We start from the raw sequence: 72,089 nt of genomic DNA, 5'->3' as shown, positions 1-72,089 counted from the left end.
GAAGAAAACAATAAAGTACTGAAAGAAAATCATGAAAAAGCAATGAAACAAATGAAGTAAACAGTCCAAGACCTGAAAAGGGAAATTGAAAAAATAAAGAAGACACAAACAGAGGGAATGCTGGAAATAGAAAACCTGAGTAAAAGATCGGGAACTTCAGATGCAAGTATAACCAACAGGATGCAAGAGATGGAAGAGAGGATCTCTGGCATTGAAGATACAGTAGAAGAAATAGATTCATCAGTTGAAGGAAACACTAAAGCCAATAAAGTCATGAACCAAAATGTCCAAGAAATTTGGGACACCATGAAAAGACCAAACCTATGAATAACAAATAATAGGGATAGAAGAAGGAGAAGAATACCAACTCAAAGTCACAGAAAATATATTCAACAAGAACACAGAAGAGCCGGGCGATGGTGGCGCACGCCTTTAATCCCAGCACTCGGGAGGCAGAGCCAGGTGGATCTCTGTGAGTTCGAGGCCAGCCTGGACTACCAAGTGAGTCCCAGGAAAGGCGCAAAGCTACACAGAGAAACCCTGTCTCGAAAAACCAAAAAAAAAAAAAAAAAAAAAAAAAAACACAGAAGAAAACTTTCCCAACTTAAAGAAGGAAATGCCTATGAAGATACAAGAAGCCTATAGAACATCAAAAAAAAAGTCCCCTCGCCACATAATAATTAAACAACTAAATGTACAGAATAAAGAAAAAATATTAAGAGCAGCAAAGGAAAAAGGCCAAGTGACCTATAAAGGCAAACCCATCAAAATAACACCCAATTTCTCAATGGAGACTTTGAAAGCCAGAAGGACCTGGACAGATGTAATGCAGACACTAAGAGACCATGGATGTCAGCCCAGACTAATATACCCAGCAAAACTTTCAATCATCATAGACGGAATGAACAAGACATTCCAAGACAAAGCCAGATATAAACAATACTTATCCACAAACCTAGCCCTACAGAAAGCACTAGAAGGAAAATTCCAACCTAAGGAAGTCAGATACACCCTCAAAAACACAGGCAATAGATAAAGCCACAGCAGTAAACCCCAAAGAAGAGAGGTGTACACACACTACCACCAAAAAATAACAGGGATGAAGAATCACTGGTCATTAATATCCCTTAATATCAATGGACTTAATTCACCTATAAAAAGACATAGGCTTTACTCTGGTGATGGGATGGCCAAACACCCTAATAGTTGTGCCAGAAACCCCATCCAAGGACTGAGGAATCTGGATGCAGAGATCCACGGCTAGGCCCCGGGTGGAGCTCCAGGAGTCTAATTAGCGAGAAAGAGGAGGGTTTATATGAACAAGAATTGTTGAAACCAAGGTGGGATAAAGCACAGGGACAAATATCCAAACGAATGGAAACACATGAACTATGAACCAAAGGCTGAGGGGCCCCCAACTGGATCAGGCCCTCTGAATAGGTGAGACAATCGATTGGCTTGATCTGTTTGGGAGGCATCTAGGCAGTGGTATCAGGTCCTGGGCTCATTGCATGAGTTAGCTGTTTGAAACCTGGGACTTATGCAGGGATGCTTGGCTCAATCTGGGAGGAGGGCACTGGACCTGCCTGGACTGAGTCTATCAGGTTGATCTCAGTCCTCAGCAGAGGCCTTGCTCTGGAGGAGGTGGGAATGGGGGTGTGCTGGGGGGGAGGGAGGGGGGCAGGAAGGGGGAGAACAAGGGAATCCGTGGCTGTTATGTAGAACTGAATAGTATTGTAAAATAGAAAATAAAAATAATAAAATAATAATAATAATAAAAAAGACATAGGCTTACAGAATGGATACGAAAGCAGGACCCATCTTTCTGCTGCATACAAGAAACACATCTCAAATTCAAAGACAGATACTCCCTAAGAATAAAAGGCTGGGAAAAGACTTTCCAATCAAACGGTCTTAAGAAACAAGCAGGTATAGCCATCCTGATATCCAGCAAAATAGACTTCAAACTAAAATCAATCAAAAGAGATCAAGAAGGGCATTACATATTCATCACAGGAAAGATCCACCAAGATGAAGTTTCAGTTTTGAACATTTATGCTGCAAACACAAGGGCACCCACATATGTAAAAGAAACATTACTAAAGCTTAAACCACATATAAAACCCCACACATTAATAGTGGGAGATCTCAACACCCCACTTTCACCACTGGACAGATCTCCCAAATCGAAACTTAACAGAGAAATAAAGGACTTAACTGATGTCATGACCCAAATGGACCTAATAGATATGTACAGAACATTCCATCCTAACAAAAAAGAATATACCTTCTTCTCAGTACTCCATGGAACTTTCTCTAAAATTGACCACATACTTGGCTACAAAGCAAATCTTAACAGATACAAAACAATTGGAATAACCTCCTGTGTTCTGTCAGATCACCATGGTTTAAAGGTAGATTTCAACAACAACAACTACAGAAAACCTACAATCTCATGGAAACTGAATAATGCTCAACTGAATCACCAATGGATTAAGGAAGAAATAAAGAAAGAAATTAAAGACTTCCTAGAGATAAACGAAAATGAAGACACCACATACCCAAACTTATGGGACACTATTAAAGCAGTGCTAAGAGGGAAATTCATTGCACTAAATGCCCACATAAAGAAGTTGGAGAAACCTCACACTAGTGACTTAACAGCACACCTGAAAGCTCTAGAACAAGAAGAAGCAAAGTTTCCCAGAAAGACCAGATGTCAGAAAAATATCAAAGTGAGAGGTGAAATCAATAAAATAGAAACAAAGAGAACAATACAAAAAAATTAATGAGACAAAGAGTTAGTTCTTTGAGAAAATCAACAAGATAGACAAGCCCTTATCCAAACTAACCAAAAGACAGAGAGAGAGAATCCAAATCAACAAAATCAGAAATGAAAACGGGGACATAACAACAGACATTGAGGAAATCCAGAGAATTATCAGGTCATATTTCAAAAACCTCTACTCCACAAAACTGGAAAACCTAAAAGAAATGGATAATTTTCTGGATAGGTACCACATACCTAAGTTAAATCAAGACCAGGAGACAGAGATGGTGGAGAATTGGAAGGGGGATTGGGGGGATGAGTTGACCTGAAATGTGAATTCCTTTGCAACATTCTTGTTGATCTAATGTGGGCAGGGTCTTCACAGCCTACGGAAGCCAATGAGTCACATGAACAGCAAATGTTCAAACGAGAGGAACATAGTGACAGCTTGGGGAGTGGGTCTGAAGGGAATATATATGAGGTTATTAAATGGTCTGTCTTTAATCTTAGCAGTTATATTTCCACTGGATATGTCTAGGAGAAATGTCTAAGCATGCACAAAGTTAGGTAAAAACAGTTTAATGAACTTCATAAATTTATCATCCAACTTTAATACATTTCAACAATGGGTTGACTTGACTCCATACCCTATTCCCATTTTATTTTAGCTGACTTCCACCATACTGTATTTCATTCTCTATCCTGTGGCATTCCATGTCTAATTCTACTCTTCATGGCATTTCATCAAAAAGCAACTAGAGAAACAAACTTCATAATATACCATGAACTTGAAATGACATTTTCCGATTTCCCTTCTTTTCTGCCTAACAGTATACTGATTCCTACATATCAAGCATAAATTTGATCACTCATCATTTTAACTAGAATTAAATGCTCACGGATTGCATTTAATTGTTGCTTCTTAAATGTCTCTTGTCCTACATGGCACCCCAATTCTTTTCCCCTCTGGCCTCTGAGTTATGGAAAAAATGTACCTACTTGCCTTACTGAACACTCTGAGCCTGGGTTCTTCCTGCCAAATGATTCCATTCTGGTCAGTGGGAAGTACTTTGAGATTGACCCAGCTTCTCGCTGACATGAAGATGGTGCTGAATGAGCGCCTGGGCTCATTGATACAGCTTGTCATTGCTTCTAAGCATCTTCAAAGAACAGGAAGAAACGTGCATCTGTTTACAAGAAAAAATGGACATGTTTATACTGATATTCAAAATCAAATTTAAGGTAGCATGGTTTAACTTCACTTCTTTAGTTAAACATTTATATTTTTGGCTTTTTATGCTGAAAATGTTCATTTTTAATTTAATAAAATTATATACTCATAAAATAGCTTTGAGGTAACTGTAATGTTCCTTAAAATGAAACAATTGAGAGCTAGCTTGTATTTTCATTGCCAGGAACTGTTTCTGTTATCTTGTTTTCCAACCTTACTCAAATTGATGGCATGCCGACTCCTCTCAACTTTGTGTCCCTCTGAAACCTTTTTACTGTTCTTCTCATCATGCTATTGCCTTCATTCCATGAGCCAATTCTTCTGAAGTAGTTTATTTCAAGTCAGAAAATCCCTCTCTCCATTTCAACCTCCCTTCCTATGACTATTGCAACATTTCTGTTACAGGTATGATTCTAAAACATAGATTGATTCAAGCAAATGGACCAAAACCAACTCAAAGTTCATTGACCCTTTATGGTCAGCATGTGGAATCCAAACTTGTTTTCATGCAAGTTCAACTCCTCCTTTATAGGGTAGCAGGTGTCACTTTACAGGACTTCTATTAAGAGAAATATCCCTGTGGACACAGAGCTCTTCACTCCGGTTTATCCACTGTAGAATGTCCTGCATGTAGGAAAGGCAGGAAAAAGGACCAACATCATACACATCTAGAAAATAATTTAAAATATCTCAATGGAGCTGGAGATATCTCAGTTGGTAAAGCATCTATCACATACTTGTAGGACCCGAGTTCAGGTTCCTAGAACAGTGTGAATTTGAACACAGTAGCCTGCAACTGTTCTATATGTTCATACAGTAAGATGGGAAGCAGACACGCAAGAATCCACAGAAATCTTTGATTCACCTACCTGGGCAACAAACATGACCCATCTCAAACTAGGTGGAAAGTGGGAGCAGACACCTGAGGTTGTTCTCCAACCTACACTGGTGTGCTGTTACACATACACACACACACACACACACACACACACACACACACACACACACACGCAACGCACATGCACATGAACACACACACATGTGCACACACAGGTACACACAAAGATTATCAAAACAACTTCAGTAGATATGTCTCTCTTTTTAATCCTTAAGCTCCTCTTTGATTTTTCTTCAGATATTTACTTTTTTCCTTTGTCTTCTTACTAAACACGTATCATCTCACTGACTCCTCTGACTCTACTCTTTTCCAGTTTTACAAAGTAGAGGCTTGAATTTCATTTGTCCATGACATAGAATCACTAATTCTCTCACTGCTCAAACCTTGACACTTAAATCTGTAAAACCACTATAACCAATAGTAAACACTGGTGTTTCCCAATAAGAAGACATTATCTTTATGGTTAAACACCACACTTTGTAGCTAGAATATGTTTCTGCTTTTTATCCAGTCTTCAGGAGCTTAGGGGTACTTTACAAAACTAGTTCTTCAGATAGCAAGAGGCACTTTAACTTTTCCTAATATAGAATTATCTCCAATTTCTCTGGCTATGTCTTTTACTCCAAGGCCACCTTCCACTCCTGTGTGAAAATTTATTTACCTCTTTGTCTTTGACATAGAAACTTCTCTGAATATATTGCATTGCATACATATTTCTGCTTACTGATAACCCAACCGTCACTCACATTTCTATTTATATGTGATTTTCCTCAATGGTTTTCTATTACGAGGTCAATCTAGCTCTTTCTTCTTACTATTCTGGGAGTTAGTTTATCCACATCAGATGTTAGTCATTTCTCTTGTGCCTAGAAATATATTTGTCTGTGTCCTCATAGGTTTTGTTAGTAAGGTGCATTTTACAAAAAGAAAAAAAATGTTTCATTTACATTGTAGTTAGCTGAGAACTTAATTATAAATCAAAACAAATAATGCAACTTCCTGCTATTCAAATAATGAAAGAGCATCTTCATTTTCTTTATGTCCCCTGATTTTCAATAATGAAGACTACAAAAAGATAAGACAACAAGCTTTATTCAGACTGTAATGTATCCTACAGATCTTTCATTGGGGCAAAGGTACGTTAGTCATATTTTCTAATCAATTGCATGATCACACTGATTTCCTTTTGCTGTCTTGGTGATGCTAGAGAAACTATGCTTACCCCATCCCTACGATACTTCTGTTTTTCATGTCTGGGCTGTTTAACTCTTCCCAATGCTCTATTTGATTGTTCCCCCATTTAAACTAGTGTGACTCGTGATGGTTGCTGCAAATAATTCCATTACAAAAGAACTTTATGTATTGGAAAAATGTGTTCCGCCCAGCAAACTACAGACATGCATTATGGAACCGAATCTTATTAAATCCTCACTGAAGTGTGCATGTGTGTGCAGGCAGGGTGCTTTGGAAGGCATCATCATTCAAGTCAGGTACTCAGAGACAAATAAAACAGAACTGCTTGGTACCTGAGAACATGTGGGTGGTGTACAGATGTGCAGAAAAAAAAATTCAAGCATAAAATAAACTGTTAATAAATGCAATTATCCCACTGCTTCCCTTGCAAATCCTTTCCTTAGGGAACCCTGAAAAAGCCAGATGCTGATCTGGAAAATGTCCCAAAATTATTCTTTTTGAGAAATATTAACATTCACATTCAAAAGGTCTTGCATAGAATTAGACTAAGATTGGGCTCCTGACAATTAAAAATGTTTACAAGCAGTAACATATTGCAGCAGAAGTTTGGGATGTGAGAGTGAGGATTTTACAATGGATTAGCAGTAATGTGAGGTTTGGACTTATCTTTAAATAGGATCCCATTTCCAGTGGCACAGACAGAGCCCTCCCTATGCGTGCTGCTTTTAATCACAACCAAAGGGCTGTTTGCAGAGTTCCTGGGGTAGGCTAGCTACCTCTGCCTTTTCTGGGTCAGCCGGTATGTTTTCTACTAAAGGTACTGTTACTTCACACTGCGGATTCTATGCCAAGGATGGCACCATATTCTCTATGGTGGCAATGACCTTATAAATTTGATTTGGTTTGAAAGGTAGAGAGAACATACTGTTTCTCCTTTCTTGCTAAGTGCAGAACTTTCTATGAGCTCAGATCTATGCTGGAGGAGTGGAGAGAGGCTAATGCTGAAACACACCTGTCATTTTGTGGAAATACAGCATTCAATATTTTTTTTTCACAGCAATTACAACATCTACATTATTGCCTTGCCACAGTAAGAACTTAGAAATGTTTTTGTAGATTAGAAATTTTATTTTTAGATTTTAAGTTTTTAAATAAGGACATGAGCTTACAAAATGGAATAAAATGCTGATTCTGAATTTCTATGTGTTGGTGCTTTGGGAATGAAATTTTAAAAGTACCAAGACTTTTCAGGTTGTTTCTGGTTTCAGTGGCTCTAATCTCACTGGAACCAGACCTGTACCGTACAGTAAAGGAATTTATAATGTGTCTTAGTTCCCCACTAAAGGACCAGGTCCTGAGGGATAGCCATAATGTTATGTCTATGAGATGGGAAATTTTGATATGTCTGACTCTTTTTTCATAACATAAAAGAAACAGAGAATTTGATAACCTTGCAAACAAAGCAAGAAAGCTATGGCAATGCTCATACAAAACAAACCTCCTGGTTCTTATTAAGAAATAACTGCTCAATAAATTACCTTGTTGGCCTACAGAGTAAGTTTTCAGGGTGGAGTAGCTACTTAATCATGTTTAAAAGATGTGCTGTTCAGACAGAGGAAAACAATAAGTTCCACAAGTGGCTTTAATCTGAAGGACACACAGGGTTTTGCTTTGGGTTTAGCTTTTTGAGGAAAGATTTATTTTGGCTCTTGGTTTCAGGGGTTCAATACATTCATGGTGAAGAAGGCATGGTGAAGCATCTTCTTTCACATCATGGCAACCCAGGGAGCAGAGAGGGGAATGCTGGGTATTCCAACAGAAGTTTTGTGTGTTTGTGTCAACTTAAGCACTATCCAACTCCAGAACCATTAAACACATGTGTGAGTACTTTTAGGAAAGGAGGCCAATTCAGTTTAGTTAATTAGACAGAGGATAATTATACATACTCAGGAAGAGTTCGAGCTTGCAAGGAGAGATTATTAACTGGTGCTTAGTTACTGCTATATAGGAAGTAAAAAAGGAGGATTCTAAAGCCAAGAGGGCAAGCAGAGGCTGCCACACTGAACCATGAGCAATTTTGTGGGTGGATAATCTGGAGCTGATATTTTAGAGAGAAGAAATTAGTCTCCCCTGGATTTTTAGTCCAACTCACTATAATTTATCAAAATTGAAAGTATCTTTACACTGTTGAAATGTTAGAAGATAATTACCCAGTCTTCCTTTATGTACTTCTGTAGTTTCCAGTTTGAGAAGCTGATGTACAGCTGTATATAAAATACCTTTTTGGATCCCATTCCTTAAGAAACTGTTCCATGGTTAAAATCTTGGATCTCTTCATGTCCCCAACACTATGTTTGGTTACCAGTGTTTATAAGATATACAAGAGTTAGAAGTGGCTTCAATTTATTATGTTATCAGGGTGTGGAGTAGCATGCTGGGGATCAAGGCTAGTGCTCCCAGAGTCCTAGGACTGCTCTTACACTAAGTTATATTACCAGTCCGGTAACAGAAGTGTAAGTCTAAGTATGATTTAAAAAAATACTAAGGAAGAGCTCAAGAGCACTGGGTGCTCTTCCAGGGGACCTAGGTTTGATTCCCAGCACTCATAACCATAGGAAACTTCAGTTCTAGGGATTCAAATTATCTTCTGGCCTCTGTGGGCACCAGACATACAAGTGCTATACAGACACGCATGCAGGCAAAACACACATACATGTAAAATAAAGATAAAACCAAAAACATGAAGGTCACACCTTATTTTCCTTCATTGGAATCGGAGACAGTGGACATTTGATTTTCAAACAACCCCTAAGTCTTTCAGTTAATTACATAATCTACCAAATTCTCATCAGAGAGCCATCATTTTGAGAAAATTCATTGGAAAATGAGTTGATGTTTTTTAACTCTCTAAAGAAAGAGGAAAAGGAGTTTGTGTCCATGGGCTGTCTGCACAGGCAGTGGAAGACTGAGACTTTTCTGTCAGGTGGAAGGCACTGCACAGCACAGCACGAGCTGCTTCAGGGAGGCTGGGGAGAGGCTAATAACACAGCTGTTAGTTAAGTTTATGCAAATGCTTTTTGAGATTTCTGTCTTACATCTACAGTCAATAGCAATGGGATGAGTGAAACTTGATAGTGACAAGAAAATACACGTGTAGAGATAAGTGAAAAAATGTTCACGTAAATATACTAAAGCCCAAAATACTGGAATTATCCGAAGGAAAACTATAAAGGATGAGAGAAAGGCTGATTTAAAAAAACCAAATGCCCTTGGTGATACTTGCTCAAGGAAGATGCTTAGGATACTGGATGCGGGAGAGGATGGATGGAAACGCACAGGCTCATAGAACAGTGGTGGGAAAGTGCTGCCAGTGAGGACGACTAATGGGAGGAGACTGGCAATGTTATCATGGCTGATGAAGATGATGGTTGTGGAAGTACTTGTACTTGGCAGAAACTGTTCTGGTATGCCACTTTCGTGAACTCATTTCATCCTAGTAGCAATTTATAAAATAAACCTGAGTGTTATCTAGGCCCTACAGAAGCAAGGATTGAAATTTGTTCAGTCACACAGATGAATAGTGGAGAAGGGCAGGAAATTAATCCCTGCATCCTGACTCTAGAACCAAGAGAAAGAAGAGTGGGGATTGAGCTGCAGAAAAACTGATCCTCTCCCTGAATCACCAAATAGCTGTTCCATGGTATCTTCTTCATCTTTGCATTATTCATAAGAGCATAGGAAGGCTGACTCTGCTGCACTGTAATAGCTTTTAAAAGGCAAGCCAGAAACCACAACCACAAATTTGCAGGAAAGGCCACAAATACTGTTTTAGATTATAGTTGAATCTGATATCTAATTGTTTATTTCTGTGGTTTGTAGACATACTTCCTTACTTCTTGCTGCTTCTCATCCTTGATCTCTCATTCTCTGCTCCAGGCTGCATGTGTTGCTGTTCATGAGTTGTGTATGCATTTCTCTTGGTTTCATAATGAATGTCAGCCTAGTATAGTAATTGCTATGTATATAATTGTTTCCATAGACTATTCTATAGGATGTGTGTGTGGTGTGCTGGAACTATGGTAGTTGGTGTAGAGAATGCTCTTTGCAGCATCCATGTAAAGCTCTGGCAGATGACTTAAGGGAAGGAAAGAGGACAGGTAGTGTCTATGTGCATCCCTGATCACACCTTGAAGAAGTACCTGGTAATGTAGGGGATCCTTCACACCCAGACTAGGGGTCATTCTGTCCTTCACCTGCATAATATATATTCTGAACACTTGAAATTGGTATAGTATTTTTCTTTTAATCCATAAATATAAAGTACATTCTAAAATGCTTACCTGTGGTGATATTACGTTCCCCAATATATTGTGCACCCTAATAAATTTATCTGGGGTCAGAGAACAGAACAGCCACTAGATACAGAGGTGGCACGCATACCTTTAATCCTAGCATTCCGAAAGTAGAGATCTGTCTGGATCTCTGTGAGTTCAAAGCCACACTGGAAAACAGCCAGGCATGGTGACACACACCTTTAATCCCAGGAAGTGATGGCAGGAAGCAGAAAGGTATATAAGGCATGAAAACCAGGAACTAGAGTGTTAAGCTTTTAGGCTTTTAGCAGCAGTTCAGCTGAGATTCACTCCAGATGAGGACTCAGAGGCTTCCAGTTTGAGGAAACAGGATCAGCTGAGAAGTTCTCGAGGTGAGGTTAGTTGCAGCCTGTTCTGCCTCTGATCTTTCAGCATTCATCCCAATACCTGGCTCCAGGTTTGTTTTTATTAATAAGACCTTGTAAGATTCGTGCTACACTTACATTTATTTGTTTGTTTATTTTGCCTACTTTAAAAACTGAAGAACTATAGGGAATAGAAAAAAACTGGCATTTCCTACTTTCCCAGCCTCTTTTGTCCAATGGAAGAGCATGTCAGACAGACAGGGTTCCTCTGTGTAGTCCTGGCTGTCCTGGAACTCGCAATGTAGACCAGTCTGGCCTTGAACTCAGAGTGCTAGGGTTATAGGAGTGCTAGGATTACAGGTGTTCTCCACCCACAGCAATTGGAGAGTTTTAATATTTAAGAAAAAGGACTCCTCTTCTAGGTAAACCTTAAGATGAGGATGAAAGCAGAGCTATACACAAAAAAGCCACATTAGAGTAGCTGTCAGGAGATGATATCCAAGTAGCCTAGTGATAAGAGACAAAGGCCAGTCACTACTTATGACAACATTGATTTTTTTCGTCTTGATTGCTCATTTCTTGATGGCAGGAACCATTTCTTAGTTACCTATACATTTACAGCATCTACTAGTTTGGGACAAGTCTTTTTAAAAAGTTTGAAAGAATTTACAGTGTACAATAGTCATCTTCAAAGTAGGTATCTAAGCAACAGAAAACTTCTCAGATTTCCCCTCAGTGAATATAGGAAGTAGTGGATGTGGGAATGGGCTGGGGTAGGAATGTACTACCTAGCCACCTGCTTTCCCCCTTGAAGCTCTGCAATTTTTTCCTTGGGGTTGGTGTTTTCCTTCCAGTACCTTCTGTAGGGCTGGGTTTGTAGATATAATAGCATTTAAATTTGACTTTGACATGAAATATCTTGTTTTCTCCATCTATGGTGAGTGACAATTTGTTTAGATATAGTAGTCTAAGCTGGCATCCATGTTCTCTTAGAGTCTCCATGCCTTCCGAATTTTAAGGTCTCCATTGAGAAAGTCAAGAGTAATTCTAACAGGTCTGCCTTTATGTGTTACTTGGCCTTTTCCCTTGCTGCTTTAACAGTCTTTCTTTGTTTGTATGTTTTAGTGTTTTAATTGTTATGTGGAGAGGGGATTTTCTTTCTGATCCAATCTGTTTGGTGTTCTGTAAGCTTCTTATACCTTTATAGGCATGGCCTTATTTAGATTGGGAAACGTTTCTTCTATGACTTTGTTAAATATATTCTCTGGGTTTTTGAGCTGGGTTTCTTCTCCTTTTATCTCTATTATTCTTATGTTTGGTCTTTTCATACGGTCCCAGATTTCCTGGATGTTTTGTGTTAGGAATTTTTATATTTAACATTTTCTTTGATTGATGAATCTGTTTCTCGATTGTGATTTCAAAGCTCGAAATTCTCTCTTCTGTCTCTTGTATCTCTTGTATTCTGTTGGTGATGCTTGCATCTGTGTTCCTGTTGTTTACCCAGATTTTCCATTTCCAAGATTCCATCCATTTGTGTTTTCTTTATTGCTTCTATTACCATTTTCAACTCTTGAACAGTTTTCTTTATCTGTTTTTTTTTCTTGGCTTTCTTTTAGGAATTTATTGATTTCTTTTAATTTTTGTTTGTCTTTTTCTCAGTTTCTTTAAGCAATTTGTTCACATCCTCTTTAATGTCCTCTATGATCTTCATGAAGTAATTTTTAAGGTCATTTTCTTGTGTTGTTGGATTGTTCACATCTTGCTGTTGTAGGATAGCTGGGCTCTGGTGATGCATATTGCCTTTTCAGTTTTTGATTGTGTTCTTACGGTGGCATTTAGGCATCTGGATTTGGGATGATTTTAGGTCTAGGTGTTGATTGCTGCATTTGTCTTTGTTAGATGGGTGTTTTGTTCCTTGGTTTCTCTTTCCTCTCTGGTCTTCTGGCCTAAATGGCCAAGGATTCTGGCTCCGTAGGGTGTCCCTCTGGGGTTTTGGTGGCTAGAGGTTTCTAGATCAAGCCTGGCTTCTGATAAACGCAATGCCTTCTTTCCGAAATTGTAGACCAGGATATAGAGCCCAGGATAGGAGATACAGACTGGGGTCCCCAGATCTGGTCTGGCCTGTGAGATCCCTAGGACCAGCCTTGCTTCCAGTTCAGCTGAAGTCTTCTTCTGAAATTGTAGACCTGGGGTCACTAGATCCAGCCTGGCCTCTGGTATAATGAAAGGGAAGTCTTCTTCCAAGGTTGTAGACTGTGTGTGTGTGTGTGTGTGGGGTGGCTTAAACTGGTTTGAGGGCAGTGCACAGTGTCTTACCTGGGGTTCCTAGAACCAGCTTGGCCTCCTGTAAATCTTCGGGTGCTGTGGGCCCTAGTATGGAGCCAGGAGAGGGGTGCAGTCCCTGCAATTTTTTTCTTTAACCAGTTTACACTTTATGAAGAAAATCAAGTGTTCCAGCCAAGATAATGATCCAACATTTTAAACCAATGTATATCCTTGCATAGAGTTTGACTCATTATTTTCATTTTAAATTCTGTCTTCTATTTAGCAGTTGTTGAGAGAAGCATGAACTCATAATTTCTCTTTAACCTTGTCATCTGGATGATACTTGACTGAGGTCATTGCATTTGTTTCAGGTTTCTAAGGATAAATAAAGGTGACATATTTATGTGGGATTCTCACAAAGCAACAGAATTAGTCATTGACAAACAAGTAAAAAACATTACATAGAATAAACTCCATCTATTTTTTTTTTCCTTTTCTGAGACAAGATTTTCTGTATATCCCAATACAGGCATGAACATGTGACCCTCTTGCTTCTGTCTCCAGAGTGCTGAGATTATAGACTTGAGTTCATGCCCAATTCACATAGCGTTTTACTTAGGTATTTTAAATGTATGAGAGAAATAAATGTGGCAAATCACAAATACTGGAGAGTGGAAGGCCAGAGCTTTAGAATTAAGTGCACTCCAGTCCTGTTTCTCATTCAATTGCTTCAGAGCTAACACACTTAACAAATTAAATTATAGTCACCATCTTAAATAGTGAATCAATATTTCACTGCTCAGGTTTCCAGGATGACTAGAGTCTTCCAAATTGTCTCATGTCATAGTTTTCACATTGGTTGCCCTCCTTTCTCGGCTATGGGGCAGCTAGTCCAGGTCACACTTCTGTTCCTCTGGGCGCTTAGTCCTTGAATCAGTATTTCAGCGAGCTGCATCATCACTTCCTCATGCTGGCTGATGGTCTATACTAGTAAATTGGCATAGCTATTGATGTCCAATGGATTGACATATAGTGGACAAACTCTGACCACAATTTGGCCAAGTCTAGTTGTTCTGCCTCAGTTATAAGTTCACCAGTATCACAGCTCTGGTGTCTCTCCCCCATATGTCCTTGTACAATAACCCCATCTGTGGTGATTTGAATGAGACTTGAACTCCCATAGGCTGCATATATTTGAATGTCTTTGCTCTGCAGAAGGTGGAAAGGTTTTGGAAGGATCTTGGGGTGTGGCCTTGTGGGAGGTTTGTCAACGGAGGTGGGCTTTGTGGTTTTTAAGGGCCAGGCCTTTTTCAGTTAAATGCTATCTTCTCCCTCCCACCAGTCTTCTCATACTTATGGATCATATGTAAGCTATATCTCAGCTACTACTTTAGCACCATGCCGGCTCCCATGCTCCTCACCATGATGATTATGGACTCTACTATCTTCTGGAACGGTGAGCCCCAAATTAAATGTTTGTTTGTTTCTTTTTTTTTTTTTTTTTTTTTGTTAGTTTCCTTAGTTATGGTGCTTTGTCACAAGAGTAGAAATGAAAATAAGACATCGTCTTTCTACATAGGTATGCTTATTTAATATCTGCCTTCCAAGGCTAACTGACAATGTATTCTCCTTGTTACAAAAGACTGAACATTATTGGTTACTTCGACAGAAGGTTCGGATATACAGCATGGTATTCAAGTTGGTCTGTAGATAACTTTTTGTCACTTGTTCACAGAGCCTTTCATTGTGGAGACATCTGCTTTGCCACAATACATGATTTTCCTCATGGAGGTCAAGCCACATACACCTACTGCTTTGAAAGGAAGAGGAAAACATGTTTCCAAACAACCGTGAAAAGTTTACCACTGGTAGATACAAATAGACATACATTATATCACCCAATTATTATTTATTCTCTCTGAAAACCTCATAGAAAAATAAATGCCTTTATAAACTATAAACTACAAATTGAGATCATAAGCATCCAGACCTTTTAAGTCTTTTCATGATCCCTGCACATTTATATTATTATTGTTTAGGATGAATGTAAAATGATCTTTATGGCTAGGGACATAACTCATTTGGTGAAGTCGTTTGCCTTAGAGCCTGAGGACGCAGATGTTATAATCTCTCAGAATTCATGGGAAAAAGTCATTGGCTGTTGATCAACATCAGTCCCAGCACTGGGAGAACACCAGGTAGACAGAGCTAAGCCAAGACTTGCGACATAGCTGCTGGCCAGCAAAATGGAGAGTCGCAAGGGCATATGAAAGGCGGTGTCGTTCTAAAAGACAGGTGAATGGAATCTGAAGAATAGTATCCAGTGGTTAACTTTAAGATTGATGACATACAAAATACACACACAGGCACTTGAATACACATAGGATGCAATGGACATCACAACACACACAATGACACATAACAACAAAACATAAATAAAACAAGCAAAAATAAAAAAACCTGGTCTTTATAGATTAGCCTAATTATGTAACAATTGTACCTAAACATGGAAAACCATAGCTGATATGGAAATCTTCATATATTATGTATTATATATATCCTCTACTAGAGATAATTAGATGTCAATAGGACAGACTATTCTGTATACTACATGAGCCAGTAGAAGTCCAAATGTGTGTAACATGAACGCACTCAATGAGGACAGTAAGTCTTGGGGTTGTGGATGCTTGATCTTCCTTGCTCTGATTCATATCTATATGAGAGCCATCAGTGTTTAAGATGTAATCTCAGCTGCTCTAGCCAAAAAAATGGTTCTCGTTTTTATTGACAAGGAAGTGAGAGCACTGCTGATTTTTGCTATTTTGAAATCTGAAATTTTCAGTTGCACCTACAATGCAGAAATATATCTTAGAAATTAAGAGGAAACCTTAGTAATTTTTTTTTGTCTTAGTCAAATCATCAGTCCAAGGAGCCACTCAAAAACCCAATCCATTTATTTTTAAAGCATGTTTTTAAACCAGGCCCTGTAGATGTTTACAGGTTAGAATCATGGCTGGGCCTCAAGCGCTCAGACTTCCGGTACACTTTGTTGTCCTCTTTTTCTGACTTCTTGCGTTGCATCTGAAGCAGCTTTCAAGTCCTGGGTGTGACAAAATGAACGTCTCTCCTTGTAAACATAAGCAAGTCCTTTCCCAGTCAACACCAGGTGTTGGCCAGGGTGTCCAGAGGCCCTGTTGGTAAAAGCTATGAAATACACCTTCCCGGTGTTCTCTGCAGGGAATGGAAGGGAGACAGAAAGACCCAGCCTGTGATGAATTGCTTGGCTCTAAACTTTCAGCTCAGTGGAGCCAGATTTCTGTTGCCCCAGGCAAGATGGCCTTCCTTCATTAGTACACTTCAAGATGGAAGAAGCTACCTGAGAATAGACAGGGAGTGCATTGAAAAACAGTGGGGAAAATGCTGAAAGCATAATGATGGTAGACTTAAACCTCTCTCTCTCTCTCTCTCGTCTCTCTCTCTCTCTCTCCTTCTCTCTCTCTCTCTCTCTCCCACAGTATGCCAAGGAAACATTGGTTTCTGCAAGTCTGACTCCTCTCAATGGCATGCTACTCCAGTGACAACCCAACACCCAACATCTACTTGAGAAAGAATCTTCAATGGGCAGAGACCAGGACTACCCAGAGTACTGGGGCTGCAAGAAGAAGATGATGAAGAAAATGCATCCTGAGCTCTCAGCTATTGCTGGAAGATGAATATAGTTTAAAATGTAGCTTCCTTGTTTTCTGAGTGTGGCCTAGTAAGGACTGGTCAGCTAGGAGGAGTCACTGTGAGGTTAGGGGGGGGGGGGAATGGCATCTGCTTATCACCTCTTGAAAGGAATTTACTTCAGTTTTATGGGACATTTGTTTCTCTCATTTCAAGAACAGTGTTTATGGATTTATTTATTTATTTATTTATTTATTTATTTATTTATTTATTTTAAAAAACAGTCGTTTGATTTGGCTTTTTGAGTTTTTGTTTTTTGTTTTTCAAAATTCATTTTGCTACTTAAGAGATGGGACAGTGATGGGTATTAGAAGAAAGCCTTTCCTCACAGGGAAGGGAATGAGAAAAAAATGCTGTTTCAGTGACAATTTTGAACATTCCATATTGTAACCAATCTGTCTCCTGAGGAGGTACCTGACCTAGATAGCTTGGCAGCTCATGGAACCCAGATTCCATGGAGAAACTGTTAAAGGAGGCAGAAGGAGCTGGCTAGTCAATGTGCTACATTACCTGGACTGGAATGAGGGCTGGACTAAAAACAGAAAGGGATGGGAACTGAGGCCGGCAGCCAGGAGGAGTTTGCATCAGTGACAGAGGCAGCTTTCTCTCTGCACTGGTGTCCTCCACCTTACCAAGTCCATATCAACCTCTAGAAGCTTGCCTCAGCTTATGTTTAAATCCACAACTTGATTGATGGCTAAGTGTAACAAGTCTTTCTCTGTCTGCTAGCCAGCTCCAAATAATGACATGGAGATTTATTATTAATTATGAAAGCTAGGACTATAGCTTAGGCTTGTTACTTACTAGCTCTTATAATTAAATTAACCCATTTATGTTAATCTACATTCTATCATGTGGCATTACTCTCTTCCATCTTGCACTCCTATTTCCTCCATGTTTCCTGGTGTCTTGCTGTCTCCAGGTACCTATACTTCTTCTCCTCTTCCTTTCTCTCCTGGAAATCCCACTATGCTCCTGTCTAGTTATTGATCATTCAGCTTTTTCATTAATCCAATCACAGCAATATATCTTCACACAGTGTACAAATATCCCATAACAGCTGAGGAATACAATATTTTGTCTGGGAATTTATTGTTTTTCAGCAAGGAAACAGGGATTTGTTTTTTTCTTTTTTTATCCAGGAAAGTGATTACAATTCTTAGGACAACAGATCAGAGACTTTTCTTGGGTATCTGGTGAGTGCGCCTCACATTTTCACAGACAACCTGAATATTCTATTTCCTATTCATATACATTAAAAAATCATTTTCTTATGGACCTTTATCTATATGTATTGGAAATGTATTTTCTATGTCTCTCATGGAATTCTTTGAACATTATTTGATATTTAATTGATATCATGATTTATAGATGAGAAAACTGAGTCATAGAATTTAAGCAGTTTTGCCAGAGCTCGGACAGAAGGCAGAGAATAGAGGGAGATCTCAATATCCCTGGAGACCCAAATTAACACTCTTCTTCTCCTCAATGAAAGTCACCTAGGAAGGCTGGTTTGAAGGTTCTGCATGAAACTTTCTTCTAGGAAGTTTTCAAACCACACAGGAAATTCCAGCATCACTTCCAGCAGATGCCAGCTTTGCATTCATTAGAGACTTTCCTAGTTTGAGTTTCTGTATTGAGTTGGTGCCATCTTTTCCCTCCAGCTGGTGCTGAAGTGGCCTGATGTTGGCTATGACCAACCAAGAGGACATGGTTCACATGGCCCAAGATAGCCTGGGTGTTGGTAGGGAAATTCTCTCTAGGATTCACTTAATTATTTATTCTTAGATCAAGCTCTTGTTTCAATTTTGTCTGTTCAATGTCAAAATTGAAGTCATTGTCACAGGATCCCTTGCCTCTTCTCAAGGGCCATAGGTCATTAATCCTGCAGTTCAACTCTTGTAGGGGAGTGTGATCGACCAGTAGCTCCTGCTCATAGTGATAGTTCTTCATCGGGGAAATGAAGGAGGCTGTTTTTTCACAGATAGAATGAGGGTTTTGTTTGTTTTTTTCCTTTGTGGCTCTTTTCAATGTTAGTCTATCTTCCTAGCAACTCTGGCCAAGTTCTTGGAAAAAAAAGTTTTTTCATGCCTGCTCTACCATTCAAGTTTCTTCTGAGAATTAAGCAAGACAATAGGTGTCTGGGGGATTCAGAAAACAAAAAAGCACTCAAAGTTATCTTATACATAACACTTACATTTCTATTTTAAAAGCATGGCTGTGTTCACATCCTTCACTCTCTGCAGACTGTAAAGGATGGCACCGAACTTCTAAATCACACTGAACATCGGAGACTCATATTTGGTCATTTGTATCCTCTAGTCCCCTCATCTCAACAACTGCCTTTCACTTTTCCTCAGCACCAGAGGTTTCGCATCACTAAGTAGTTTTTTGTTTGTTTTTGTGTTTTGTTTTTATTTTAATGTTTCCTGAGTTCTGCTATTATGATGCTTTCTTCACAATTCTCATTCTAGAGTGGAACTGTCTAATAGAATGTGTCTGCAGTGATGAAACTACGGCCGTCCAATATGGCAGCTGCTAGCCCATGTTACTGAATTAGGCAAAGAATTGAATGGTACAAGTCCTTTGTTTTGAGACCAGGCTGAGTTCAGACTCACAGAGATCCACCTGCCTCTACCTCCTAACGGTTGGGACTAAAGGGATGCACACCACACCCGGCCAAAGTCCTTTGTTAATTGTGAACTAAGACCTTGATGATACACAGCGTGCATGCATTAGACACCCTGCCCAAGTGGTCAGGTCTCTACTCAAAAAAACTCAAGTTACTGAGTACTTGAGTTCTGGCAAGTGTGACTAAAGAACTGAGTTTTTAATTTGGCTTAGTTGATTTAAGTTTAATCTTAAATGGTCCCAAGTGGCCAGAAACTACTGTACTATACAACACAGGCCTAGAATAGTTACTGCCTTTATCATTTTAGGTCTAAAACCACCAACTTGTTCTTATCTTATACACAGGTCCCTTCATCTTGAAGCCAACCTTTTTGGGCCTTATTTAGACATTCTCCTATTTAACTTCTAACCCTATAAGCTGCATTTTTTGCTTCCTCATATTTCTCTACTAAGGGACAGGTTCAAAGTAGTACCTTAGACCATTTGTCTCACTATAACAAAATACCATACACTGAGAAATTATAAGCAACTAGAGTTTATTTTTTACTGTACTAGGGGCTAGAAGTCCAAGGTTCAGGCAATGGACAGGTTGGTGTCTGGTGTCAAGGAAAAGGCAGGTTCTACATCTGGTGAGGCTACTTTCTGTTTCTAAGTGGTACCTTGTTGCTGCATCCTTCAGAGGGCACAAATGTGGAGTCTTCAATTGGCAGAAGGGACAAGAAATGATGACTCATTCCTTCCTGATAGTCCATTCATGAAGGCTTTGCTGTCATGACTTTATCACTTGCTAAGGCCTCATTTTCTAAATTGATCACACTGATGATTACATTTCAAGAAGTGAATCTTGAGGAAAGAGAATCTTCTAGTCAGGGTTCTATCTGGATCAGCACCCCTAGAACACCAATTACTTTTTCCAAACATCTTTACTGAGAGATTATCATTACATTTATGGGGAGGCATTTAGATACTCTAAGGAGAGGAAATGTGTCCCCTCTTTTGTTAACAGCATTGAAATGATGGCCCTGGGGGTTTCCTTGGAAATCTCATCCTGGGAGGAAGAACTTGTCTTCAAGAAGAGATGTCAGAGAGTTAAGATGATTGTAATGCGCTGGGTCAATAGTGGCATACTCACACTTTGACCTGGACTTCTGAATCATGCATACCTCTTACCATCTATTTAAACCTAAAACCTACATCAGGACCTAGAAGATGGACTTTGTTCCTTTTCCCAATGTGGCACACTGAATACATTCCCTTTCTCTGTTTTCACTATTACTTTACGTTTAATTGGCCTCCTGAGGACTGGTGGCTGAGCTCCTCATTAGTGCTGCCAGAGCCCAGGCTCTGATTCTAACACCTTTCTTGAGTGGAGAAGGCTGCCTCTCCTTCCTGACCACTTGAGCAGGGTAACCAATGCATTCCAGGATGTGCATCATCGAGGTCTTAGTTGACAATTAACAAAGGACTTTGGGCCAGTTGTGGTGGTGCATCCCTTTAGTTCCAGCCCTCAGGAGGCAGAGGCAGGTGGATCTCTTTGAGTTTGAGCTCAACCTGGTCTAAAAACAAAGGACTTGGTACCATTCAATTCTTTGCCTAAAGCACTCTTATGCTTTCCTTTTCTTGGCACCTGAACTCCTCCTCAGCAATGCATGTCAATACAACAAGGGGTTCTGAAGGCTATTGATTTACTTACTAGGCATAGAAAATGGAGCCATAACTAGAAAATGGATAGGCCCCTACTTGGCTTGGGAATCACTCCCAGCCTTCAGGGCCAGATGCAAGGGACAGCTACTAACCCCACGTGCAAACAAAGGCAGGTAGGTGGCCTTTCCACTGCTTGCTCCCCATCTTTCCTCAGAGCAAGCCACCTGTCTCCTGCTCATCTCTGTACAGAGTCATGCCTAGGAATAAGGTGAAACGCCATCCTGTGTGTGTCTTTCCTCCCTAGCAATAATATTTGAAAGCATGGACCTCGGTAGAACATGGACACGTTTAGCAGGTGTTCAGATGTGCAGCGTTGCAACTGAAGAACTTTCTTCTTAGAACTAGGTTCCCCAAGGGCAGGGCAATTGAAGGGTAGAACAATCAGATGCTAGCTGGGCCCAGAAAGGCTCTGCTGCTGGCTGGCTGCAACCTCTGTGGATGTCACAGCCTGAGGCACTATCAGCCCCAGTCTTTTTTCTGGGATTCACTATCAGCCAGCAGTTGCCCAGCCTGCCTGGGCCTGGAGGGAGAGCTGTTAGCAGCGGGGAAGGGGGCGGGGCATGGCAGAAGCCGAGCTGAAGCTGGGAGTAAGGACAGCTAGGCGGAGGCCGGGGAAGCAATGACAGTCACAGGCAGCAGGGACTGCAGCTGAATCAATTTGGAGCTAAAAATAGCGCCCTGCCGCTTCTGCCTCCGCATGATTTCCTAAAGGTCTCAGCTGCGCCTTGGAGAAAGCCAGCGTGTGTGTGTCCCACCTCTCCTCCCAACTGGCAAGTCTGAGCAAATAAGCTAAAAACCAGAGGAGCAAAAAGCGTGTCCTCATCTTCAGGGTCTCTCTGGACTGCAGTCTCTGGTCTCCAGGGCCCCAGAAGGGCCTTGTGTTTTCACCTAGTTTCCTTTTGCTTGGATAATTAGAGATAAGGTCTTCGGGGTCTGAAAAGATGTAAAAATTCCAAGCAATCACGAAGAATCTAGATGGCACAGGTGGTCCCCTGACTTTTCAACCTGAGGACATTAACTAAAAGACTGTCCACTCTAAATAAGACTGAAGCTCTTTATCAGAGAGGAAGTAAAAGTCCGGCTCTTCAGAGATGGATCACTGCAAATCATCTCCGCCCATGCGTCCATAGGAGAACGCTTGAACCTTCTGGAGAAAACAAAACCTGGGCTTTTCCAATGAGTTTGGCTGTCCCAGGGGACTCCGATTTAGGATCAGTTTCTGTGACTGATGCGAGGACCCTCCCTCCCACCACTCCACCCCACCATTACACACTGGTTTTGGCACTTGGCAGAATGATTATCCCTGCAGTGTGGGGAGGTAACCTTTCTGCTGCTACATCTTGACATTTGCATGGAGGCAAATGCATCATAGGTAATTGCACCTGTGTGTCAAAGCCTCTTGATTTGTCTGTTCCAACCGAGGTATGAATGAGGACACTTTAGAGCTGAGGGATCGAAGGCACAAAAAGTGCCATACAAATTATGGGAGAACAGATAATGGGATCGGCTATAAAAAGGAGCGGGTTGGATTGATGTTTCCCTTCTCATTCCTGCAGAAAAGAATCTGTTCCAATTAAAGAGCCCAGCTTGGAAAAAGTGTGTAAATTAGAGTCTTGGTTTTTAAAATCACTGTTAATAATTTCCTTCCTGTGCGTTTGAGTTAAGTGTGAATTGTACATCTTGCAGAAGGAAAATGAGAAACTAATAATACCATATCGAACCCCCAAATGCCAAAGTGTTAAGTATAGGCAAAGTGTTCAAGGGGAAACCAATCTCTTCCATTTTAAATCCTCAAGTGTTATTTTTAATCAGGCAAACTTCAACTATAGACACTCGTGTGTACAGTATCTGGAGGTACATTAAAGGGTCCAGAATCATGAGAAACTATGAGCTTCTGTAAGTGAATCCAGTGTCATTGTACATATAGCTTTGAAAGAATTTCGTTTTCTTGGAAGGAAGAAATAATTCTGTAATAGAGAAAAGTAGAACATTGCCAAACTTGCCAAATTGACAAACACTGCAAACTGTTAATCAACCACACTGGGAATCTGCTTTCTCAGGAGGACCTATTGTTTTACAGAAATATCTCAGCTGAGAAAGAATCAAACATTGCCCCTGAGCTACTGTGATAAAATTCACATGACTTCCAAGGATATTTATAACCTTCCAGGAGAGATCTGCAGAAAATTTAGAATTGCTACAGTGGTCCCCTTTGGTGCTTCCGAGATTTGGGGGTTGCTATTTCAATATTCCAATTACTGTTTTTCCACCATCAAACATTGACTTCTGAAGTGAGCCTGTTTCTGTTCTATTGGTTTCTAATACAAATTAGTGAAATAGAAATACTTGGGATGAATGCAAAAACAATAAATCAATAATTGAGATGTAATAGAACTATCTTTGTTTTCTTATAAAGACGTATTTGAATAATATGAGATCATTTTTTTAAAATTTAGCCAAAGAATTTTAACCCTAGGAGTGTTTAAAGCACACATGGCAACCTTGCAGACCATCTTGGAACACACTGGTGTTTCAGGCTTCTAGGTGACATTAGAACAGAAAAAAGAAAAGCTATTTCATTTGTTAAAGTCCAGGACTGTCAGTAACTACTGTAGAATATTAAGTTGTGCTATTTGTTTATGATGCAATTGTTTAACTCTGTGAAGCTGTGTTACTGTACTGTCTAAACACACAAATGGTCTAATAAAGAACAGGACAGCCAATAGTGAGGCAGGATGAAGGATAGGTGGGCTGGCAGATAGAAGAAGTAGCCAGAGAAGGAAGAAGACTCAAGGGCCAGCCACCCAGCTACACAAGCCACAGAGGAAAAAATAATGAAAGTATACAGAAATAGAGAGAGATAAAAGCCCAAAGGCAAAAGGTAGAAGGGATAATTTAAAGTTAAGTAAAGCTGGCTAGCAACAAGCCAAGCTCAGGGCAGACATTTATAAGTAAGAATAAGTCTCCATGTGTGATTTATTTGGGAGCTGGGTGGGTGGTGCCCCCCCCCAACAAGTGAAAAAACTAACAATAACTAACTACAATAGAAAAAGCTGCTTCCCCAAAAGACAGACACAATAGGAGTCTTTGAAGTTGTGTTAGCTGCTACTGAATTTAGTCCCATCTAAGTCATAGTCCCATTTATAACAAGGAACTATAGTAGCTATGGGGCAGTGAAAACATCTAGATTCACTTGACAGATATCAGCAATGAGAGGAGCCAGGGAAGCCACTGGTAAATAGAAGTCCTCCAGGTATCTGGTCAGAATGGAAATGGGACAGGACAGTGTGAATTGCCTCATCTCAAACACATACATAGATCATTGTTCATTCTCTCTACCTAGGCTTACAAGGAATAATGATGAAGTTCCTATGTGTGAAGCAAACAGGTAACTCAAAGCCTGTGTGCCTGTGAACTGACACTGGGTAACTTAGGGGAATATCAGTTTCTGTCCTAGGCCTAAGTACTAAGGTCTGAGATTTTAAAGTCCAAGACATGGCAACGGACCTGCAAAAAAGTGATAGGAATGGTGTGCATGTCCAAAGTCCAGGACCTTGTATGAGCTGCTTTCTCAGGAAAGAGCTTCAGAAAACTCCTCCCTGGACTACAGAAGATACATGAAGTTAGAAGATGATGAAACAATGGGAAGCTGACTGAAAGTAAGACCAATATGTGGTAAACTGTACCTAACTAGTCATCTGTGGATTACTCTGTAAGGGTCATAGTCTCAGCGGAGTAGCCAAAGAAAGCTCTTCCTATTTGATCATGAAGACCTAAGTGTAGGCACAGTTTTCTGGTCTTACTAATCCTATGGCATTTCAAAGCTTCTTTTCCATTTCCATTAACTTTTTGCCCTGATTTGTGAATAATCATTAAAGAATCTATTAAACACGCTGCAGTTCCTACTTTTGGGAATTTCATGTATTTTTTTTTGCTTGTGTTTTTGTTTTGTTTTGTTCTTTGGCTCAGCCCTGATCCATCCAGTGGTTTGCCATTGTACATATCTACTCATGAGAATTCCTGTTTTATCCTTGCCGGTAGTTTACACTAAGGGATTTGTTCATTTTTTGACATTTGGATGAGTATGAAATGAAAATTCATGATCATCCTCATCTGGATCCCTGTTGGTGGGCATCTTTCCACATTGACATTGGCCACTTTAATTCTTGCCAAAGAATCTTCACTCCAACTCTATTTGTCACAATATCAGACAGTTTAACTTTTTATAGCTGATGTTAAGAATTTATATAAATCAATATTGAAAATCAAAATTCTATCAATTTACAGCAGTTGCTAATATCTTTCCATAATTAGTAGTTTTGAAAATCATCGTGGTACCTTTTGAAATACAGTATCCTTAATGATGTTTATCAAATTTATATTTTTGCAGTTTGGGCAGTTGAAGAAATATTCCCATGCTCCGTATCATTTTCCAATTAAAATATTTCTCTGGCATATTTTTATGTACCTGGAATTAAATTTATTTGCAATATGTTATATAAAATTATCTTCCATGTGAATAGGCAGTTATCTAGACATCTCTTAGTAAACAGCATTGTATTAGTTACTTCTTGTTGTTTTAATAAAACACCAAGGCAACTAAGGAAGAAGTTTATTTTTGCTTATGATTCCAAAGGGAGATCTTGTCCGTGATGGTAGATCAGAGGCATGGCAGCTGGAGCAGGAAGCTAGAGCTCACATCTTCAAACTCCAAGTACAAAAGAGAAAGAAAGTAGAATTAGCTTGAATCCTCAAACTTGAATCCTCTCAAAGCCCACCTCTAGTGACACACTTCCTCCAACAAGGCCACATCTCCTAATCCCTCCACCAAACAGTGCCAACAACCAGGGGCTCAAATGCTGGAGAATATGAAGAATATTTCTCATTGAAACCTCAACAAGGAAGATACCCAGCTGAATTATAAGGGCGCATTCTTCACTTAAAGTTTCCTTTGTGCATGTGTCTCTCTCCACATTCTAAAATATTTCATTCTATCTTTGTATTTGATTGCGCCTCTGTCAGAGTACGAACCATTCCAGCCATGTTACTTTTTCTAGGATGAGATCTACTTTGTTCTTGTCGTCTTTTTTAGACACTTATCTTTTTTCTACGTGGATTTTGAAATAAGTTGGTTAAGTTTTGTAAAAATAAAAATCATGTTGGAATAAACTGCACTTATTGGAAATACACTACGCTTTTAGTTTAAATCAAAGGCAATAGGTTTTTTTTAATATTGAGTTTTCCTATTCTCACATGACTATTCCGTGTGTGTGGTGTGTGTGTGTGTGTGTGTGTGTGTGTTGTGTGTGTACTTATTTTGGTGATTAAATGTATATATGTTCCATATTTGTTTCATGAGTATGAACACTTTTTCTATGTAAGTTTGCATGTGAATTTTAGATTAGTTTCTGAGTACTCTGAATTTTTATTAGCTTCTATAGAAAATGAAGTTGTTACCATGTCTAATTGGTTCTTTTCAATAAAAGAGCACGCTGGGTATAAAATCTCTATTTGGAGACACCATCCAGCAAACTTTAGCAATTACTGATTCAAATATTTCCTTTCATGAATTTTAATTAGAGGCATAATGTTACCTGAAACAAACACAAATTTTATCTTGTCCTTTGTCCTCTTCAACACACAGCCTGATGTTAGGTAAGTGCTCCACCACTGAGCTCCAATCCAGCTCTTTGAAATTCTCATCTCAGCATTATTCTCCTACCCCCTATTTTTTCTTCTGCGTAGTCATACTGTGTTGTCCATATTCTCCATTAAAATGTTGGAAAACAGATTGAAAGTAAGCCTGCTCATCTTAGCTGACTTTACAGAGTGATTCTCTAATCTCTAACCACTGCACATGCCTTAGAAGATACTCCTCTGTGAGACTAGGGATTTTTTTTTTAAATACAGATTGACAACAATTTGCATCCTGAATCTGAACTGCATGTTCATGTTTATTTATCATTTTTATCCACTTAATATCTCTAATATGAATCACATTACTAGATTACAATTAAGCTATTTCTTTCATGTATTCATGGGGTAAATGGCTTAATGTATTTTTGCTGATGTTACTATTTTTGTACATATAGTCATAAATGAGATGAAGTCATCAATTTTTGTTTCAAATTTTGCCCTTCTCATGTTTGATAATGTCTACTTTTAGATAAGAATTAGAGAGCTATACATGTATTTCTTTTTTTTTTTTTTCCATTTTTGAATCACCTTAACTTTAAAATCTAGGAGAAAGAAAGCTAACACTGTAAATCTGTCTTTAAATGAACCACTGATTCCATGGGGAAAACCACTCTAGAGTTTTAGGAGTAAAACTTATTAAAATGCAAGTCAGACTCCTCCCTTCATCATTGGATTCCTTAACTGTTCTATTCTCTCTAAAACCTGCAAAGTCCTGAACTTGAGTCCATCAGTAAATTATGCACAGGCTAGGTAAGTTCTGATCCAGTAAGAGTTTGTCAGCCATGAGGCATCGTGCATAAAGTACCACACGGGCCTTCTGAGATAAATTAGAACCAGAAGTGTGATCAGGTTATTTACTTAGACCAACTCCATAACAACTGACTTCCTCCCTCAAGGCCCACCCTCCTAAAGCTACCACAGGCTCCCTCCCAAAAGAGTGCTGGGACCAAGTGTTCAAACACATGATCTAGAAACTGCTGAAGGCATTTCACATATAAATATTCTATCCTTGGTCCCACAGATTCATGGCCATTGCATAATACAAAATACATACTGTCCATCCTCACAAGTCCTGTTGTGTTTACTGATCCCAAGCGCCTGTTCAAAGGTGCATTCCACATTGAAGGTGAGTCTCCTCCAGTCATGCCACATGTCAATTCTTTCTGGAATGCTCCCACAGATATACAAGTGTGTCTTACCAGTCTTATCTCTCAATCCAGTCAGATATGTTGGCAAGATCAGCTATCACAACAGACATTTCTATGAGGTAAAAAAAATAATAACGGAGGGGCTCTGTAGCTGTTTTGGTTAAGAAGGTTCCTTGAATATTATTCAATTTATCATTTATCGCTGTATTTGAGAAGTAGAAAGCATGCTGAGCCAGCTGTCTTTCTGGGAATAATAGTGTGAACAGCATATACACCAAGTCTTTTGCCTGTGCTGTGAAAGATCTATCATGAGTGCCGTAGAGGGGAATATGATTTCCAGGAAGAACTGACACCTGTGAGCTTCTTACACTTCCAGTCCCTTGGGTGGGACCCGAATTGAGCCCAGGCATCCAAACGTACCCTGATAAACATTTCTTTTCATCTTTGTACTTCTTGGTACAGTGAGTGTCAGGGCCAGCCTCTGCTGCTTCCCAGGTGTCAAAGACTGGGGAGGTAGGTGGCCAGTTTGGGCTGCTGTGACAATATGAGAGAGTGAATTCCTGAAGTGGAAGGGAGGCATTGCTTACACTTTCTAGAGGTATGAAAGTCCAAGCAGAGTGGCCAACAATCTACTGCCTTTATGAGGACATTTTCATCTTGTTCTTCTTGTTCTCCTCTGTCCTTACGACAGGGAGACAGCTAAGGAACCATCTCGTTTCTCATTATAAGGATACAAACCTAATCAGGGCTCCACCCTTCTGACTGATTTATTCTTATCTCATTATACACCTTATTATGCATCTTATTATTCAGCTTATTACAAAGCTGTATAATATTTATACACTCCAGTAACAGTGATATTGAAGGTTAACTCAATATATGAATTTGGGGAGAACTCAAGTCCATAGTGAAAATTCTGCTCCCTTTTGCAAATACTCAGTTCTTCTAAGAATGTGCATTTCAAAGTTCCCTGGCTCTACCCAGCAAACAAACTGTAAGGATATCTTTTTGCTTTTAAATCAAATGGCTAGGTAATCTTCTCCCATTCATTTAAAGCGAAAAAGAAAAGAAAAATCTCAATGTCTGTTCCCAAGGTGTGAATGAGAGTCTGTGGAGCACAATGCAGCATCCACGAACTTCATAATCAGAGAAATAGGGTTCAAATCCTCTGTCAACTCTGGGCTGGTTTATCTTAGAAACAACAGTTTCCTTCTTTATGCCTTCGTCTCCTGTCCTATAAAAGTGACGTCATAACACTCATTTTATAAGTCCCCTTTAACGTTTAAGTCTTTGGATATTTTCATCTGAGCCATTAGCTGGAAGGAACTGGCTGCACACTGAGGTGGGTCTGTCTGTCCCTGTCACTGTGTTACATATAAATCTTCTTGGGAAATATCCCTACAGTTATACAGGTGTGTTTCATCAATATCTGACACCCATTACTCCAGTAAAATTGAAAAAAGACCATCTATTGTAACAAGAAATACTAAACAGTTGAAAGCATTTCGAGACCTTAGATTCTGTCAAGATAGACCAATGGAAGTATTATTGCTGTTTGTATTATTTATTAAATGAATACTTTGATTTATCTGATTAAGTCTCTAGTTACTAGTATTTTATAGAATTATTAGCTAATAATTAAAATTAACAGAGTATCAAACATGCAAAGGACTTGAAGTTATAGTAAATGAGATCACTCAAATTACATAGATCATAATGAGTGAGTCAAAGTTAGGAATACTGAAGTATTTCTATTCTATTCTTGTACTTTTAAAAGTGCAGCCTAGGCCAAATGATTTATGATAACACTTTGTAGTATATAAGTAAGTACCCTGCAGTATATTTTGTAAATACAGTGACATTTTAGTGATAAGAGCTCTCATTACAAGTCTCTGTTATTAAATCATTCCTCCAAGACAGGTTAAACTGCCAGGTTTGGGGTAAGAATTATAGGGTTTATAGATTCATGAAGTGAAAATCAGTATGCTTGAGCTGTATAATGCATATTCACTGTGAGGTGGGACACAGATCAAGAAATGATTAAAACACTAAGGAACCAAAGAATGGAGCGAAAGAATTTTGATATGTGTGTGTTTAAAATTTCCTAGAGTGACTTCTAAAAACCGTCATTTTTTGCTTTGATGGAATAACATGTTTCTAGCATTATCATTTTTACTTGACTTAATAAAAAATTATAACCATCATGGCAATATTTTCATTAAAGACTATAACTCAGATCCAGAGTGAAACACCCTGCTGGCTTAGCTCACAGAGAGGGGCCAAATGGTGGATTTGAGCAAGAATTCTGGCAGTTATCAGAAGAAATGGAAATCAAATCAATCAAGGATACATTTTGATGAAACAGTGCTGATTCTAACACAGCAGTAGCCACATCTCTATTTATTAGAGAATTGAACCAGAAGAAACCCACAGAATGATAATGGAGTGATCTGGGCTGATTTTCTACATCTGCTACTCAATGAAAATCAGACAGGCATGCCCCTCAAGGAGTAGTGTGGGTCAATTGCACTTCTCAGAAGAGTCATTGAATTGGTTCCATTAAATATGTCCCTATTCATAAAATAAAGTTAATCAACATGTAGATTTCATAACTAGATAAATATTGATTATTAAAATGCCTACCCAGAACAACAATAACAGAAGACCTCATTTCCTATTATTCTCAAACTGTGCATCTGATGCTGCAGACTGAGTACTTGTGTTCCATTAAAATTCACATTTCAGAATTTTAATCCCCAATGTGAAATTACTATCAAGTAGGAGCTTTGAAAGACCATTAAACCCTCATGTAAGGGCTCTAGAAAGCTTTTACAATCTTTTTAAAAGTGTAAAGGTGACACAAGAATTTGTCACTCTGTAACTCAGAGGAAGAGCTCTGATCAAGACCCATGCATGCTGTCATCCTGTTTCCTGATTTTGGATACTCAGCTCCAGGAACTGTAAAAAGTAAATTTCTTTTGATTATTGACTATTCAGTCTATAGTACTTCGTTGTACAGCTGTTCCACTTACAACACTTGTTTATAGATTTGAGCTATAGAACCCCAAGACAAGAAGGATTAAAGGTTGTATACAAGAAACTAAAGCACACGGGCTCTTAGACAAAGTGTAAATTATCTTGAAAGACAGTGTCAGCTTTTACTTAGATCAGGATGACTTGAGAAGCTTGTTAAAACACCAATTGTTTCATCTAAAATTGATGTTTCTGACTCACTCAGGAAGTTTGCAATAAATCTCATTAATTTGCATTTCTTACCAGTTCAATATTGATACTGGTGGTCTAGTGACTACTCCTGAGGGCCCCTGGTATATGCCATAGAGTCAACAAGTCAATTTCCTATTTCTGAAAGTATATATTCAGCTAGAAGAGCATATCTATCTGCTTGACAAGTCTAATACAGTAAGTAGCTTTTATTTATTTGTGTGTTCAACATATCCTTATGGATGCTTATATGGACTTGGTAGGTCCTAAACCTGTGATTCAATCAACACTGATTAAAGGTATAAAATCCTAACTTATTCTCAACCACTCTCTTGCTGATTAAGTGACACATGACACCCAAAAGTTATGGGTAATCAGGAAAATCTTCTGAGGAGACATGATGTCACACTCCTTTTCTGACTTCCTGCAAATAATAGCCAAGGGTCTGCAACTTTTGAAGCTGGAGTCCACACTCCTGAAATAACACAAGGACATTCTTAGAATGTTCTACCTCTACCTATTTCAGTTTCTCTACAGAAATCTTCACTGTATTTTGCTTTTCTTACAGAGATTAAAAACATGATTATATCATTCTCATACGACAACAAATTACATCTGCTTCAAGGTAAATGCCAAACTTCTTAGTTTGCCCAGTCTACACTTTGAACCTCTCCATATGCTCTTCTCCATCCCAACACCTACTCTCCAGTTCTGTGTTCCTGTGCTCCAATTGAGCAATATTTTTCTCATTTGCTCTGGCATATGCCATGCTCCCATTTTTAGGATTGGATATCCTTGTTCTGAAGTTTTGGTCCTTTGTGGATCTTCCTGGGCCTGTTTACTTATTTAGCAGCATTGTAAACAGTTGACACAGATCTGCTGTGGAATCTTGTACACTCTTGTACACTGTAAAAATTTGTCACTCAAATTGGTTTAATAAAATGCTGATTTGCCAGTAGCCAGGCAGGAAAGTATAGGTGGGGTGACCAAACTAAGAACGATGGGAAGGAGAAGGGTGGAGTCAGGAGTCACAAGCCAGACACAGAGGGAACAATAGATGAACTTGCTATGCTAATAAAGGTTCCTCCTGTGGCAGAGTGTGAATAAGGAATATGGGTTAACTTAAAAGAGCTAGTAAGTAATAAGCCTGAGATATTGGCAGAGGACTTACAATTAATATGCCTCAGAATGATTATGTGGGACCAGGTGGTTGGGTCAAAGCATGTCCATTTACATATGGTATTCCAATGTGGGGCCAGAATTTCTGCATAAAATCTGACAAAATCTTAAAAAAAAGGTTTCTAGACATATAAGAACAGAGTAAAGCAAGGCTTCCCGGTAGCTGCATTTTCTTGGGTGGGCTCTGTTTGCCAGCAGCAAGCAGAGGTGAGAATCCTTTAATAGACTGCTTCCTGGCTTAGTGTCAGTGGCAAAAACAGGTGGTTCTTGTAAGAGTCCTTGCTACCAAACACTTAAATGGAGTTCATAAGCAGCACATGGCACACTACTCAGTGGTGACATGGACTCAGAAACATCCCAGAGTTTGGAGTGGTAAACATGGCACCAGAGCTAGTGGTAAATGTGCCTCCACCATAAGGTAAATTAGATATAAAACTTTGGACTCACCAAGATAGGATGGATAGTTAAATATTTTCTCTGATTTTGTTAAATACAAATAGGCTGAATATTGTAACTGTACTTCTTACTTGATAACTGTTCTTTGTTGTATATAATCTTACTATGTTAAAATTAAAACCGTCCTTTTTAGTTAGAGAAAAAGGAGGAAATGCTGTACACTGTAAAGATTTGTCACTTGAATTGGTTTAATAAAATGGTGATTGGCCAGTATCCAGTCAGGAAGTATAGGCAGAGTGACCAAACTAAAAATGATGAGAAGAGAAGGGTGGAGTTGGGAGTTGCCAGCCAGATGCAGAGAGAGCAGGAGATAAACATGCCATGCTAATAAAGGCACTGCCATGTGGCATAGCATATACAAGAAATATGGGTTAATTTAAAAGGTAAGAGCTAGTTAGTAACAAGCCTGAGATATTGGCCAAGTATTTACAATTAATATAAGCTTCAGAGTGGTTATTTGGGACTAGGCAGTTGGAACAAAAAATCATCCATTTATACAGATTTTCATTAAGTCTGATGTGCTAACTATCAACTTCTCCATGTCCTCAAGATTACAAGTAGTTATTTAGATGATGAAAAACTGAGTTATTATTTATTGCATGAATCCTAAATGATCTTACAATAAAAATCCAGAGCCAGATATCAGAGTGAAAGCTGAAAGATCAGAGAAACAGATCAAGCCACAGCTACCACCTCTTAACTCACCAACTCCTCAGTCTGACAGGGCCTCTGCAAGAGAGCAAATTCCTGTTTCTTCCTGCCTTATATTTCTTTCTCTGCCCAGATGTATCACTTTCTATCTCAACCTTCCTAGTGATGTGATTAAAGGTGTGTGATCCTAAGTGCTGGATTAATCTCATATAGCCCATTGTGTCCTTGAATTCACAGAAATCGAGACATATCTCTACCTCTGCCTCCCAAGTACTAGGATTAAAGGTGTGTGCCACCAATGCCTGGCCTTTGTGGCTAACTGTGGCTGGCTGTATCCCCTGATTCTCAGACAAGCTTTATTTCTTAGATTAAAAATGTATCACCACATTATTCTTACAGTCACGTTCTTAGCAAGAAATGACTTTATGCAATAGAACCAAATGACTTTACATAGTAGGAAGAACGTCTGCAAAAACAGACAAAAATGAATGACAACTAACAATACATTTGAGAACTGAAAGAGATCTGTTGATTATTTAGAAAAAAAAGTAGTAAAAGTTTGTAGTTGATAAAAGAGGAAGAACAGAAAAGTTGATTTCCACAGTATATTGCTTACTCTATTTTATAATGTGCCTTTATTCCTAATAATGTAGACAGCTGGCTACCCACAATGTGTGATGAATTACTACTGGAGAAGCTCACATGACAGAAAAACAAACAAACAACAACAAAACCGGAGAGCCTTCTGTCTATACCACAAATAAATTCTGAAGTGGATCTCCCCCACATTGCCTTTGAAATGACTACAGCCCTGATACATGCTTTGAATGAAACCTTAAGAAACATCACCAGTGAGGCTACCTGGAAAACAGGACCCCAAGAAAGACACAGGGATCACCCAATGATGGAGAAATGGATGAGATCTACATGAACAGCCTGGACATGAGTGGGAGCAATGAACGGCGAGGGTCGAGGGAAAAAGAGCGGGAGATCCTAGATGGATCAAGAACAGAGAGGGAGAACAAGGAATAGGAGACCATGATAAATGAAGACCATATGAGAAAAGGAAGAAACAAAATGCTAAAGAGGTCCACAGAAATCCACAAAGATACCCCACAAAAGACTGCTGGCAATGGCCGAGAGACAGCCGGGACTGACTACTCTGGTGATGGGATGGCCAAACACCCTAATAGTTGTGCCAGAAACCCCATCCAGGACTGAGGAATCTGGATGCAGACATCCACGGCTAGGCCCCGGGTGGAGCTCCAGGAGTCTAATTAGTGAGAAAGAGGAGGGTTTATATGAGCGAGAATTGTTGAAGCCAAGGTTGGATAAAGCACAGGGACAAATAGCCAAACGAATGGAAACACATGAACTATGAACCAAAGGCTGAGGGTCCCCCAAGTGGATCAGGCCCTCTGAATAGGTGAGACAGTCGATTGGCTTGATCTGTTTGGGAGGCATCTAGGCAGTGGTACCAGGTCCTGGGCTCACTGCATGAGATAGCTGTTTGAAACCTGGGACTTACACAGGGTCGCTTGGCTCAATCTGGGAGGAGGGAATGGACCTGCCTGGACTGAGTCTATCAGGTCGATCTCAGTCCTCGGGGTGGCCTTGATCTGGAGGTGGTGGGAATGGGGGTGGGCTGGGGGGAAGGGGAGGGGGCAGGAAGGGGGAGAACAAGGGAATCTGTGGCTGTTATGTAGAACTGAATAGTATTGTAAAATAAAATAAATAAAAGAAAAAAAAAAGAAAGAAAGAAGTAACCTTGAAATGTCCAATGCAGAAACTTCTGGATTCCTTACTCATAGTCACTGGGAAATAATAATTTGCTGTTTCAAGTTGTTGCTTTGTAGTAATTTGTTAGGTGGCAATAGGCAAGTAGCATCCTTATTACTATGTCACTTCTTTTATTCAGATAGCCTTAACACAACAAGCAAGGAAGGTGACCTTCAATTGCACTAAATACTTGACTTGGACTATGGTTTTTTTTTTAATTTGTTAGGGGCCAGAGAAGATACTTTGGTTCATTGACTTTTTGGCTCGGGAAATAGCTAAGAATTCAGATTCAATCTATGGAAGAAATGTTTCTAATGATGTATTTCTATAAACATATTAGGTGGATGCTTTCATAGCAGTATCCCATAGTAATTGTCATGCTACGTGTATCCAGCAGCACTCTAGTCAATGATACTCATGTGAATAGAATCCCAAGTCTGAAGACGTCATTGTATGCTTCACAAAAACTCACCATAAGCTCATAAAAGAGTAACTATATGGAATAGCTGACTCCAGTTGAGCCAATAAGATCCTTCATCTTGTATATTTAGAATCATCACACCTTGATAGGAATGTTTTAACTGTGGGGACCCAGAATGAGTGTCATGTAGAATTAGACTCTAACATGAAAGCAACATGGTAAAGGGATGTCTGACATACAGAAAGATTAGAGAGTTTAAAAAGTGATAAACTAAAGCAAATATATAAAATGAATCAAATTAAGCAAATCCAGAACATGTGAATTCACATGCATACACATATACACATGTATGTACACACACATGCATATACATGCAATGCGTACATAAATAATGGACACACATTCACATATGCATACCTGCACACATTTGCCCATGCGTGTGCGCGCGCATGCGCGCGCACACACTTACACACACACACAACAGACCTCAGTTTTCTTTAGTTACATTTCAGTTTTTTATTGTTTCGAAATTTTATACTTGTATACAATGTATCTAGATCCTCTCTACCAACTTTGTGTCTTCTTTAAAAAGTTGTTATAACCACTGAGTCCAATTAGTGGTACACAGGCTTAGGGCATTCCCTAGAGCAAAGGGCTCACACCCATGAGGTAAATGAAATCCAGCCTCCTCAGCAGACATAAACTGCCAATCACTCCTCCCTCTAGGAATGGGAGCTGTTGTTGGTTGTTTTGCCCTTTTAGGGGCCTGCCACCCAGCTCCCAAATAAATCACATGTAGAGGCTGATTCTTAATTATATATGTCCAGCCTTATCTTGGCTTGTTTCTTGCCAGATTTTCTTAACTTTAAATTATCCCATCTACCTTTTGCCTCTGGGCTTTTACCTTTCTCTTACTTCTGTAATTCTTACTTTCATTTTTATTCCATGGTTGGCTGTGTAGCTGGGTGGGTGGCCCCTAGTGCCCTCCTCCTTCTTCTTTCTCCCAGATTTCTCTTTCTGTATATTCTGTCTGCCTGCCAGCCCTGCCTATCCTTTCTCCTGCCTCACTGTTAGTCATTCAGCTCTTTATTAGAACATCAGGTGTTTTACAAAGGCACTGTAACACAGTTTTACAGATTTAAACAAAAGTAACAGAGATTAACATAATATTCTACAGCAGGGAGCTTATGAATCACTCTCATCCCCATCCTAGAATATTAACTAGGTCTGTCTTTTGCAGGTTTTTATGGAGGCAACCACAGATGTTGTGAATTCATGAGTGCAACGATCATGTCACTTACATAAGACACTCTATAGAAAGTCTTCCCTAACCTCCGACATTTATAAGGTTTCTGTTCCTGTTTCAGTGATGCTTCCTGAGCTGTGTAGGTAGGTGTGAGATAGCAATGTCCCACTTAGGGCCGAGCACTCCTCATTCATTTAATCTTTAACTTTTGATCAGGGTGAGTCTCTGTGTTAACCATTAACTGTTGCATAAAGAAGCTTTTTTGTTGAGGGATGAAGACTGTATTGATCTGTGGGTATGATGATAAATATTTAGAAGGCATCTTGACACTGTGTATCCTTTTAGAAAAATAGTTATAGGAGGCTCTTCTGTGGGTCCTGTGACCTCACTAGCTAGGGATTCTTGTCAGGTCTACAGTACTAGGTATGGATTCCCTCTTCTCTAAGTGGCCTTAAGTCCAATTAGAAAGCTGTTGGTTGCCCCCTTAACATTATGCAAATCTTGTACCAGTGCTCATATCCTGCCAGGCCAGTCACTATTATAGCTCCTAGGGCTCACAGCTGGTAAGTATATTAAAGACTTTCTCCCCAAAGCCTTTCTTACCATCTCCCAGTGCTTGAAAGTTGGCCAGCAGAGAAGAAGCTTCCAGTAATTACCAGATTGATGTCTTCATGTCCTTTGACCAAAGTGTGTGGTGTCTTCAGCAGAAGGGTCTTGCCATCAACATCTGGTCAGCATGCAAGAGCAATGACAATAGGCTGTATTGCTTTGTTCCTGCTCTGAGACGGGGTTCTTATTTCTTTTACAAGGCTTTGAGCCAGGCAGCAGTGGTGCACACCTTTAATCCCAGCACTTGGGAGGCAGAGGCAGGCAGATCTCTGTGAGTCTGAGGCCAGCCTGGTCTACAGAGGAAAACCCAGGCACCAAAACTACACACAGAAATGCTGTCTCAAACAACAACAACAACAACAACAACAACAACAACAACAAAAGGCTTTAAAATGGGGTGGAAGTCAGAGAAAAGCATTCACCAGCTGTACCTGGAACATGTTGTGTTGGATGTTTTACCCATTGCCTCTTGACAAGATCAGATAGTGTGCCAGTGAGTTTTTCATGGAGCTCCCAATTCACAGACAGGCAAAGGACTTGTGGATTTTTTTCTTCTCGAAATATTTCAATATAAATTAAGCCTTGTAAATATCAGAATCTTAATGGGAAACATACCATCTCATCTCTTTCAGCAGTTTGTAGTATCAGAAATCTGACATTTCTGACTTAATAGATGATGTTAAAAAACTGCCTATGATAGCAGATTATTTATTTGTTATATTCACAAGAATTTTTAGGTGTATATCTTAGATTATCTCATTTTCTTACTATTATGTGATGTTATAGATTATTCTGAGACACTGAATTAGAATCCCCTTTAAATTTTAATATTTATTGGATTCATTCATGATACTATCTCTGTAATAGAAAGTGCAAACATTTAAACGAAAACCAAAGATATTCTCAGGGCTTCTTTTTCCTAACTTCATGATCCCTGCTCACTCTTTATGTTGGTAAAACATCTGGTGTTTTGAAAACAGACTGCAGATAACATTTATTTATTAAAGTAGTGCTTGCTGAGAATCTTCAGTTGGCACAATCCAATGCCATTGAATATGCTCAAGCGCATTAGTGCTTCTTGGATTTATAAACGTGTGATTTTCTATAACATCTCTGGGACTCAGTTTTATGATCTAGAAGATACTGATGAGTAATTTCTTATTTTTTTTTTGTATTTGTGTATGGCTAAATCAACTTATTTCTAGGTGTAGGAATTCCTCGCAGATACAATAACAGTCGTTATTATAATTTTACATATGCAGGAACAAATTAACTCAACTACTGGATGCTCATTTGGGCATTGGAATTACAGTAATTCAGAAGAAGGGTAGTACAATCAACAGCAGCAGAAGAAAGGGTCTGCTAGCTGAGAATGAATAAGCCAAATGCAAAGTCTTCACTAGTGATTACAATGCCATATGTTTCACTGGGGCTCTTTCTTAGGCACAGGCTGTGCCAAGCAGTGAATCTAAACTTAAAGACAGAGATTTGCTAGCAATCTAAAAGGCAACAAAGCCTACCACTAAAATTCTGACATTTTATTCTAGATTGATTTTTTTTTTTAACTTCTTACTTTCATTTGATGTAGGATATTTACAAATTATGAAGTAATTCTTGGTCCACAGTACATTAATGAAAGCAAATTAGCACCAAAGATATCCCCAAATCACAGGAATACACTCAAGTCTCAGCTGACAACGTAACAAGGGTTGAAAGGTAGAAGAAGTAATCAAAAGGCAAGTTAAGTGCATCCATGGTAAACAGGTCCCAGTTATTAATGTTCAGAATGATGACCACAAATAATCAAGGAGATGGAAATTCATGTTTGAAATGCTATGTTTAGTAAGGTAAGGCACTAACTCAGAAGACTAAGCCAGCTTTGTTACTTAACACAGAAAAAGGGAATGTTAAGAACTTGCACTTTTGAATATTAAATTATAATTTTTATATTCTTTAAATTTCAGATACATGCAACATTCCAGTTCCTTACAATGCTGAATAATAGAGGCATTATTTAAAGTATCAAATGCCCAATTGAGTCAAACTTAAATAACATAGAATTGTTTATTATTTTGGAAGTACAAAAATGTATTGAATAAGAGGCTGTAAGAGGATATATCCACAGGCACCTATTCAAGTAGTCTTTCACTTAAGTACTCCTGGCTCAGAAGCTAGTACTTGAGACTATAAACTTCTTTCAGCATTCATTTAAAGTGCCATAAAGAAAAACAGCCGGAATCTATAAAGAGCATATTCGTGCTGGGGTATCACAGTACCAAATCTCAAAAGAGTGTTCCATAGAGCTTGGCCCTTACCAGGAACATTTGTCTATACAGATATATTTGCTAGCATTGAATTCAGCTGGAAGTTTACAATTCTGCAAGATTCTAGGCTAGATGTTTAATTGCTTCAACGTGATTTTCATTCCTGATTGAACATTTATTTCTGCAATAAGGTGCGGTTGGCTCTTGGCTCACTTTCCGGGTGTCACATAAAAGAGAGCCGTGTTATCACACCTTGCCAGCAGGACTGGGTTGCGCAGATCCCCATTCTCAGAAACATTCCAGTCTCAGTTTCATGCTCTTCTGTCCCCATCTTGAAATTAGAGTTTAAAGTAGAAGTTCCTACATGTTCACTCTCCCTTGGACATTACAAGTTATGGAACTGGTCCTGTTGATCTACCTTGAAGTTCTGCCCAGTCTGTGGCGTGATGCTTCTGGTGTCAAAGAAGTAGTTACAACATCTATGTCATAACCAGCCACGAAATTAATTTGAAAATATGTGTGTTTTCAACTCTTTTTCCTGTGTTGTGTCTTCTTCTCTAGTTAAAATGGCATTTAGACAATTGACTATTATAATTAAATTAGCCTAGAAAGAGATTTGCAGATAAACATACAGAGACACAACCATACACACATACACACACACACACACACACACACACACACACACACACACACACACACAGGCATGCATACACACGTGCATGTACATACATGAGCACACTGGCATACATATGTTCTTGACAGATTTCTACTGTGAGTAGAAATGGTCATTACATTATATAATGCCAGTGCCTCAAAATATTTTTTAAGCTTCTACCATACAAAAAGATCAATTCTGAGGAGATTTTTAAAAAATTGTGGAAATTAAAATGGACAGTGATAAATTTGGTTATACTGAAAACACAAATTCTATGCTGTGGCACATTTCTGTAATCCCAGAATTGGGGAAGATGAGAGAAGAGTATCGGCAGATGCCTGGAGGCCAATCTTGTCAGCTGAGTTTCAGACCAGTTTGAACTACTTTGTCTCAAAAAAAAAAAAAAAAAAAAAAAAAAAAAAAAAAAAAAAAAAAAAACAAAACAAAAAAAACCAGAAACAAAAAACAACCCCCCCTCTAAATAAGTAAAATATGAAAACATACTCAGGGGCTGCAGAAATGCCTTACAGTTAATAGCACTTGCTGCTCTTGCAAAGGACCTGAGTTTGGTTCCCAGCACACACATGATGACTCACAACCACTTGTTATTCCAGTTGTGGGAGTTTCGGTGATTTATTCTGGACTCTGTTTGCACAAGTATGCATGTAGTACATAAACATGTGTGTTTCAGACCATTCATACACATAAAATTAAAATAAATATTAAAAAGAGAACCAACAAGGGCTAATGAAAAGGCTCAGTAGGTAAGACCATTTAATTTCAATAAGACTAGATTGGTCTGCCAGCACCCCCACAGCATCTGACAACTGTCTGTGACTTCATTTCCTGGGGAACTACTGCCTTCTCTGATCTTCTCAGGTATAACACGCATACAGTGTACTTTCATACATTGTACTCAGGTATAAATAGAAAATATACAAGGAAATGTCATACAATACACACCAGACTAGCAATTATTTAGTCTCTAGGCTACAAACATTGGAATGCATATACATTAACTGAAAACTTGCATATACTGTGTGATGGATTGTAAGTTGACAGGCTTCTTCAGGAAACAGTCTGATCATGTCTGAATGGGAAACACACAGACTTTTAGACTTCAAAATTCTATCATTAGACTTTAATAAATAATAAAACCTTTCATTAATACCAGAAGATGTGTTCAAGGAAATTCATAGCAGCATAGGTCTTAATAGATTATAGTAGAAATGTAAAGTAGGAAATATTATCATTCAAAAACATATGCAATGATAAAATAAATGAACATTGCTGTCAGCAATACCAGAAATGAATGTCACAAACACAACCATGCGGGAAATAAAGATGGCTCAATAATCCATATGATGTAATTCCATTTATATAAATTTCAAGAGTAAGTATGATTAAAGAATAAAGTGCTAAGAGCACATATATAAGATGCCAAAATTATAAAGGAAAATAAGATAAACATGCTCACCCTAGTAGGAAAGGAGTTATATTTAGTGATAGGAGGTGGGTGGATGTGCTATCAAATACATTAGTGTCTTCTAAGTTACTGGTAGTGTTAGGTCTTAATGAGGATTTAGGCTACTTTGCTGTTGCCTCCGTTAATCTTTAAAATATACATGCAGGTGCGGTTATAATATATGGAAATATTCCATTTTTTACAAAAGTGTTTCATATTTCAAGGTATTACATACCCAATGCCTAGGATTCTTTCTTAAAGGCAAACATTTCAGAGTTCTGCACATTTTTGACAAATCTGGAATGAAAATGACAAACTGATTCTTGACACCCACCTTCAAAATCTACAGAGGAACAGTTGTAGCCATTAATGTGTTCCAATGTTTAAAAGAACATTATATGCCTTACCCATTGTTAGTTGCTTTCAGGCTAAACATGAGCATAAATGCTGATATGATCATAAAAAGGCAAACCTTGAGGCAGAAAAAAGATACAAATAGATTGGCAGAAGGAGTCACTTTATGAGAACAATGATCTACTGCTTTAAATGCCCAGCTCTAGCTAAACCTTACAGATCTCCAAAACTTGCTTCGGAAGAAGAAAAGGTATCAGTGAAGTTCCTAACCTCTCAGTAGAGCTGGGATCCTAGGAACAGACACTTTTCTGGACACGGCCTTTCTACATAAGCTACAAAAGCAAAGCTCATCATTCAGAAAGGAAAATATCACCTTTCTTAAGCCCATGAAACTTTTAAAAAGCACACACATTATTTAAACACAGCTCAGTAGTCATTTTTCTCTTTTGTCTCCATTATTGCAATCTTTGAGGATTGCTTTAGCAGACTGGGGTGTGACAGATGTTATGTCAAAAGTAAAAACCTAAAGCAAAATGAATAAAAAAAGGAATTTGGTGTGGTTCAACTGCCTTTGGCTTCTTGCTTCTTAAAGCCATAATTTATGATATATGCACAGAGGTTCAAGATACTGTGACTTCATATTTTTTTCAAATGTCTATTGATTCACACTAGAGTTGTCATTGCTATCAAGTCATTGAACAAGCTGTATCTAAAGCTATTTGTGTGACTGCATTTGGGAGATGCAAGGCTGAGTTGTTTATTTGATATTCTTGTTTTAAATCTGTCATTTCAGTCACTGAAGATTTGGTTACAGAAATTTAGAATTCAAAGTGTATAGCTAGCTGCTATAGATTCATCAATGGGAGTCTATGATGATTGGTTCATCATCAAATCTTATCTGTCAATTTTGTATCTTCACTCATACTTCAACTAGACTGAGAGTAGGGATTTCATTCAAGCTCTGTTTCCTTGATGCTGAGGTTTCAATGCTGTGGCGATTTTAATGAGAATGGCCCCCATAGGCTCATGTATTTGAATGCTTGTTCTGCAGTTGGTGGAACTGTTTGAGAAGGATTAGGAAGTGTGATCTTGTTGAGGAGGTACATCACCAGAGTCAGGCTTTGAGATTTCAAACACCATGTTTTATCGTCTCTTTTTCTCTTTCTGCCTCATACTTGTGGATCAGATGTAAACTCTCAGCTATTGCTACAGGGTCATGCCTACTTACCTGTTGCCATGCTTCCTGTTATGATAGTCATGGACTTACCATTTGGAACCATGGCCCCAGTAAAATTTTCTTTTATAGGTTGATTTTGTCATGGTCGTTTTGTCACAATGGTAGAAAGGAAATTAAGACAAATGTAAAGTGTCTCACACAGGATCGTGTGTTTGAATATTTGTTCCCCAGTTGCCAATGCTGTTTGAGAGAGATGCACATTCTCAGGACAAAAGGCACTGTTACTTGTGGCAGATCACTTGAGGTGGATGTTTAAGGGTCATAGACCAGCCTGTTTTCTATTCCCATGAGCTATTCAAATATTATCCTTCTCATCACAGTCATGATGGACTATTCCTTCTAAAACTGGTAAGCCACAAAATTCTTCTTTCTCAAGCTTTTATGTCAGATGTGTTGTAAAAACATTGAGGAAAGTAATCTATACTTTTAGTTTGGGGAATCATCTTGCTTCCTAAAGACTGAGATGCCTATGCATTTGTACACGTGTTGTGTGTGTGTGTGTGTGTGTGTGTGTGTGTGTGTGTGTGTGTGTGTATGCATGTTTGCATGTCCATTGTTGTGTGAAGTTGCATGTCTTGTTTGGGTATATGAGCACATATATGCATGGGCAAGGTTCTTACGGTGCCCTTCCAGCTTGCCTTTTGAGACAGGATTTCCCACAACCCAGGGCTTGCAGATCAGAATTAGCTGACTGCTCAGTGAAATTCTAGGGAGCCTGCTGTCTCTGCTTTCCCATCTGTGACTGTAAGTGCTGCCACCACTGACAGCTAACAAATGTGGGTGATGGTTCTTAGGTCCTCACCCTGGTGTAAGACAATTGGTTCACCTGACTGAGCTATCTCCCCAGCCCTACACCTCCATTTGTACCTATTTTGAGGACAATTTTGTAGAAATAATACTTCACAAGTTTTAGCATGAGAATAATGCTTGCAAAGCCAGATACCAACATTATTCGAAAAGCAGTACTTCTTTTGAATTTTAAGCCAAGTGAAAATAAATTTAAATGAACACTGTGCTTTGGGATTTACAATAATGCAGTTTCACTATAAAACAATAGCTCTTTTTTCTCAAGGCTATATTGGAGGAACTTTGATGGCAAAAGTTAATATGAGTAATGTTAGCTTAATTTCCACCAATGATATGGCTTGTTCTTTAAATTCTGGGAAGTTATCACTGACTTTTCTTTTCTTAAATGAGGAATTAATGCCATAAAGACATATGACTGGGAGATGTTTCCCAGGATGTCATTTAACCTACTTTGTTTCCGGTTTCTAAATTGATACAATCATTAGCATCTTTAAGTGGAAAAGGAAAAGTAGAAATTGTTTCCAAAGATGAGATATGTCAATTAAAAAAAAAAAAAAGCCCAACAATTTCTAAAAAGTAACAAAAGAAATTCTATACCTCTTTGTATCTCAAAGGGCTACTGGAGGATAAGGGCATCAGAATCAATCCAGTCCTAGTTAAAAATGAGGATTGCCAGTTCCCACTTCAGTTAAATTCAACAAGTGTCTGCACTTGAGCAAGTCTTCAGGTGCTCAAGTGTCAGCCAGAGAAGCAACTCTAGGCAAATGCAAATTACTGCAAAACTTGGTCAGATAAATTGCAACTTCATCCAGGGCAGGATCCTGCAAGTGTGAATTCGTTACAGGAACTATTATGATTGTAGCTGAGGAGTGATCAAATCGGAGATCTTCTGGTAAAAACAGCATAGAAGAGTTAAATTATATGTGAGTGGAGACATAATTTCTGTGGTAACTCATGTTTCCTAGGTTTCTGGAATTAGGAAATTGAAAGGTGATCAGTAATAGTTGCTAGGGGACAGTGATAGTGGATAAAATGGATGAAATCCTTTGCCAAATGGCAAATGAGTGGATGGCTACAATTTGGCACCAAACTGAGAATCCTGCTGCTTTTTCAATGACGGCGATAAAGTGCTTGCTATCAATTTTTGAAACTGCTGTGACATGATAAAATATAAAAAGTAATCTCAATGTCTGGGTGAAAAATAGTGTCCCAAATGTCCTCTTTATAGTAGAATACTAGCAGTCTTCTGCTACTTAGATGATTTACAATAATCCAAAATTTACAATGAAAATATACACTTTGAACATAACAAAATAATATTGTGCATTGAAAAAAATTCATGGAAAAATAATTTATGATCTTTAAAAAACTACTTAAGTCTTAAAATTTGTGTAATTAGAATATCTGTCTTCTCTCATCTGCCTATCTACGTATCATTTCTCTATGATCTATCTACCTACCTATCTTCTATCTATCTATCTATCTATCTATCTATCTATCTATCTATCTACCTATATATCTATCTACCTACCTATCTATCTATCATCTATTTATCTACCTATCATCTATCTATTGGCTTATCAGCTATCATTTATCTACCTATGTATCATTTATCTATCTAATCATCGTTGTTAACTTTAAGACATACTACTGGGTAATTTGTGAGAATGTATCCAGAAAGTTTTTAAAGAAGAGGGAAGATACATCTTGAATGTGTTTCCTGATTGTGGACACAATGTGATATATGTGCTGACACAATAAGGGAATCTTCTCTGCTATGAATGACAACTCCCTCCTACTGTGACCCAGGATAAAGATTTCCTTTCTTAAGTTGGGTTGTGAGGTCTTTTGTCAAGTCAAAGAAGAAGGTAACTGACACACTATCTAGTACTAGAACTTAGGATCTAGGCATAAGTGAAATAGATTCCAAATAGACTTAAATTGCTGCACTTAGCAGTGTGACTAATGGCTGAAGGTTGTAAGCAAGCAAGGCTAGCAACTCCTCCATGCACTCAAATGAAAGAAGTAGGAAAAGGGTGAGTGTTTTTTATCATGTTGAAGGTCTTATTCTTTAAAATACACACTCCTTTCCAACAGTCTTTGGTGCTGCTGTTTTTAGTGCCAGTGAAGCAAAGTTTTGAATATAACTTTTTAGTATCCACATATTTCTGGATCTCTGACTCTCCTGAGCCCTTGGTGTCAGTTGTGTTCCAGAGGACGCTGACCTGATTCTTGGATAGAGTACTGTTCCTCCATAGTAGGAACCCAGGATCTGCTGTGACATCTTCTCATTCCCAACTCAATGTTTAAGGGTTACTGCTTAAGTCAGACATATTGCAGATAGTTTGGCAATATGAATTCTTAAAAATATGGATCCTGTCCTGAAATTTTAACTTAACATGCCCTAAGATCCCTTGTAAAACTCACCTCTGACCCTTGAGGAAAATCTATCAAAAATATGATTCTCCATTTTATTGCAGTTGTAGGCAATGTTGATACATTTTGTCATCGTACCCTGCTGTCATTCTTTTCCATCCCTCATTGTCCCCCAAATGCCCTTTTTCCACTCAGCTGGTCCCAGGTCTTTCCCTAATAAGACATCCCTTCTGCCTTCCTATTACATTATTTTTCTTTGCATTTCACATCTTCTTTAAGATATCTTCCTCCTTGCTGCTAATACTCTTTGTAGTTTTATCACATACAAATGTATATAAACATATATACATATACATGTAAATGCATACACTCTTATCATTTTTAAATTTATTCTTCTCTTATACATTACATCCCAACAGTAGTTTCCCCTCTTCACTCCTCCTTGTACCCACCCGCTACACCTCACCTCTCCTAGAGTTCCATTCCTCTTCCAATTCCCTTCAGAAAAGAGCAGGCCTCCCAGAGATATTAACTGAACATGGCATAACAATTTAAAGTAAGACTAGGCACAAATCTTCATATCAAGGCTGGAGAAGCAACTCAGTAGGAGGAAAAGTGTCCTGAGAGCAAGAACAGAAAAGAGTCACACCCCCACTCCCACTATTAGAAGTCCCATAAGAACACCAAGCTGTACAGCCATACCATATATGCAGAAGAGCTAGCTAAGACCCACACAAGCTCTATGATTATAGCCTCAGTCTCTGTGAGCATCTATGAGCCCTGTTAATTGATTCTGTGGGCTATGCTCTCCTGATTCCTCAATCTTTCTGGCTTCTACAATCCTTCCTATTTCATCCTTCTCTTTCATGGGGTTCCCTAAGTCTGCTAGCATTTGACTGTGGGTCTCTGCATCTCTTCCCATCAGCTGCTAGAGCGAAGCCTCTCTGATAATGATTTGGCTTGGCACAGTCTATGTGTACAGAAGAATATCATTAGAATGATTTTATTGAATTTTCTTTTTTCTTTGTTTTGTTGTTTGGCCAGTTATGTTTATTGTTATCCTAGGTTTCTGGGATATCAGCCTCTGGCTCCTGGCCATTTGCAGGAGTGGCCAACCAATGACTGGTTGAACTTGAGGCCCATATGCATATGAGAGGTGAGCCATGCTTGACACCACCTGAGTGACAACCCATCATTTTATATCTAGGATCTGCATATCAGAAAAAACATGCAGTACTGATATTTTTTGAACCTCGATTATTTCAATTAATGTAGTGGTTTTTTTAAATCACATCTATCATCCTGCCAAATGTCATTTCATTTTCTTCACAGCTGCATAAAAAAATCCATTGTGTGTATGTACCCCATTTTCTTAATTCATTCATCTATTGATGGATAGCTAGACTGATTCCATTTACTGATGCTATGAATAGTACAGCAATAAATATGGATGTGCAGATATCTCTATGATATGTTGACTTAGAGCCTTAGCTGTTTTTCAAGGTATGTTTTTTCAAGTGATACATATTTAATGAAATTAATATTTTATCACACAATATGAAGCAGTCATTGATTTAATTACATTCAAAGTGAATTACAGTGGAGACAGAGTAATCTCAGCTGTGAACAAGTGCTTGTTGACTGAGCGCTTTCAAAAGGCCAAACAATCTGATTAAAAGGAGGGCAAAGTCCTATGCTGACATTTCACAGGCCAAGAGGAATCTAACAGACTTATGTCACAAATCAGAGTCACTAACAATTAGAAAAGTACAAGTCAAAACTACAGTGAGATTTATAACCTTCCTCAAATTTAAATCAAAGAGATGAAAGAGAACAGCCATGGAGAAGATTTACACCGTTGGTGAGAAAGCAAAGTGCTATTGTGGAGAACAGTATAGAGGTTCCCCAAAATTAAAAAAAATAAAATTTCCACAGAATCCAACAATCCTACTACAAAAATGCACTCAAGCAAATGAAATCATTGTGTCTGAGACATCTGCACTACCCGTTTAACACAGCATCATTTATGATATCTACAACTTCTAACTTCACCTATTCCACAGCTTTTTCTAACACCTCCAATCCTCAGCACTACCTGCCTTTTTAAATATATTTGTTTTGTCCCAAGTACCATATTCTCTTCTTCCGTGTAAGTCTGTACTAATGTTCATATTTTCATGACAGTGCCAAGTGGCTTGCACTTAATAAAGACATGACAGATAACTTGTGAAATTTAATTTTGATTGGTTTCTTGATGACAAGGTGTCCTGCATCCTAATTGTTGGGTTGCTGCAAATTTTCAGACACCTACCACCTGTCTCTTGATTGGAGGTACTTTGGTTCACAACACCAATGACCATCCATCCTAACTCTGATAACTTGAGATTGGCACTTAGGAAAGAATTCCTTCTCTCTTACCATCCTGGTAAGATCTTGATCTCTATCATGTAACTCGTGATTTACACTTGAAGTGAGTAGAGGTCAGTAAACTAGAGCTGAACATGAATCAATTTTCTGAATACATATCTCCACATGGCCTGAACATTGTCTAATTTCCTGAGTGTGTCTTGTCTTTGCCAATGTCCAGGACCTTTATCAACTTTGTTTGGCTCCTAGCATGCTAAGTGGCCCTAAAGCACAGTTTATTAAACTATGGGCCACAATGCTGTATGAGCTCACAGTACTAAATATGGAGGATGAAAAAAAATTGGCAACAGTAAAACATTTGTGAACATGCAAGAACCAAGTATGATTCAAAGTCACCTCTGTCACAAATCCAGGTGTTTCTGGCAGTGCTCACATTCAGTGAGTCACATGATTTAACTACAGTCTTGCATTTTAACATACAACACACAAGGTTCCACTCTGCATGTAATCAGTCATGCCAGCAATGCCAACAAAAACTGGCTAAAATATCTTTACTCAGATTCAGGGATCTTATTGGTGTGAGTTGCAATGTTTTTTACTATGTACACCAAAGTTTTCTCTTCTCATAAAGCCATAATGATTTAATTATAGAAAACAAGAGTTAATATGTTCCTGATTTTTTTCTTCAGCTACAGTATGAAATAATTATGTATTTCAATTGTAAAAAAGTCACAATGTTTTTTTTTAATGTGCTATTTGAGTTCATCAAAAGGTTAATCAAATTTCTCCTGTGATTAGATAGTATTTCTAACAATTTCTGGAGTGGTCTTACACATAGTTCTTCTGTTTTTATATTATGCATCTAGTGAGGTGGTGTTTTTGGTACTGATTACAAAAATCAAAACATTGATAAAAATCATTGAAGACATTTTACATCCTGCCATATCAAACATTCAGCAAGATTTATTTAATTATGTCAAACTAACAAGCATATCCATCTTGTTAGTAATAGCAAATTTGATTGTCTTTAATAAATGGCAAACTATATGTATAATAATTTTATGGTAAGTGTCTTTGTGATTTATTATCCATAAATGTTTAAATTACTCTGCCTACTTTATATGCCTATATATGTGAGATCATGTAAAACTTTCTTAGGTTGCAAGGGGTCAAGAATGCAAGTGTTTTCAGAAAAGCACATAAATTCCTACACTAAAGGAACCAAATGCTCTCTCTTGACCATCACCAGCCAGCCTTCTACACCACCAGGGCTTATTACTCTCAAGAAATATTTAAAGTAGATAACACGGGAAAATCTGTACTTCTTCAACCACATACATATATGTTGCATGCATTAGGACCAGCCACAATCCATTTTGCTTGGGTAAGTCAACATCAAAGCCTTATTCTAATGAGAGATGCTTTGCTGGAGGCTGAGGATGGATGCAGTAGGAAGAGGGTGTAGTTGCCGCTTTAAAAAAAAATACTGGAAATATGGAGTCACATCCTGGTTCTGCACTAGAAGCCCTATGATCTTATTGAAGCCACTTATGCTGGATTACCATGCATTTCTTTGGTTTTCAAAGTGATACTCATATTCCCATGTGGCAGATACGTTTTTGAGAGTCTCTAGCACAAAGAATACCTGAATTATGTGCTTAAAAATGGTACCAATGGTCCCAAAAGCTCTTTGGTTCTCCAATCTCCAACTTTTAGTTAATCAGTTTAAAACATATTTTAAAAAATAAATCTTATTTATTACTTACCATTGGTATAGGTGTATGATGTGTAATGCATGTGCACACACATAATGCTACCATGCGTGCGTGTGCGTCATAGTGCATGTAGAGTTCTCAGGACAGCTTTCAGGATTTGATTCTTTCCTTCAAACCCTTGAAACAGTCCCTCTTGTTTCTGCCAGGCTATGCTATTCCAGGTTAGTTAGGCCTTGGCCTTAGGAGCAATTCTCCTGTCTCTACCTCCCACCTGCACTTCACAGTTCTGAATTTACACAATGTGTGCCACCCACTTTATTCAGCTTTTCACGTGAGTACTGGGGGTCCAGATGGAATTGTCAGGGGCTGCACAGCAAGTGTGTGCTACCCACTGAGCAATTCTGCAGTCTAGGAGTTCATAGATTTTTTGCATTTTGGTTTTCTCTCCTGTTAATCACTAGCGTGAGCTGAGAAGTGTTGTACATTCTTGCTCACAAAGATTCTTGCTTAAATACAATACATAGGAATGAAAATGGAGGGGGAAGAAATTTATTTTCCAAATGTCTCAAATGATTGAAATGTGCAGCAAAGGTGGAGAATTATAAGCAAATTCGGCTTTATTTTCTTCCTTTCTTGCACAAAATTCTCATCCACTTGCACTCTGAAGTCACAGGTTTCTTCTCAATTCTTTTGTTAATGTCGAAGAAATGCTCACATTGAGACTAGAAAATCTGGAGAACTGTGTAAATTATAATTGGATCATCTCTGTTTTAGCCAAGTTCTATATTTCTTCAGAAATTAGGACTGAGTTTCCTTGGAGCTTGCAGCACATGGATATAGCAACTACCTTTCTTTTTTTTCTATTATGTTTCTACAAGTTTTTGTCCCAGATGTGTTGTTTAGCAATGGAAGTCCATCTACAGACAATGAGTAGAGTGTGTCACCTAGAAGTGAATCCTAGCTCTTGCTATGAATGACCACCAGACATGCAGAGACTGCAAGTGGACCAACGTCATTTTCATCTCTGAGGCCTTGGAACTTAGATAAAATCATTTTTCACATTCATCATGTTTAATATTTCAATATACCAGAGATTTCCTATGTGTTTCTTAGTATTATGTGGTCAAATATTATGAGCCAGAGTATTGGAGATTATAATGTGGATCAGTGGGTAATTTCACCAAACCTCTAAAGTTTAAAATGAAAATATGCTATCAGAATTGAAGAGCCTTTAGTCAGGAACATGGTACTAAGCCACAAAACAATGATTTCTAAATCCACAAGGAGAAGAGAATGTAATGGCATGTAATACAAATGCCAATTCATATTCTAGAAGTGTCTCCAGTTTACACAAATTATTAGGAATATTTTTGGAAGGGAAGAGGTAGGAGACATGCTCAGTGGGCATGCCACTCATGTCTTCTTGACTTTCAGAGATAAGACTTTAACTGTGAAAGGAAAGATATATTAAACAGGAATAAAGAACTTTTTTATCGAAGCAGCAAAAGTCCCTGGCAATGTGGTGAATTTTAGCTTTTATCTAGTAATCATCCATCAGAAAGGCATCATCTTCTCACCACTTTTTTTTCCTGAAGTTTGGATATAGTTGATACAGTCTCCAGTTCCTAGCAAGAGGCTTCATCATACAAGTCTGGGTCTTGTCCAGTAGGTCTTTGAAATTGTTAGGAGGCAGCATTTCCCTCCTGGGTGGTTTGGATATTAGTGATTCCAACAGGCTCATGTGCTAAAGCTTTGGTCTACAGATGGCAATGCCCTTGGAAAAAGTGGACCCGGGAAGAAGTGGTTCTTAGTAGAAGGAAGGAAGAACATGGGGAATGTGCCTTTAGGAGATAGAAGGGCCTCAGCCCTTCCTCCTCCTGCTTCATGGCTACCGTGAAATGAGCAATTTCTCCACTACACATTCTTCACTAACCATGACATACTGCCATGATCACAAGCAAATAAGTATTTGGACCAATTAAACTGAACCATGTTAAACAAAGAGCCAAAATAAATCATTCCTTCTTATATTTGTCTCAGATACTTTGTCACAACAGAAATGACTGACACAGTTGTCTTGTTTTAAGATGATTAACCCAGGTTACACTTAGCTTTGGTCCTTGTATGAGAACAGTGGTTCTCACCTGTGAGTCATGACCAGAGGTCACATATCAGATATCTTGTGTATCAGATATTTACATACCATTCATAACAGTAGTAAATTACTGTTGTGGAAATAGCAACAAAATAGTTTCATGTTGGGGGGCGGTCAACCAAAACATGAAGACTTGTATTAAAGGGTCACAGCATTAGCAAGGTTGAGAACCACTGGTTTAGAGGATTGTTAGTGAAGAAAAGACTGTTTTTGAAAGAAGTAAATTTCAGAGGATAAAAATAATAGTGTTCTGAAGTCAGTTTCTTTTTGTTACATTCTTTGTAAAAAAAAATCTACATTATCATATGAATATTTTTCATCTGGATTTCTTCATTGCATTATAGATAAATGACCTTAATGATTCTTCATTGTGAGAGTCTAGGTTGTCGTCATATCATCTCTAGCTGTTTAAATAGTCAGATGGGGTCTAAATCAGTATCTATCCCTTACCTACCTCACAGAGGATTTAAAAAAGTTCATCTAGTACTATTCTCAGGGATCAGTCATAGAAAAGATGTATTTAATTCTTTTGTGATTTATCAGTAGTTTAATTCAGTTTCTAACCTAATTTTAGGGTGCAGATTGGTAGGTAGTAAATAAGCAAATAAAAAGAATTCACACCTTTAGATACTGTTTCTCAAAAGCAATCTCAGTCATTTCTCCAAAAATACAGACTATCTCTGCAGCAATAATTGGCAGACAGAGAAGTGTCAGGGGAATCGATGGTGAATAATGAAATAACAGCCATCTGTTTAAAGAGGCTTGGCAGTCTCATCCTGTAAAGGGAGCTCTTATCTCCTGTGCAAAACTGGTCCAGAATGCAGAGAAGACCAGAGGTGCTGTGACTTTTTCACACATTGGGTACAGAATTTCCTTGCATTCTTAGGCCTCCTCAGACTCAGCTCCTTTTAGAAGGTAAGTTTCACATACGCTTTGTGCTTGCTGTTCATGTCTTACCTTGAGTGTGACTGGTTTATTGAATAACCTGGACTCCATGCAGTGCAGTGGAAAATAATCCATTCTTTGCAAAATGGCTCTTTCCAATCTGCTCTCCAATTTTTATCATATGCTTCATTCCATAACCTCTTCAAGTTAAATCTCGGCAATTCCACAGTTTTCTTCTCAATTTTGGTCCAGTCTAATAATCGTATGATCCAAACATCTTTCGTTAGTTTTCTGTTAGCTATGTTCAGAAGCATGAAACATATTACAATTCTTCATTTTCTTTCCACCAGACTTTTTCTGTACCCATTCTACCTATAGGATCCATAGAGCTGTGCCATAATTAAGAGTTAGGAAGAGAAAGTGACGCCTGAGTAGATAAGAGTGGCTGATCTGACTGCTTGTGTAAACTGGCCCTAATATGGACGGTTCTGAGTGGTCGATGTTCCTGGTATTAGTCATTTTAAAGGTTCCTGTTGAAGTCTAACTGCACATAATAGGCTCTGCAGCCAGAGTCTCAGAACTCGATTCTCAGTCTCTGGTTGTTCAAGGTTCAGCACACGCAGGAATTCCCTTGCATTTCCCAGCATTCCATTTTAGTAGAATTGCTTTCACTAGGTGCAGGGGAGTATTTCTTCTGCTGTGTCTGCAGTTGATGCACAGTATACTCCATGCTTCTTCTATCTGGTTGCCAAATTCTGCCATCAGAACAGCTCTTGCTTCTGGATGCTTTAGAAGAGCTCAGGTAGCATGCCTGGGTGTTCCACACACATTGAAGAGAAACAAACCTAACTCATAAAGTGGTTCCTCAGTGATTCATTTTCTTACCACTTATAGTTGGCTTGAGTTGTGAGTAAAGGAACCATTATACTCTGTGGATGGAGGAAAAAACTAGGAAGTAATCATCAACACAAGACAACAATGCCATCCTCACTCTTAAACTTTTGAACTCTAGTACTAAATTATTTACTTACAATTCATAGTTTAGAAGTACATTTCAGATGATGCTGAAGCTAATAATTTGGAGGTTCTATTAGTCTTACATCATCTGGTATTTTACTTTATAAAATTTGAGAAACCTGGTATCGATTGTTCCCAAGTTTTGAAAATAACCATTTCATCCTGTTCCTATTAATAATGTATTAACTAATGAGTATTTTCATACTTTACTAAAGTACTTAATCCTTGCACATTTAATGCAATTAATTAGCATATTCTGAGTTTTTAACATCATACTTAAAAACTATTATTTATACTATCTTATCTATTGTGCTTTTGTTCATACTTTAAAATAGATTTTCAGGTCTCAGTACTTTTTATGATTTCAATGTTTTCCTCTAATTTTAAGTGCATATCATTTTATTCCTCTTAACAGCTTCCCTAGGGATTAGAACACAAACACTTAACAAATTTAGTGTTAGTTTTATCTTTGCCTTCTTGCAGACGATGCATGCAGTTTTTAACATTTTGATTCTAGCTACAAATTTCAAGTTAGGTACTATTGCTTTTAAACAGTACAATTGTATACATTTATAAATTTTGTACAATATATATTACAGTATTCATTTAACTTATCTATTTTCTGTATCTTATAATTCCAGTTGGATTTAAATTTGGACTTGAGGAATAAACTTTAATGTTTCTTTGGGTGCATCATTTGGGTGCATATATTGTTATAATAGCTTTATTTCACCTAGCTGATGAGGTGTGAATTTTCTTATGAGACTGCAATATTTGAAAATAAAAGTATGGGTAAAGTTAAATGGTCAGGACATTATGAATAAGATTATTTCATTTAATAGAATTTATATACTCTGTATGACATTGTAGTAGATGTGCCATTTAAAAAGAAAAGAAATCATTGTTCAATAACTACAGAAACATTGATCATAATATGTATTACTTTGACAGAGACTTGTTAAATATTGCACCACATGCTTGAACTTCATGATTAAAATGGTAGAATGAATAGAAATCTTAAGTAATAATCTCATCACTTTTCAAAATTACATTATATTTTGCCTCTCAAGAACTATCATGAAGAAATACTGATGGAAAAGTGACACTCATTTAACGTTAAGTGAGAATATAGATTCTTAAAGTATCAGCCAATGGCTTAAATATAACTAGGGTATCTGAGGATCTAAGATATGAATAAAGGAATATTTATTGGCATACACTTATTCTTGATTTTCCAATAACTAGAGAGAGTACCTCTTAGCTGTTAACTTCCAACAACTACTACAGAGTTGCTTCAAGGACTTGAGTTGGATCAGTGCCTAGTACCTAAAGGCTATTTGCTGCTCTGGCTCTTAGGAGAGAGAACTTGTCTCAATACATCTCTTTGTTCTTTTTAAACAATCTCAACCATTCAATTTTACCACTGAAGACTCAGGAGCCAGATGGTGGAGTAAAGCCTGCTAGTTCAGAAAGACAGAGAAAGCACCCAGCTGGCCTTCATCCTCAGCGATGTCACCCATAACCCTGTTCTCCTATGCCTCTCAAACACAAAATCAAAGTGAAAGTCCTCCCTTCTACTTCCTATGTATCTCTCTACCTGTCCTCCCGACTCCACTTGCTCTCTTTTTCTTGTTAACTTCTGTCAACTGGCTGCTTGCTCTGTCTCTTGACCTATGGTTGACTTTATTTAATCATGTTTACAATATTCAAGAAGAAAGCTCTCGGATTAAAGGTGTGTGCTAGGGCTGAGCTAAACCACAACTAGAAGCGGGTCTTTCCAGTAAATAACACAGTCTTGGGGTTCACAGTGTGATCAAACATCTGGCAACATCTCTTTCTTTATCGTGATATCTCCTGGTTATTAGTCACTCCAGCTGCTGCCCCACTGTTTCAGTGACAGCTGAAGGAAGGCTATGATGAGCGCTCTGACAAGAAGGTCTGCTGACAATAGGTCATATGATACTTTTTTCTCCTTATTGTCTCTTAAAGTCTCTATTTCTCTCTCACCTCTGAAGGGTGACTTTCCAGGCACCTATTTCTGTGGTAGTAAGATTTTTTTTCTTTCAACTGTTTAAATATTGTTTTCTACTCTCCTCAGGCTGGCCTGTTTTCAGAGAGAAATTCAATGTAGTTCTTATTCTGTTCATCCTATATGTAGGACTACCACCTTTCATTTCTAAGATTTTACATTTGATTTACTGTGTTTTAATATAATACACCAAAGTATATAAAAATTTTAAAGCATTTATTCTACTTTTTAAGATATGTTCTAAATGAAATCACTAATAGAGTTTAGACAAATAAATTCAAATTTTATATCTAATCTTAGGTCATCAAAATGACCAAGTCTTGGTGAGGCTTTCTCACCTGTAATCTAATCTATCATACCTATTATGTGTTTATTTGAATAATTAAGTGAAATACTTTGTGGAACACACTTAGCATATTAAGAGTTCAAGAAAACGATAGGAATTGGGCCAGTGAGATAGTTCATTGAGTAAAGGCACTTGCTACCAAGCCTGACAAACTAACTTTAATATTCATGACTCAAATTATGGAGAGAGAGAACCAACTCCTGCAAGCTGATTCTTTCATAAGCGCGCACGCACACACACACACACACACACACACACACACACACTAAAATAAATGTAAAATAATTTTTTTAAATGGTAGGAATTATCTCCATGATCAACTTTATCACTATTACCCATACAACCATCAACATTACCACAATCAAATCGACACTGATAGACAGTACCAGACACAGAGAAGTGAATCCCATTGAGAAGAAAAGATTGTGAATCCATGAGATGCTTCTTCTTGATATGGAATCTACTGGACTACTAGCTTATTCAGATGCAGTCTCAGTAAACCTGTCTTGACAATAGATGGTTTATACCTTCTTCTTGTCCCTTCTCTTTTACTTTTTTTGCTGCCTACAACTGGCCCAAAGGTTGCAAATTCTGTCTTCAGATCTGCTATAATTTATTCATTTTTGTATATTATTTATGGAAAAATTTAATAGCAGAAGCAAAGAGGCCAACAGCATTTGTCTCATAGAAAACAATATGAAATTCTTATTAGATGTGTCTGTTCCATCAGTATTCATCTAAGCTATGCCAGCAAGCTTTCTAACTTTCCCCCAACACCCATACCCATTTGTAGTGGGTAGGCCATTCCAGCTTGGATCTGGAAGTTTCCAACCCCCATAGAGACATCTGGCAACTGTCATGCCTATGAGGCGGGGCAGGGAAGGCACCTGGAGACCCGAGAGGCTGGATGGGCCAGTGGACCGAGCAGAGCTCCAGAGAACACCGCTGACTGCAATACACCTTTCCAGACCCCTGTGACCTACCTATCACTTAATTTGTGAGTTACGCCATTAAATAAATATCATTTTAACTACGTGGAGTGGCCATAATAATTTCACCAATACCCATTCATTCATTCATTCTTCATTCTCTCTCCTCTATCACTTTCTTATATGTATGTATGTATGTATGTATTATGTATGTATGTATGTGTGTATGTGTGTATGTATGCATGCATGTATGTACATCTGTAGCATGAGTCTTAAAAGTTCTTATTAATAAAAACAACCTGAAGCTAGGTAATGGGGTGAATGCTGGAAGATAAGAGAAGCAGAAGAAGCCACAGCCACCTCATCTTGACAATTCCTCAGCTGATCCTGTTTCCTCAGACTGGACGCCTCTGAGTCCTCACCCAAATGAATCTCAACTGAAGTGTTGCTCAAAAGCCTAAAAGCTTAACCAGCTCTAGTTAAGTTTCTGGTCCTCACGCCTTATATACCTTTCTGCATCACTTCCCAGGATTAAAGGCATGAATCACCATGCCTGGCTGTTTCCAGTGTGGCTTTAAACTCACAGAGATCCGGATGGATCTCTGCCTCCCAAGTGATAGGATTAAAGTGTGAGTGCCACCATTTTCTGGCCTCTATATCTAGTGACTGTTCTTTCTCTGACCGCAGATAAGTTATTATGGTGCACCAATATTTTGGGGAACACAATACCACACATACATCTATCTGTGTCTGATATCCCTTCAAACTCTTGCTGTTTCATCAGCACTCAGTTCTTCTGGTCACATTTCTCAAAATTTGCATAGTAGATATTATACCCCTGAACACGAAATATTATTCTTTTGCCTCATGTGACTCTACTTACTTGTCATGTTACCTTACTTAATTGTCTGGCCTTGGAAGAAATTTTACACTAGTCCCTTAACTGGTCCATATATTTAAATTTTGTTTCCTTCAATGTAATAGTGTAACAAAATTGTTCTCATTGAGATGGAAGCTTTTCCTACTCACAATCTAAACCTAGGTAAGAATGAAGATGCTTAGAGGGGGTGGGTCTTGCTTCATTCTCCTCATGATCTACTCCCTATACGTACTCTTCTTCATCCTCTGTTAAAATGGTTCAGAAAGATCTCAAATTCACAGTTGTAATATGATCCTCAGTTAGCATGCTCTCGAGTACAGGTCTACCTAAGGACTCACCAGTCATCACCAATATCATGTTCACCTGTGATTTCCATGGTAGATTGCAATCTCCTGTGCTAACTGCTACAACCCTTTTTGTGATCCTGGTATCTTCCGTCATCTCGTAAGGACTAATGCTGATCCTGAAGCAGTTCTATGGCAAAGCTTCTCTTAACTGATCTGAGTTCCCCATGTTTGACTGAGTTCAGATCTGGCCTAGCTTAAACTGTCCTTTGTTGGTGATTGCTAGCACAGCACTGTCTTTAAGGTCTGCACACATAAGATTTTTCACCAAGCTACTCAAAGAAAAGTGCCAATAAATCCCAGGATTTGGGAGACAGAGGAAAATGTGGTCTTCTTAAGGAAATCTTCTTTGGCAGTATCCCTTTTCCACACCCCAGAGGTGGCAGTGGTGCATACTGGACTGGATTTGCATCAGTCTTTATTGAAATGTGGTTAGACACTTAGACCTCCACACACAGAATACATGAGTGAAACACAACTGCCTTAACTTTAGAGACCCACACACAACTGGGACACAGGATTGCTCTTATGCTAACATCTGCATATTGAAACCCAATAGAACTCTGAGCAAAGCTTAGGATCAGAGGTAGTAACTTGATTCTTTATATATACAATAACTTAGTACATTGCATTTTAATTCAAAAATGATTGTTATGTTATTTCCTGAGGCCATGGTGCCCTTCCATGTAATGTGAGCACTTGGGAAACTGAGGCAAGAGAATTTAAGTTTGAAACTTGCTTGAGTTATAAAGACCACACTTCAACAAACAGTGATGAAAAAACAACAAAAAGTTAGGTATGAGGTTAAAACAATGGAAAAATGGAAACAGATCACTCAAGTATAAAGAAAGCTCCCTGTAGAAAGCAAAACTTTCCCAATGCTGGCAAGGTGGCTGGGTAGGATCTCTCTCCTATTTCCTTAGCTCTATTCTTCTAACATCTAGAAGTATGACAACATTCTAGTTCCACACAATATCTTTTTAAAATTGATGTTTTACGAGATTTCACATTTAAAATACCAATAGGAGAAGACTCAACGGTTCCCTTTAAGAATAAAAAAGCTCAAAGTTGAATTCCTAATGTTCAAAACAAGCTTCCATCTCTTCATTTGCATTATAAAACTTGAGCCTAATGAACCACCAGTGGTATAAATGCCTTAGAAGCTAGGTTGCCAATTAACATCTTTTTGGGTGTGCAGAGATAACCAAGCATAGAGAAAGTTAAACAAATTTGATTTTAGTGTAATTATGTTGAGACTAATTTAATCAGATATTTTATCAGAGTTCCCCATGGATTGATTCTCTGCAGCAGCAGCATTCATATTGCTTTCCTAAACATTCACCTCAGCCAGTCTTTCAATAGAAATGAGCAAACAAGGCTTTTGCAGAGTTCTGGAACTTCATGTCTCTTGCATAGTCTCATTCTTTGCAACCATTAAAAGTCTTTGGCTGGCCATGATATGATCTGAGTTAAGTGCCCTGGCTGCTGATGCCATGTTGTCTGGCTCTTTTGAGATCACATCACAGTAATTGCCCATGCGTTCATTCAGAGAATTCCCCTCGTAATCTTGGAGATATCGGGTGGGGTTGAGGGGGGGGTGGAATGGAAATGTAGAGGCAGGTGTGCCTAGGAGCTTCAGAGAAATACGCCTTTAGGCTGATCAGTGCCTGTAATGTGACCAGTGGAAAGCTTTGCTTCCATTTATTCTCTCACTTACCCTTCCAGCTTACCAGAATGGTTCTCTTCTCACTTAGAAATATGAGCAAGATTGCATCATAAAAAATTCTGACCATTTCATTACTCAGTACGTATCTCTTGTTTGTTAGCATTCCTAGAGAGTAAACACATCTTCAATGAAATGGAAGAAAAGCTTCATACTTGGCTAATTTATATCATGGTGCAGTTTTTCACCCACTATGAAAGACCATTCAAATCTCAGAAAGTTAGCTCTAAGTCATCATTTGAATATCTTCATGTAGAGCCCGCCTGCAGAGGTTCCACAGTACTGGGAAATGCACTCTTCCTTTGAGCAATACTTTTATTCACCTTCTGAAATGTTTCCTAAATCTCTTATGGACATCCACCTCCTTTTATACAGCATTAAGGTTTCAAGTGGAAATATGATAAATGCTGCTGTTGACTTCTGTGTTATAATCCACAGGCATCTTGCACTTGTCAAAGGTGGTGGAGAGGGACAGCTTTGGCTTCTCATTCATTTATCATGCTCTTTAACAGACAGAGGAAGATGTAGTCTTGGTTTTGCCCTTCTGAAAATACACCGAGAGAGGAAAGGGAGGAGAAAGATGGTGAATCTAGTCACCCATCTTTGTGATAGTATTTTGGAAGAAGGTAAATGTGAATTTATCTTGCTGATTACTGCACAGAGAATTGTTCAGTAAACAAAGGGTCTTTTTAAGAGGTTCATGAGTACCTAAACATATCAGTGGGTACTCCTGAGTATCTTTGTGTGTGTGTGTGTGTGTGTGTGTGTGTGTGTGTGTGTGTGAGAGAGAGAGAGAGAGAGAGAGAGAGAGAGAGAGAGAGAGAGAGAGAGAGAGGCAGACAGACAGTGTTAGGAAATGACATGCTGTATATGACCAGTTTTCATGCGTCTATAGGGAAAGAGAAGAGTGGAAGTAATTATACAAACATAAACTGTTAAAAATAGACTTTAATATAGTTTCCCTGGCTTAAACGATGCTGAAAAGTATTTATTTCTCTAAATTAGGCTTTTATTAATGCTTTTAGAGCTGCGGTCTGCTATACAGTATTTCCCTGAAAGCCCAGGCTTATCAAGTTGAACAACAGTCAAAATCCTACTTTCTCTCTCTTCCAAGCCCCACCTTTCTTGAGAAAATGTCCTTTCTGACTCCCTCCTCTCCTTATCCCCACTTTCCTGTGGTAGACCAGCTGTGTTTAACTTGATGAATTTAAATATGATGCAACAGATGCTGAAGAGATCTATGTTCACAATAATAAAAAAGCAAGCAATCCAGCATTTCTGTTCCCCAGACACAGTGTCAATTTTTAACCATTTACAATTCAAAGATCCCTAGTATATGCAGACTATAAATTCCCTCAAAGAGACTCTGCATATTTCCTGCCAGAGATCATATAAATACTTTAGATCTCATGGCTGCTTAGAAAGGAGCTCTTTTCCCTTCCAGAAGTGACAATTGTTGCTTATGAAAGTTTAATGGAAATGAATACACTATCCTTTCATAAAGCAAATATCTGAGTCAGCAAATATGGAAAATCATGGATAAATGGAAGTTGTTTGTATTGGAAGAGTGCATGGAACGAGTGCTAGATTGAGTTGTGGAGGCTGGAAAGGGGCTTAAAAGCAACTATTCTTATTGGTAATGAGCTATAATTTTGTTCCTGACTAATTCCCTGTTTTTTGACTTAAAGCAGAGCCAAATATTCTCTTAGGATCACCTCACTCCTCCATGTTTGTTGCCATATTATAGGAGAGAGAAAAGAGCTTTTAATGAATCTCCACTATTCACTAAGCATTGGATTAGCACAATGCGCTCACACTGGCATATATTTCAGTAAAAACTAAATCAAGTAGCATAAGCAGTATGCTAATCCAGTGCTTGGTATCTTAGCTTAGGAGAGATGCACAACAAAATACTTTATATTAGGCAATTTATAAGTAAAGGGGATCCATTTCTCATAGGTCTGAAGTCTGAGAAGGTCAACATTAAGTAACTGGCAGGTATATTATAGTGAGATCTTGGTTTTTTTTTTTTTTTTTTTTTTTTGAGACAGGGTTTCTCTGTGTAGTTTTGGTGCCTGTCCTGGATCTCACTCTGTAGACCAGGACTCACAGAGATCCACCTGGCTCTGCCTCCCGAGTGTTGTGATGGACAAAGGTATGTGTCACTGCCGCCCAGCTTTGGTCTCCTCTTTATAGATGGTGCCTCTTTCTATGTCTTCAACACGGCAGAGGTGATCAAAAAAACTCTCTTGTATCTCTTCTGTATGGCTGTAAATTCTATTTACAAAGCTCTACCACTGATTCTATCATCTTCTGAAAGCACCTACCTTTCAATACTTCCACATTGGTGACTAAACTCAAACATATGGGTAGGGGGTGAGGAATACATTCAAAAAGTAGCCTAGGACTTCAGAAACATTCTCAGTTACCTTGCAGAAAGCCAAGATATGTAATTTCTAATCTACCTTACTCTGTTCAGTGGAGGGGTGGATGTGCCATTGACTTCCAAAAAAATCAAATAAGAGAGTTGTCACGGGCTATTACAAGTTGTATCCAGCCATATTTGAATTGGTCTCAATTCCCCCTTGAGAAGCCCAAAATTTTGTGGAAATATTCCCATGTTTTATGTTATTATTCTTCCATTCCTAAAAGACAATAACCATCTCCATGCATTTTGCTACTTTAACTCACTACTGAAATTGTTGAATTATACAAATTCCTTCAAAAATAAATTATTTGGCATGCTTGGTAATTGTAAGATGTGGCCATCTATATAATTATATTTAGGTTGGACAATTATATTTTAAGAAACTTAATATGCATTCTAATGATCTCCCAACATGCATTTCCTTCAGATTTTGCATCTTCCAAATCCATAAAAGATGCTGTTATTTAAGTAGAGGAATTTACAGCAGCGTTATAACAGTAATGAATGTGAGAATGTTGAGGAAATTCTCATCTTGCATACAAATCAGAAAATGAAGAGTCAGATTGATGCAACATGCTCACATCTGGAAAGTACACATGCCAAACATTTCCTATCAAACGTTTCTCAGTCCAGATGTTCAGTGACTACAACATTCCTCTCTTCCTGCATCCATTTTCTACTAGGAATAAAGAGGTGCCAGGATGTCTCAGAATGCAAGAGAGACTCAGGTACTGTTGTGATTTTTCGTTAGGGTCAAACAATTTGTCATCTAGTAACTCTTCTTCGAGATTCCTTACACTCCAAAATAAAAATGTAGCAGCATACTTTATTAATTGCTAAGTAATTTTAGTGAAATTTGCATGTGTATATCAACAGAGACTTCATATTTACAGAGTCACAAAGTAAGAAATTCCTTCTGAAGAGTAAAGAGAAATGATCTGAAGTTTGTCCACTCCTGCTTATTTAAAGGCTATTACAAGGTAATGACTCTTATGTTTTACTTTGTTTAGTTTTTCTCATTTATTCCCTTATTTAAACTACTTCTAAATTTCTAGGTCAGATACTTCATTCTTTGAAAACTTTCTGATCGCATAGAAGCCAGTTTAAATGACAGCTCTTTGGACACTCTCCCTAAACCTACCTCTAAAGGGGCATGGCTGCTATCCTTCTCTGCCATAGCACTTCCATGTCAGTCTTAGTACCTTTAGCATTTTGTTGTAATTTAAAGTCTTTTCTGTTCATATCTCTCTACTTCATTAGAACTCATTTGCTTGGAGATGAGGTTTTAACTTGTCAATCACTCAATTTCCATGTACAGAGAATTTCATGAAGTGTTTCCTACAGTGCATTTGAGTTCTGCTTGTTACCATTTTCTTTAATTTGGGGGAATTAAACCCATTTAAAATATAGATATCTAGTGAAAGATTTTCACAATTGCTATCCAGACTTATCCTAGTCATGAAACTATGCCTCCTTTTCCCCTGTGGCAACCAAAGCTTCTCATTTGTTTTCTAGTGCTCGAGCTACTAAGAGAACAGTGGTAATCATGGATTTTTCCGTCCCCAGACCACACAAATCTTTAGTAGATTCATGGTACAGAGGGTTAGTACACTATCCCATGCAAAAGCTGGGCTGATCATAATTTTGCCTGAGATGAGGCTGAAAGAAAGCAACTACAGCACGAGTCTTAGTGGAAACCCACTATACTGTTCTTTCTCTCAAAAGCTTGTGAAGGACAGGAAAAGGAAAACCTTCAGTAATGTTCAAACTTCAGGCAATATGTATTTGACTCCTACATTTGCATGTTTTGAGCTACAGATTAAACCTAATGCCTTATGAATGGGCTAATCTATAGCTTCCTTCTGATTTTTATACATTTCAAGTACAGTTCACCCATGTCTCCATGCAGGTCAGATTTCCACTCCCTGTGAAATATCTAGCCTTCTTCTACCTGACCACTAAATCACTATGCGTTCTACCAGCTTTCTCAAATATATCTTATTTCTAGAAGACAGAGTTGATCCCAGGGTAGTGGGAATAATCATTGGTGGTGAAGAGGCCCTAAGCAGTAACTATTAAAGCAACATTTCTAACCAATTACATTTTGCAGTAAATTTGTTCAGGCTGAAGATATCTAGGCATGGCATGATACATGGAAATAAATATTCCATAATCAATGACTTCACAACAATTCTCTGAGGAATTCTATTTGATCAATATCTACTATAATCATTACTAATAAAAATACTAGCTAAAATCAAAGATGAGAGAAGGTGAAAAAATATTGAAAGGTTTTCACTGAGTAGATCTTTCAATTGAATGACTTTAAAATTGCATATATAAGGGATTGAGAGATGGCTCAGTGGTTAAGAGTTCACACTGTTCTTACAAAGGACCCACGTTTTGTTCCCAGCACGAAGAACAGGCAGCCCACAACCTTCCAAAAGACCAACTCCAGAGGGTTCAATGCTTTCTTCTGGTTTTTGTAGGCACTGCACTTGCATGCACACAAATACAGATTCACACTTATACACATAATTAAAAAGTAAAAATGAAAATAAAAAGACGTGCATGGTCTGGGGAGATGTTCAGTTGGTAAAGCATTTGCCTTGCAATCATGAGAACCTTGATTCATATCTTCAAAGCCAGGCAAAGCTGGCCATGGTAGCATGTGGCTATTACCCAGTGTTCCTATGGTGGAAGAGGAGATGCTTTCAGGCCAGCTAGCCTGACATGGGCAATGGATGACAGAGACCCTGTCTCAAACAAGGTGGAAGGTGAGAATCAATACTTAAGGTTTTCCTCTGACCACATACATGCTGTGACATGTACACACCCAAATGCACACCTGTATATGCATACACATATCATATACATGTACACAAAGGGAAAACCCAACAACTGACATATATTTATATACATATTAGTTTTGAGTTTTGAATCACAATGGACTCCACATGCCTTCAGTCCAATGCATGCATAAAAAAATGAATTTGGTTAACCAGCTGACAAGTGCATTGAGTTCAGTGTCCTGTGTGTAGGTTTAACTGCACATCTGGAGCCCTCTGAAGAATTTCTCGACTCTGGTGACGGGAGATGTCTTGGAGTTGCCTAGTTTCATGGAGTCAAGAAAACTGGGAGTTTAGCTCCTGTTTAGATAAACCTTCAAAACCACTCTGCTTTCTTACCTTGTTTTCCCTGAGAAGCGGTACTTCCAATATTCCGAGCTGCCTAGGATCCTAATGTGAGAGGCAGGATTCTGTGCTTCTCTACTGCTGCTCTGCAAATAGCTGACCTTTAACTCCTTGCTTCACGTTGTTCAAAGCGTGTAGTCAGTTTTGTCCAATTTCATCTGTTCCCTGTGATCACTGCCCTCAGTTTAAAGTTTTGCATATGTTTTAGAACTTTCTTCTTCATTCTTTGTATATATAGTGAGGTTTCATGTAGATATAATTCTGAACGGTTTTATTAAATAAGAAACACATAGCCAAATGCAGAGTTAAAATCCCAAGAGGTCAGAGAGCAGTAGCTAAGAGCTGAGACCAAGACCACCTTCTTACCACCAGCTGCTGCCGTCCTTCCCTCAGAAAGAGACCTACTCCCTGTCTCTTTATTGACTTTTTATTTTATTGTCTGTCTTTTTATTGACTTTCTGTTCTGCCTTCTCACTGGTTGTAAACTAACCACATGACCTCCTCATTATTGCCTGTCTATACAGACCTCCAGGTCTCTATGGTTGATATTGAGATTAAAGGCATGTGTCTCCATGCTGACTGTATCCTTGAACACACAGAGATCTGCCTGCCATGTGATTGGGATTAAGGGCATGTGCTACCACTGCCAGACTTCTGCTAAATGGCTTGTTATTAGCTCTGACCCCCAGGCACTTTTATTTATTAATATACAAATAAAGTCACATTTCAACACAAATAAAATATCACCATAGTTTCAGAGTAGACCCCAGAAAAATGAATATGTCATATCTCTCTGCTCAACAGAATCCCTTCCATGGCATTTTCTAAGTCATTTATATGTGTTTACTATATTGACATAGAGATCCTGTTTTTTTAACAGATATCATATAATGTAATTCTCATGTTTACATATGGTATACTCTAATTCAAAGATGAGAAAATTGAAGCAGAGATCAATGTATTAGAGATACACAGCCCTACATAGTAAAAATTATATTAAATCCCAAGCTGCTTGACAACTGAAATGGGAATCTAGTAATATCTATACTGGGGATACATATTTAGGAGGTTAGAGTCCAGCCCAAATTAAAATAGCGTTTTGTGTTTTCTATCGATGCTATGTCTATGTTTAAGTGATTAGTATTCAGGATCACTATATCATCCATTAATCCTGGACAACTAAATCATAGCACATCAAAAAGGCCCTTCAGCATCATCTAAACTTCCCTCTACCCATGGCTTAGTAGAAAATTCAAATTGTGTGTGATACTATAGTACCCATTTATATGTATTGTACTTTTGCTGATCCAATTATTCATAGTCAGCTGGGGTTTAAAGGTATTAAATGAAGACTTTCCAAAAAGACAGTTCATAAGTTTTAAATCATGCACTATGATGAGTAGCATGACAAAATTTCACTGTTGAGCTTTGACCTACTCAAGATATAAATCACTCCCTGTCAAGTATTGCTGCAACATAGATGCTACTTCTCCTTTACCACTTAGCAGCCTCCTCCATTATCAGGAGTGGTGTACACATAACACTGTACCCAATTAGCAAACTAAATGTTATTATAGATGCATATTTAGTAAAAAAAATGTATAAGGTTTGATAATACCTGCAGTTTCAGATATTCACTGAGTGTGAAAATGGAAACATTTTTCCTTCAAGTAAGGAGGTGCTATTTATTGTGTCTTGTGTGAAGCAACAGAATATAGGATCTAGGGATCTGGTGTGTTCATTTGTGAACTGAAAGCATCATACTAAGTGACAACAATGAAAGCCAGGGATGACTTGGTTTAGTTGAATGCTAAGAATCTCTTCTAATTATATTTCAGCTTAGGGGTAAGATAAGTAAATGATTAGGAATCTGTATAATTGTCCTGCTTTCAGAAAACTGAAATAGGTCTGATTTCCAGAGTTTGAATTGCTTTTTGTGTCTTTAAGTACCTGTACATCTCTATGTATTACAGCAGTCACCCAAGTTTATTTTAATTCTGTTCTTTCCTTCATTAAGTCTTTTCTTTATTCATCTAGTCCTTCCTGATGTCTTTCCTGACTTGGTAAGCACACATGCTGGAAGCAATACGTGGGTGACTAAATGATCTTCTTGTATATTTGCTCTGCTGCTGCAGGAAATTATAATTGTTTCAAGGGTAAACATAGCATGCTGTTCTTTTTTAAAAAATTCTCTGTGGTGGTGAATATTAAGTTTCAAATTGACATGGCCAAAGAATACACGGAGTTAACTTTTTTAATTTTTAGTTTCTTTTGAGGCAGGGTCTCTTTATGTAGTCCTGGATGTTCCAGATCTCGTTTTGTAGACCAAGCTGTGAAAAACTCACAGAGATCCCCCGGCCTTTACCTTCTAAGTACTGGTATGAGTGAACACTATTTTAGATATGTCAGAGAGGATTTTAAATGAGATCGAATTTAGGTTTGGTGGATTGCAATTACAATGTAGTGAGCTATCGTCTGCTCCACTGAGAATCTGACTAGAATAAAAAACGAAGGAAAGGGGCATTTGTGTCCCAAGCCTTTTGCCCACACCTCACAGCTTGATGGGGATATCATATCTCATCTCATCTCATCCCATATACTTCAGTGGACAGAGACTGATACCATCACCAGTGCTGGTTTCTTAAGTCTTCAGCCTTAGACTGGCTCTATTTTCTCCAGTCTCTAGCTGGCCTATTGCAGATCATAAAAATTCTCAGCATATAAAAATCTCAAGTCAATTCTTCATATAAAATCTCTATTGTCTCTATCAAGTAAATATGAAGAATATACAATGTAATCAGTGGCTGCAAAGGATGTGATACAAGAAACAATAGCGAAATCAGAAAGTAAAAGTAACTAATACATATAGGGGGAAAGGAGCAGGTTAGTAATGAGAAAACTTCCTGCGAACACTTTTCAAACCAGAACAGGGCTTACAGTCTCAAGTCTTAGTTTTCCTATGAACATGAATACTGAATTAGTAGATACTTATTAAATATGGACAATGAAGTTAGTTTGAACTTTGGAGGCTCCAATGAAATAGATTGTGAGTACAGGATTGTAAGCACCTATAAAAAGTTAAATCTTTCATTTTTCCTTGTGTTCTCTGAGAATATTTTTATACTTATATACTGATTTTTGGTTGATACCCAACCTATAGGACTTTAAAATGTTTTGACATAATTTGTAGGATCATATTGCTCAATTAAAATGTTAAATTCATTAAGTAATGATGAAAACGTAAATGACTGTACGGAAAAAACATCAGGCAGTTTTTCTTCCTTTCTGTTTTACAGCCTACAAAAAATTATCTCACCAAAGAGTATTTCCATAATTACACATGGAAGTTATAAAATTCTAAGGACTGAGGGTCAAAAAGCATTGTTTGAAGAAATTCTCCAATTGTGGATTCTTCTTGACAACCTTTCAAACTCAGTAAGAAATTACAGGAAATTGAAACAGAATGCAGGTGAGTGGTGTGCTTCAAAACTGAGTTCAAGGCAGAGAAATGACCTCTTACGAAACCGTGGAAGAAAAATCTCTACTTATGTATTAGGAAATGGCAAAGTATGCCAGCTGGGCCAATGTAGGTATTGGTTCAGTTGTAAATAAGGTTTTGTTTTAAGGCATTTATTCTCCTTTGTTTACCTGTCATCTGTGGCTAGTTTGGTGGCTAGTTCTGTGGCTAATTTTGAGAATAGTTTTGTGATAAGTAGAAGAGCAGAGACTACAGAACCTGTTCCATAAATTCACTTTTGTCTGTATTGTTCTGCTAGATTTCAAATCAACCACAGCCTCAAAAATTGGAAACACAAGACCAGCAGAGTGCTCAGCAGGTGAAGTTGCTTGCTACCATGTCTAATTATGTGTTCAATTCCTGGAAGCTATATGATGGAGAGGACTGACTCACATCAACATGAGCACATGCATACACTTTCCACCACCACCCTACAATAAATTTTTTAAAAAAAGGTTTTAAAAGTTGAAAACACAAGATCAAATCTTGCCACAAAGTCTGCTTCTGTGTTTTTCCTCCCCAAATGCCAAATAATAAAGAACTGAATTTGCTCTTATAGAAACCAAACCATGAACTTAAAAAGAAATCCACAATTTCTAGACTATCCATAAAAATGTGATTATGGAGTAAAGGTAATCTCTTCCATTAACAAGACAGCTAGTATTTGACTCTGAGGATAACAGCCAAGACATGCAGTTGTACATATCTATCTGGAATCAATGGCTAGTTTAGCAAATAGTGTTTGTATGATTAAGATTTATCACATCTTCTGACAACTGTAAACATATTTAATCAATTCTAACCCAGAAAAAATGCTCTGAGTATCATAAGTTTGAAGCATTCCTTTCTCTTTGCTTCTAAATGAAGTTCATTGGTCAAATGGAGTAGTTATTTTAGTCTCAATTTCCAAACTTACAACTCCATTCATGCGTTGATTGTTATGCCTCATTCTAAGGATTCTTCTTCCCACTTTGTAATGCATATGGCTTCAATTTCATTTGGAGAATTGATTGTTGAGAAGCATGTTTGAGAAACTGATAGCATATAACTGGATTGTCACATCCAACACTCGTCTCAACCTATGTCAAGGCACATGAGTCAGTTTCTTGTTTGGCATCTATTGTTGAAAGTCAAAAAGCTTGTTTGCCTATGATTATTTATGAAGAAAGAATTCATGAGGTTTCTCCAGTCATGGTAGGGAAAGATAGCCATTTTTGTCCTGTAATGAGATCTTTCAGAAGGAGCATTAATTATACATTACATTATATACTTCTCCAGGCTGTTACACACAGAAGGATCTCTGTGAATTTAGAAATAACTGTAATAACAGAGATTTTAATGATTGACAGACGTGGGCAAAATGTAATCATGAGACCATGGCTTCAGTTTCATACAAAAATTTTTATTGACTTGAGAATGTATTTCTTGGACTAAATACTTCTATGCTAAATGAATACATAAACCTTTTGAAAATAAACAGAAACAAAAGTAAAAGAAAATACAAACTTTCTTCCAGATAAGTAGTCCTATTTTACTAAACACTTAATTTTAAAGTTATTGTTTTTGGTTAATTTTATGATTTTTATATCCACAAGCTTGAATTATAGATTAGTTATTTTCCTTTCCCTCATTTTCAGGCAGCCTAGAAGTGGTAATTTGAAGATGATAGTATAAAGAAACTAAATTGAATTAAGATAAAACTGTTGGGGGGACTTCAATCAGCTTTTCTAAATGTAATAATCTGATTGGTCTTATGACATAGAGCCACATGTTCATATGGCCTGTAATCCACTGTCTTTTAGAGTAATCTAGATACAGCGGTCTATAGTGAAACACAGGAATTTTAAATCAATACTGAAGTTTTTTCTTGCTTAATTAATTCTAAAAGGTCAAT

This window comes from Peromyscus leucopus, unplaced genomic scaffold (genome assembly GCF_004664715.2).
Source record: "Peromyscus leucopus breed LL Stock unplaced genomic scaffold, UCI_PerLeu_2.1 scaffold_412, whole genome shotgun sequence".
Classification (NCBI taxonomy): Eukaryota; Metazoa; Chordata; class Mammalia; order Rodentia; family Cricetidae; genus Peromyscus; species Peromyscus leucopus.
Note: the sequence above shows the minus strand (reverse complement) of the source record.